Source organism: Primulina eburnea, chromosome 18 (genome assembly GCF_022965805.1).
Source record: "Primulina eburnea isolate SZY01 chromosome 18, ASM2296580v1, whole genome shotgun sequence".
NCBI classification, from domain to species: domain Eukaryota; kingdom Viridiplantae; phylum Streptophyta; class Magnoliopsida; order Lamiales; family Gesneriaceae; genus Primulina; species Primulina eburnea.
Window position 1 is genome coordinate 23,748,172 of NC_133118.1, and position 72,089 is coordinate 23,820,260.

Below are 72,089 nucleotides of genomic sequence, written 5' to 3' on the forward strand. Positions count from 1 at the left end.
AACTATCCCGGTCTCCTTTCCTCGATACCGCCTCGAATAATCGCCTGAAACATAAATTCAAGAACATTTTAACACATTAAATAAACATGAATAATTAAAATAATAAATTTCATAAATTAAATGAAAGTATGCATTAAAATCATTTAATAAAATACATAAGGATTTTAATAACTTCCACGCACGTGGTTCATATGGACTTAAAATTTTCGGGACTTCACAGGAAGAGTGGGTAGTTACCTCGATTATCACACCATCTACTAAGTCGGTTTATCATACTAGCTTCTGATGACTTCTCGGACACTTCAAACCCAAGTTGTTCTGATAGATTGGACTGCCTGCATCGCTTATACTCGAGTGGGGTTCATATCCCGAGGTGGTGCAATTCTCGAGGTTTTCCAAGTGGTAATGTGACCGGGAACTTAACCCGGACAGGTGAGAACTACGGATAAAGCCCCAATGCCCGGGAAGGGAAGATTTATCCGGGCGCTCACGAAACCGACCCTAGTACTCTGGTTGTAGACATGGGTATCAGGTGAACGCCGACCCGGATCTTAATAGGGGTATCAATTATATTTATTAATCATACTTAGAAATAAATATGTAGATTATCCGAGAAATAAAAATAATTTTTATATTTGATACATTTTTAAATATATTATTATCTAAACACATTTAAAATTTATAATTGTAAGACTTAATTTAATTGTGGTGAAGAGAGTTAAAATCAGTAGGCCGTGATAGTAAAAACAGAAGACAACATAAATAGTAGAAGCACTCGTATCGCTAAAACAGAAGCAGTACTTATCGAGTACTGAACGGCTTGGAAAAGCAGAAGCAGAACATAGCTTAAGCATAAAGCAGAACTTAACGTCTTTCTTTTGAACGTTACAAGTATTAAATGTTACCGTTACTTTACCTAGTACTAGCATTAATTACACCATTTAATGTTGTACGAAGTCATTTAAAGCGCCTTACTAGTTTTGGTATTAAACTAAGACTGATTATTCTAAAGCTTTTTGCAGGACCCTTATCGATGATATAACTGATTTACTCAGAAGTCAAAGAAGCTGTTTTGTTTATAGACGTTGGATTCAAGGTTTCTATATATTAAAGGATCAATCCAATATAGAAAACAATGATCATCATTATCAAGCAACACATTCTCTATCCAACGTTGTTTTGAGCAATCAAAGAACTACTCTTTATCTTCAAGCTCAAATATACAGAAAAGAAGCTCATTTTTTATAGCAGATATCTGATCTTCTGAGATCATCTTGTAATGCCCAAGAATTTGATTAACGTAATCTGAGATGATTAACGTAATCTGAGATGATTTATTGATGATGAACGAATATGAGTATAGTTAGACCACTCCGGAACCAAATTGGTTAAAACATATGAGTTATGTAATGCTTGGGCAGAACCGGTGGCGCCCGAGCGGTAGAAAGAGACCGCCCGAGCGCCAATGTTCAACAAAGAAGAGTCTCAGGCAGAAGAGGTGGCGCCCGAGCGGTAGAATAGTACCGCTCGAGCGCCAATGGAGGAGCATCCGGACAGAGAGCCTCGCGCCCGGGCGGCAGATTGTCACCGCCCGAGCGCCGAGCTCGCGCCCGAGCGGTATTTTCTTACCGCTCGAGCGCGAGGCGTGGCGCGTGAAGGATGTGCCACTCGGCGTTTTGCATGTACGATATATATATATATATATATATATATATATATATATATATATATATATATATATATATATATATATATATATATATATCATGAATTCTTTCAGAATTCAGAAAAAAGGAATCGAAGAAAGAATCGAGAAAAGGGTGCAGAGAAAGGGTTGAAAATCCTTACGCCTTTTCTGAGAAATCCGCCCGTCCGATTTTGAATCCGACTTCGGTACTGAGTTCCTATCGACGTAGACTACGACTTGACGTAAGTTTTGCTACGTTTGAATATGATTTAACAATATGGTATTGTCAGAATCTGATATGATTCATATATGATGTTCTTGGCATGTTAGACATCGTATAATTGGAACCGGACTGAGGAACAAATACCATATGAAATTATTATGAATTTTGGAGTTGAAATTGTTATCAGAATTGAGTTGTTCTTGATTATGAGATGTTGGATTTATATCTGAGTGATATGGTAGTGCTGGATATATTGAAAATATGACGTTATGATGTTGAAACAGAATTTGATTGAATTCTGTTTGTATCCAGTATTAATTGAGTGGTGTATTGATACCGTACTCTCGATATCGTTATTGTCAGACTGAGTATTGACAGGCTTGGAGTTCAAGACTGCGACCGAGTCAGAGTATCAGAAAGAAAGGTATAAATTAATGTTGAGTTGGGATTGCACAACTCGAGTGAGGTTTGACTCGAGTCTCCCTAAATCACATACTTTCGTTTATTGCATTGACATTTGCAATTGATGAAACTTATGTTTGTTGTCTATTGATTTATAGCCACTGCAGGTAATGACTGCTGATTCGCTAGTCATTGATTGATGTGCTTAGATACTGACTGTATGTATTGATTATTGAGTCGTTGAGTCATAGGCTGATTCGCCTAGTCACCGGCTGATTCGTCGGGTTATTGACTGATTCGTCTTACTATAGGCTGATTCGCCTAGTCACCGGCTGATTCGTCTGGTGATTGACTGATTCGTCTAAACTTAAGCTAATTCGCTTACTTACAGGCTGAGTTGTCTGATTATTGGCTGATTCGTCGGGTTATTGAATGAGTCGTCAATTCTGCGGGTGATTCGTCCAGATACTGGAGATATTAATTATATCGATGCCGTTTAGGGATTGATTCATTCCTTCCGACTGAGATTCGATATAATTACCTATATCCAGACATCGAGATCCTTAGGATAGAGTTGAGTCGAGTCTGAGACGACGCGTCAGTGGAGTCGAGTCTGAGACGACGCGTCGGTTGAGTTGAGTCTGATATGACATGTTGATTTACATTATTTATGCCATTCATGATTATTGAATGTCTGATATGGATTTATGTTTCTGATTTGAGACATGTTATGAATAATTCTTATATGCTTTCGTATATACTTTTATATGACTGCATGTTTACATTGTTTATACTGGGATATTTATATCTCACCGGAGTTATCCGGCTGTTGTCTTGTTTTGTATGTGTGCATGACAACAGGTGGGGCTGGATCAGGGTCAAGAAGAGGATGAGAGAAGATTAGATAGCGTGGAGATCCGGGCTTCGAAGCAACATAGGATTCAGCATTGAGATGTAGTTGAACCTAGTGGAATTCTTGTAGATAACACAAGACTTGTATGTTTATGTTTAATATGTAATTTGAGTAAATTACATTACGTTTCCGCTTTGCATTTTTAAAAAAAAATTTAGACCCTATTTTATAATTGATTAATTAGTCTCAATGATGATTAAGAACTTGATTAGCGTCCGGGTCCCCACACATCTTGTGCTGCTGCTTTGTTATCTCTTCACAAGCTATTCACTTTACTAAATCTTATTGAGAAGAGTTTGTAATCTGGAAAAAAGTCTTTTCCAGAATCTTGTTGTGTTTATTATTTTGTGTTGTGAAACTTAGAGTTTTAGTAGGCGAAGGGTAAGTCTTACTGAAGTGGGTTGGCACAAGAGTTATACTGTAAAAACCAAAGTCTTTTAGTGATACCTTCTGGAAACAGAAGAAGGGGAGACGTAGAAGATTTCATCTTCGAACTTCCAGAAACAACTACTGTCTACTGCCTGCTGTTTTATTGTTTTCACTTTTTACCATAAGATAATTTCCGCACAAGTTATTGTGATCTGCTGGAAATATATTCGAACAAGATAAGCAATAATCTCTAACAGGAATCTAGCATCTTTGAAAAAACGTCAAACAAATGAACGAGTTTATTCACCCCCTCTAAACTCTTTATAGGTCCCCAATAAGTGGTATCAGAGCGGGTTATTCTTATTCTGAAAATCTACAACAGAAATGACATATTTCAGCAATGTTCTCAAAGGAGGATTTCAATGATTGGAAGATCAGGATGCAAGCCCATCTTGCAGCCCAAGACGATGATATGTGGTTTGTCATCACAAATGGTCCTTTGAAAATTCTAAAGCCTAATACAGCTATTGCTGTTACTGAAGGTGCACCACAAATGCTTGAAAAGCAAAGAAGTTAATGGACAAGCGAGGACAAGAAGAAAGTAAATCTAGACAATGTTGCGAAAGATATTCTCTACAAAACACTTGACAAGAATACCTTCATCAAAATCAAAATGTGTTCTACAGCACAAGAGATCTGGGAGAAAATCACCCAAATTTGTGAAGGAAATGAACAGACAAAGGAAAACAAGTTGTCTGTGACAATGCAAAAGTTTGAAAACCTTAAGATGAAAGCTGAGAAACTCTAAGCGAGTTCGATGAGCGAGTTCAGCAGCTTAGTAAATGAACTAGTAGCTTTGGGAAAGGAACTTGGCAATAGAGAAGTGACACTCTAGGTGATGAGAGCTTTACCCAGGGAATATGATGTCAAGACAACGGCTATGAGAGTTTCAAAAGATCTGATCAAGTTGGAGCTACATGACTTGTTTGTAGCTTTAAAATCCTATGAGTGAATTGGAAGTAAGAAGTGAAGAAGAGCCTTCACCACCTGGTGATATGGCATGTTTCAATTGTGGAATAATTGGACATTATATTGCTGATTTCCCGAAACCTAAGAAGGATGATATGATCGATTAACTGGTGAAAGAGTGTTTAGAAAGTGGGGAGGGGTTGAATAAACAATCACGATTTTCACAATCTTTTCGAATGTTAAGTCAGTTTCAGTGACAAACTAAAACTCGAAATCTTGTCAGTCGATAACAATCATTTAACAATAAAGTGTGGAAATAAACTGACTGATAGATAGAATAAAAACTGAAATAAGAACACACGAGATTTTATGGATGTTCGGAGATTTTAATCTTTGGAGCATGATCAACTTTGAATTGATTTTATATGTTATAAATGAGACCGACCGATGAGAAATTTTATAACAAAATATGTAACATAATTCATATATCTACAACTTACATTGACATATGAGGTTAAATATATGTTGATAGTAATAACCAAATAGATCGATAGCTAGAAGATTCCAATGTTCGTTAATGCAACTGCAATTGTTAAATAACACAATGACACTGTAGTGACCCGTTCCAGAATCACCTACTAGTTGAGAACTAAGCATGCAACTAACTTAATTAATAATAATCAGAGATAACAGCGGAAAATACCAACAAATGATAGTTATACAACCCAATCGAAATCAGAACAACTCAAAATATATTCGGTACAACCATATCGAAATAGAATAGTACTGAAAACTAAACCAACCAGATACTCACTGTCCTCCTCCTGCTCTTCCCGAGCTGTCCAACCTGAGGCCTGCCCCGTGGGAATGGGGTGTCCAAGATAAACAAAACCGAGGACGTGAGCGATAAGAACGCCCAGTACAAAAGCATGAGTATACAAACCTATATGAAATGCACATGCTATGATATGATACCAGGGTAGTCAAGAAACAGGAGTCACAAAAGATCTCAAAATGCTCAGTCTAGAGACGCCAAGTGGATAGTGCCGCGCGGTCCTACCTCTGGGTCACTGCATCCACTGCAAGAACAGACGTGGACCTAAAATGTCCCGGATCACCGAAGCCCTCCCGACCCGTCGGCCACTGTGTACTCTCGGTGTCCATGCGTCCACAAGACAAGACAGGGCTGAGCGGCCCCACAAGATATAGCTTATCTCGAGAGAGATACAGCTCAACAGTAAAGGCTATCTCGAAGAAGATACGGCTCAACATGAAATGCAACATGCATCATACAACGTGACATAATAACATGCATCATATGACATATAACAATGCAGCAAATAATCATGCAACACATATATGAATGTATACTCAACCAGGATATCTCGGATAGTACTTTCGTACCTCTATCACAGCAAGCCTAGCCTTACGCAGCACCGCTAATCAGGTCTAGAACAAGCCTTCGCATCAAAAGCACCCAATGAACAATACTACCATGCTCAACTAGCAAAACCAGTACTCCCTAGTACTACCAAAGGTTTAGGGTTTACCTTCGTCCGTCGACAGCCCTTTGATGTCGATTGCCTCGTAACTCAGGCGTCGCTACACTACCAATCCTGGCAGCTCTTGGCTATCGCTCGACCGGCAACTAACCCTAGAAACCTTCCAAATCTCTCAAATATGAGACACAACTCAAGGATTGTCAATACAAAATGAGGAAATCCGAGCACTATTTATAGGCTATGTTCGGATCCACCGAACCTACACTTCGGAACGTCCGAACTCCCACGTGTCCATCGGCTCTTGACACCTCATGATCGGATCCACCGAACCTACACTTCGGATCATCCGAACTTGCATGCAAACTGACGTGTCGATCAACTCTTGACACCTCATGATCGGATCCACCGAACCCACTTCGGATCGTCCGAACTCTTCGGTGCTACCGAACCATCTTCGGTCCGTCCGATCATGACCACGGTCAAAATTACACATTAAACCTTCTTAATCACCATTAATCCGTTAATTACCCAATTTGGAATTCGGGCTACTACATTCTCCCCCCCTTAAAAGATTTCGTCCTCGAAATCAGGCTTAGAGGATGAACAAAACGAAAATAACAACATCGTTACCCTCAAAATCTAAGGGACAACCCATCACTAGACGCTTGGCTAAAACCGAATGACCCATCGGAGTAGAAACGGAAAGAATGACATCAAGAGAAACATACAGTAACTTATGACGCTTAACAAATCGTGCAGAAATGAATGAATGCGATGCTCCGGTATCAATAAGAACAAAAGCAGGAATACCGCATAAACGAAAAGTACCTGCTATGACTCTCTCAGTCGTCTGCAGCCTGATCCTGGTTCAGCGCAAATACCTGACCTTGGGCACGAGGTCGAAGATTCGAACTACCCACTGCCTGACCCTGCCTCCTCTGCTGAACAGTCGTCTGTGATCCGGAACCAGATCCTGCTCCACCTCGCAACTGAGGACAATACTTCTTAATATGCCCCATCTCTCCGCACTGAAAACAAGCTCCCGCGACTGATCGGCATTGCTCCGAGGGATGGTTCTTTCCACAATGCACACAAGCATCCTTCTTATCACCAAAGCGGAAAACACCGCTAGACCGTGATCCAGATCCAGAAGAAGAAGAACCAGATTTCTTGAACGACTGAGACCTAGGGCTCAAAGTACTCGGAGGTCTAGAAGAAAAAATAGCCCTACCATGCTGGAGACTGATCTCTGCCTGGCGACACCGGTTCACTAACCCATCGTAAGAAGTAGGATTATCACAGACAGTGACTCGATCAAAGATCTCCTGGTTAAGACCCTGGAGGAAATGGTCATACTTGGCCTCAGAACTGCCACTGATATGAGGAGCGAAGGGTAACAACTCGAAGAATTTCTGCTGATACTCATCAACAGACATACTCCCCTGCTTAAGATTCAGGAGCTCAATCGTCTTTGCCTGACGAAGGGCTGGAGGAAAATACAGCTGCATGAAAGCTGCACGGAAATCGGCCCAAGTCACCCTACTCTGGGACTGGACTATCGGCGCAGAAGTCGATCGCCACCACTTGCGCGCACGGCCCTCGAGAAGAAAACTAAGGGTCTCTATCTTCTGCTCCTCGGTGCACTGGAATGCACGGAAACAACTCTCCATGCGCTCTAACCAATCCTCAGCATCATCGGGAGTCTCACCACCAACTAAAGGCTTAGGCCCCATCTGAATAAAACGATGCAAATCAAAACGCCTAGGACCATCCCGACGATGACGATGTTCACGGTAACGCCTACGATCGTCCTGATTACCCCAACGACCTACACTCCCCTGACTACTCTCATCACCAAAGTGGTCAGCCATCGCTACAAGATAGAATAGGGAAAATGGTCAACGAAAATCCCAAAACAGAAATCTATATCCCAAAATCGTAAGCATGCTCTGATACCATAAATGTAGTGACCCGTTCCAGAATCACCTACTAGTTGAGAACTAAGCATGCAACTAACTTAATTAATAATAATCAGAGATAACAGCGGAAAATACCAACAAATGATAGTTATACAACCCAATCGAAATCAGAACAACTCAAAATATATTCGGTACAACCATATCGAAATAGAATAGTACTGAAAACTAAACCAACCAGATACTCACTGTCCTCCTCCTGCTCTTCCCGAGCTGTCCAACCTGAGGCCTGCCCCGTGGGAATGGGGTGTCCAAGATAAACAAAACCGAGGACGTGAGCGATAAGAACGCCCAGTACAAAAGCATGAGTATACAAACCTATATGAAATGCACATGCTATGATATGATACCAGGGTAGTCAAGAAACAGGAGTCACAAAAGATCTCAAAATGCTCAGTCTAGAGGCGCCAAGTGGATAGTGCCGCGCGGTCCTACCTCTGGGTCACTGCATCCACTGCAAGAACAGACGTGGACCTAAAATGTCCCGGATCACCGAAGCCCTCCCGACCCGTCGGCCACTGTGTACTCTCGGTGTCCATGCGTCCACAAGACAAGACAGGGCTGAGCGGCCCCACAAGATATAGCTTATCTCGAGAGAGATACAGCTCAACAGTAAAGGCTATCTCGAAGAAGATACGGCTCAACATGAAATGCAACATGCATCATACAACGTGACATAATAACATGCATCATATGACATATAACAATGCAGCAAATAATCATGCAACACATATATGAATGTATACTCAACCAGGATATCTCGGATAGTACTTTCGTACCTCTATCACAGCAAGCCTAGCCTTACGCAGCACCGCTAATCAGGTCTAGAACAAGCCTTCGCATCAAAAGCACCCAATGAACAATACTACCATGCTCAACTAGCAAAACCAGTACTCCCTAGTACTACCAAAGGTTTAGGGTTTACCTTCGTCCGTCGACAGCCCTTTGATGTCGATTGCCTCGTAACTCAGGCGTCGCTACACTACCAATCCTGGCAGCTCTTGGCTATCGCTCGACCGGCAACTAACCCTAGAAACCTTCCAAATCTCTCAAATATGAGACACAACTCAAGGATTGTCAATACAAAATGAGGAAATCCGAGCACTATTTATAGGCTATGTTCGGATCCACCGAACCTACACTTCGGAACGTCCGAACTCCCACGTGTCCATCGGCTCTTGACACCTCATGATCGGATCCACCGAACCTACACTTCGGATCATCCGAACTTGCATGCAAACTGACGTGTCGATCAACTCTTGACACCTCATGATCGGATCCACCGAACCCACTTCGGATCGTCCGAACTCTTCGGTGCTACCGAACCATCTTCGGTCCGTCCGATCATGACCACGGTCAAAATTACACATTAAACCTTCTTAATCACCATTAATCCGTTAATTACCCAATTTGGAATTCGGGCTACTACATTCTCCCCCCCTTAAAAGATTTCGTCCTCGAAATCAGGCTTAGAGGATGAACAAAACGAAAATAACAACATCGTTACCCTCAAAATCTAAGGGACAACCCATCACTAGACGCTTGGCTAAAACCGAATGACCCATCGGAGTAGAAACGGAAAGAATGACATCAAGAGAAACATACAGTAACTTATGACGCTTAACAAATCGTGCAGAAATGAATGAATGCGATGCTCCGGTATCAATAAGAACAAAAGCAGGAATACCGCATAAACGAAAAGTACCTGCTATGACTCTCTCAGTCGTCTGCAGCCTGATCCTGGTTCAGCGCAAATACCTGACCTTGGGCACGAGGTCGAAGATTCGAACTACCCACTGCCTGACCCTGCCTCCTCTGCTGAACAGTCGTCTGTGATCCGGAACCAGATCCTGCTCCACCTCGCAACTGAGGACAATACTTCTTAATATGCCCCATCTCTCCGCACTGAAAACAAGCTCCCGCGACTGATCGGCATTGCTCCGAGGGATGGTTCTTTCCACAATGCACACAAGCATCCTTCTTATCACCAAAGCGGAAAACACCGCTAGACCGTGATCCAGATCCAGAAGAAGAAGAACCAGATTTCTTGAACGACTGAGACCTAGGGCTCAAAGTACTCGGAGGTCTAGAAGAAAAAATAGCCCTACCATGCTGGAGACTGATCTCTGCCTGGCGACACCGGTTCACTAACCCATCGTAAGAAGTAGGATTATCACAGACAGTGACTCGATCAAAGATCTCCTGGTTAAGACCCTGGAGGAAATGGTCATACTTGGCCTCAGAACTGCCACTGATATGAGGAGCGAAGGGTAACAACTCGAAGAATTTCTGCTGATACTCATCAACAGACATACTCCCCTGCTTAAGATTCAGGAGCTCAATCGTCTTTGCCTGACGAAGGGCTGGAGGAAAATACAGCTGCATGAAAGCTGCACGGAAATCGGCCCAAGTCACCCTACTCTGGGACTGGACTATCGGCGCAGAAGTCGATCGCCACCACTTGCGCGCACGGCCCTCGAGAAGAAAACTAAGGGTCTCTATCTTCTGCTCCTCGGTGCACTGGAATGCACGGAAACAACTCTCCATGCGCTCTAACCAATCCTCAGCATCATCGGGAGTCTCACCACCAACTAAAGGCTTAGGCCCCATCTGAATAAAACGATGCAAATCAAAACGCCTAGGACCATCCCGACGATGACGATGTTCACGGTAACGCCTACGATCGTCCTGATTACCCCAACGACCTACACTCCCCTGACTACTCTCATCACCAAAGTGGTCAGCCATCGCTACAAGATAGAATAGGGAAAATGGTCAACGAAAATCCCAAAACAGAAATCTATATCCCAAAATCGTAAGCATGCTCTGATACCATAAATGTAGTGACCCGTTCCAGAATCACCTACTAGTTGAGAACTAAGCATGCAACTAACTTAATTAATAATAATCAGAGATAACAGCGGAAAATACCAACAAATGATAGTTATACAACCCAATCGAAATCAGAACAACTCAAAATATATTCGGTACAACCATATCGAAATAGAATAGTACTGAAAACTAAACCAACCAGATACTCACTGTCCTCCTCCTGCTCTTCCCGAGCTGTCCAACCTGAGGCCTGCCCCGTGGGAATGGGGTGTCCAAGATAAACAAAACCGAGGACGTGAGCGATAAGAACGCCCAGTACAAAAGCATGAGTATACAAACCTATATGAAATGCACATGCTATGATATGATACCAGGGTAGTCAAGAAACAGGAGTCACAAAAGATCTCAAAATGCTCAGTCTAGAGGCGCCAAGTGGATAGTGCCGCGTGGTCCTACCTCTGGGTCACTGCATCCACTGCAAGAACAGACGTGGACCTAAAATGTCCCGGATCACCGAAGCCCTCCCGACCCGTCGGCCACTGTGTACTCTCGGTGTCCATGCGTCCACAAGACAAGACAGGGCTGAGCGGCCCCACAAGATATAGCTTATCTCGAGAGAGATACAGCTCAACAGTAAAGGCTATCTCGAAGAAGATACGGCTCAACATGAAATGCAACATGCATCATACAACGTGACATAATAACATGCATCATATGACATATAACAATGCAGCAAATAATCATGCAACACATATATGAATGTATACTCAACCAGGATATCTCGGATAGTACTTTCGTACCTCTATCACAGCAAGCCTAGCCTTACGCAGCACCGCTAATCAGGTCTAGAACAAGCCTTCGCATCAAAAGCACCCAATGAACAATACTACCATGCTCAACTAGCAAAACCAGTACTCCCTAGTACTACCAAAGGTTTAGGGTTTACCTTCGTCCGTCGACAGCCCTTTGATGTCGATTGCCTCGTAACTCAGGCGTCGCTACACTACCAATCCTGGCAGCTCTTGGCTATCGCTCGACCGGCAACTAACCCTAGAAACCTTCCAAATCTCTCAAATATGAGACACAACTCAAGGATTGTCAATACAAAATGAGGAAATCCGAGCACTATTTATAGGCTATGTTCGGATCCACCGAACCTACACTTCGGAACGTCCGAACTCCCACGTGTCCATCGGCTCTTGACACCTCATGATCGGATCCACCGAACCTACACTTCGGATCATCCGAACTTGCATGCAAACTGACGTGTCGATCAACTCTTGACACCTCATGATCGGATCCACCGAACCCACTTCGGATCGTCCGAACTCTTCGGTGCTACCGAACCATCTTCGGTCCGTCCGATCATGACCACGGTCAAAATTACACATTAAACCTTCTTAATCACCATTAATCCGTTAATTACCCAATTTGGAATTCGGGCTACTACAGACACTTGGTTACTGTATTTTGTTAATTAGATTAATATAGCTCGATAGACTATATTGATAAATTATGGAATCTCGTCAAAAGCATAAATTAATAGTTGAAATTCACTCGCTAGAGAAGACCAAGAGGAAAGTAAAATGATAATTCTAAAAATTGTTGGTTCAATATTTTAATATATGTTGTTTATATTGCGTTTGTTAAATTATTTTATTTGAATTTCAATTGAGCTTATTATTTAATTCACTTTTCGTTTTATTTAGCGTGAAGAACTGTTCTCGAGGTAAATTTGTCTAATCAATTTTTTTTAAAATGATACTCGTACATTGTATATTATATTATAATTTGACTAATACACTTGCATATACTCGAGTATACAAGATTTATTCTGCACCACCTCATCATCTTATTGCATCAATTGATATTTATACAAAGTTAATTGTTTATCTCCCATCAACTTTTTAATAAATGATATTTATTTCGATCAATTTATTCTTTTTTTAAAAATAAGTATATTGATTATAGAATTTTATAACAAAATATTATAAGACCACGAATTTAAGAAACTTTTTACGAAATTAGCAAACAAAATATGACAGCAGGAATAAGAACTCTATTGGGGTATAGACAAAATATGACAGCATGTAAATTGTTTTTCTAATTGCTTTTGTATCTGTTATTTCAGCAGTATTTTGGTTTATGTATAATTTTTTTTATATATAATTTTGCTTCGAATTTTGTATATATTAATATTTTGTTTGTTTTATAAAATATAATGCGTGAAAATTTTCCTTGCTTTTTTGTAAATAAGGATATAAATATTTTATTTACATTATAAAATACAAAATAATAGTCTTACAAATAATCAAACAAGAATATTTTTTATATTGTCTCAATTTAAAAGAAAAAAAAAGACGCTTCGAGTTGGTAATTTTTATGCTGAATATATATTATTTAAAAAATATCCAGTAATTTTATATAAGCCTTTATTTTTTTTCTTTTTTTGAAAAAAGACACCTGGATTTATATTATTTTTATGGAAATTTTTTTCCTATTTGTTTGTCTATTTTCGATTTAGTCATGTATGTTGTCAAATTTCAGTTTTATTTCACCATCTTTATTTTCTTTGCAATATTAATTATTTTTACGACTTGACGCTGACGTGACAACAATGTAGCGTTGCCATGTATAATATTACATCATCACTCTTTATTAAAAAAAAATACTAAAACTGTCAAAAAAAAATATAATACATGACTAAAACTGAAATTTGATTACTTAGATGACCGAAATCACAAAGTGACAAAATTATAAGACCAAAATGTAATTTTTTCCTATTTTTATGTTGAATACACACACACACACACTATATATATTGGCTTCATCGTGAGTTTTTTTTTATTTAATATCAAATATATGTTTATTTTATTTAATGTAAACCATGGAAAAAAAAATCTATTATTGTAAATAATACTGAAAATAATATTAATTTTATTATTTTTTAATTTTAATTTTGTGAGGGAAGCAATGACTATCATCATAGAGTTTTAGACAACGATCCAAACGTGGTATTTGAGTTGTTATACGATTTAAAATATTCGAGTTGCACAAGTAATACTAGCAATAATTTTTTTGTTAAACGAAAAACGTTTGATCCTACAATTGTTATCAAAGTCAATATCACATATTCAATTTAATAGATCGCGATAAGTGAAATTATTGAAAAGAAAATTGTTGAGAAAGCAATAACTACACCCAAACGATATACAGAAACATAAAATTTAAGTTGTTGTATGATTTAATATAATTGAGTTGCACTATAAACAACTATAACTTTCGGTTAAACGACAAGCGTATGATCTACAACAATTTGCCTGATTGAAATTAATATTGGGGACTAATAAAGGCGTTGCATGTTGATTATGGGCCGTCGGTATCACGAGCCTACGATAAACCCAACCATTTATTATAATTTATTAACTCCTCCTCTTGACCAAATTAATAGTCTGTCTCATGCAATGAATGTGTTATCTTTAATTAGTAGGAGTACATCTATCTCATAAATCATTTTGTTTGAATTGAATTATTATTGAATTTGAAATCTTTTAATATTATTTCGAGATTATTGACTTTTATAGTGCAAGAGAAAACTCTAAGACTAATGCAAAATAACGTAATCAAGTAACGGGTTCGATCCGTTGAACACTTCAGACCAAATCTTGTGTTGCAGGTTCGTTCGAGAAAAATATTGATAAGAGAAGTGAATTCATGATCAATTAACGGGTTCGATCCGTTGAACATTTCAGACCAAATCTTGTGTTGCAGGTTCGTTCGAGAAAAATATTGATAAGAGAAGTGAACTCATGATCAATTAACGGGTTCGATCCTTTGAACACTTCATACCAACAAATATTAGATAGAAATCAAATTAAAGATTTTTTTTTAAAAAAGTCTTCTAGCAATTTCAAGTATTGTGGGACAAGTTGAGTAATCGCTCCAACTTTACTAAATATAATCATATTTATTAAGTTATGCTTGGATTGATAGATCTGACTTGAAGTAAAAAATTTGATTTAGGAAATGATATGAGAAATGAATTTCAAATGACACACATCTTAGGTAAAACTGAATTCACCGCAATTACTATTAAATTTATAAATTTGTTATACAGATGATTTGAACTTCATTTGAATATTCTCCATAAAAAAAGTCCAAAAATTTGAAAAACATTTATTTGAAATCGATCATTTAAATATATCAATTCAAGCACAACCTGAAAGAATTACGTATAATTTTTTAAATCATAAAAGTAGAACTAAGTCTTTACCCAAATTAAGTATATTTGTTAAACAATATATCACAAAATATTTTTCTAAACATGGCTGGCAAGTCTCCTGGACCACAACTGAACGAGACCCCTAACCTATTGCCCAATATCTATGATGCCGATTACTTTCCGGTGAGGCACATTGTTAGATCATGTTGGCCACTAATATTTTAAGAAAAATTAACATCATGTCTTAATGATTTGATGTCTAAAATTTCACTACATCGTAAAGATAGAAATAATCAGACTTAACATAGAAAAATCCAACGAAACATGTTTTTATTACAAAAATAATGGATATTTTTTTTTATCAAATAAAGACAATTATGAGTAGATCTTTTATGAGATGATCTCATGGTTTTTTTAATAATGAGACGGGTAAACTCTCTCTATATTTGACATAAAAAAATAATACATTTTCATGGGTGACCCAAATAAAATATTTGTGTAAAAAAATTATCCGTGAGACCATCTCACATAAATTCTCTTGATACGAACAAAATATCAACAAAATTACTTGTGAGATTCGTCTTACAAGATTTTTTTTTATATTTATTTTTTAAATGACCTTTCACTTTCTCGTTTGTTTATATTTTTTCATTTTTCTTTGTTTATTTACTGACTTGAGAATCGAACGATCATTATGCAAAAACATCCGACACCCTCACATGACCATTTTTTATGATGCCAGTTAGGCAACATCGAAAGTGGCTATGCCAACAGCACATCAGCAAGCTAACAATACTTGGATCGGAATATTTAGGTACAATCATCGTTATCATTACTTCATTATTATTTTATTGAAGTAATATATATTGTATTTATATGTACCTCATATAGTGCAGAGCACCTTGAGGTGTTTCAAATAAAATATTCTCTAAGAGCTGCAATAGCTCGTGTTCTAAGAATGTTTACACCGATGGATTAGATCGAGTTTGATATAGACCAAACGGAAAACACTCGAAATAATCCTTCGTTAAGAAACATTGATATATTTGTATATCTTGTGTAACTAAATAACTAAAAGACTATATTAGTTTTGCATTCATTAGTTCAGTTATGATGAGAACTGAACCAACGGATGCTCTAGCTATTTAAATCAGTTTGAAAACAATAGTTAAAAATTTAAATACACAAGATATGTTAATGGATGTTCGGATATTTCAATTACTCCTGCGTCACCCCTTCTACCACCTCGAGTAGAATTCACTAGAATACTTTGATCTATACAAATGATTGTACAAACTCACTTGGATTAGGACTTACCCACTGCCTTAACTGAACTCCTAGACTAGACTGAAGGCAACACCTTCCAGCCAACACTTCTTTAACATCTATGTGAGAAAGACTACATACACAAGTTTAATATTTTTGTGCAAGACTGTGTTTGAGTGGTGATGAGTGTGTGTGAGAACTGATCTCTGAAAACTACCCAAAATTTTTCTCGCACACTGAGGGAAATATGCTTCTAATCTATAGATGATAACACGTTTAAGTGTTCCCTCGATTGGGCTGAATGCTTCTCTCTTAAGCTGATATGACTTTGAAGCGTGCCTTTTTCTTTTTTCTCTTGTGTTGTATATATCTATCTTCATTTATCTTCGCCCTCTATTTATAGGTGCGAAGTTTGATCGTACAGTGAGACTCAATTATTGTATCCGTTGTATTTTGAATCTGTTCCTCGAAATTTGTCTTGTTCTTTCTGGAAAACTTGAATTTAACTTCTGATGCAATGTTCATTATTATCCTTTGACTGGAAAAATTTTTTTGTACCTTTGCGAACAGCTGGATTCCACTTAGTTCAGCTTGTCTTGATTTGCAACTGATTGCTCCAAACTGATATTCTGAACTGGTCAGTTGAACTGGTCTTCAGTTGGGCTGGTGAAATCAGTTGACTCGTCAGTTGAACTGATTTCACTCTTGTTCAGTTGAACTGAACTTCAATTGGGTTCTTCATCAGTTGAACACTTCTTCAGCTGGTCGGGCTTCTAAGGTTCTCCTATTGAACCACCTATCAACTGAACAATCAGTTGAACTGATTTACGACACATCAGTTGAACTGGTCTAGTTTGGTTGATCGTTGATGCTTTCAGTTGGCGTCTTAAACAGCTTCAGTTATGGCTCGTAACTGATTATTTCAGTTTCACCTATCTGCACACTAAGGTAGATTATAAAAACAAAAAACGAACAAGTTTTGTAACATCAAAATTAAGATTGCGAACATAAAATGTTCCAACAACCTTTCTTATAATTAAGTAAGATGAATGTTTGATCAATTAAAGTTTTGATGTTAAATAAATTTTAAAGTAAAATTGAACTATGTTAAAAGAAAGTAATCAAATACACAAGTTAAATGAATTAATTAGATTGGACTAAGTCAAGACAAAACTGTTGCATAATAAAATTTATCAGTTTACCAAGTCTATCAATTGAGAAATCTTCATATATTCTCAAAGACATCAGTTTACTTCCAGGAAATCTAAATTGATGTTTGGATATTTTTTTCCATATAAAACTGACAGCAACAGTGTACGGTTGTTAGAAAATTTTGAAGTGGACAAAACAAGACAACATAAATTTTTCTTTGGGACAGATCCTTTTTGAAACTCGAGACAGTTGGATTCAAAGTATATAAATAGAGAAGGAGTTCAGTTTAGTAAAGCTCAATTTTACAAAAGATTCAAACTTTCAAATATCTAAACTAAATCGGTCAGTCGAGCACACTCCACAAAGAATTGTTTATAATCATTGAGGATCATTAGTGCTAGATGTCACAGTATTAAAATTTATTATATTCGATAACAATATGTATAGTGTTATTCATTCGTTGAGGTGTACAAAGAGTTTCAGTTTGACAGTGTTTTAGTCCAACTAAACTGGAATTTTTCAAATTACTTGTATTATCCAAAGCCTTCTACTGTGAGCCTTCCAAAAGGAAGATGAGTGACATATGAGCTTGATTTCTCCGAACATCTATAAATAAATGTGTACTTCTCATTTTCAGTTTACCTTTCAATTTACATAGCCAAGCCATTTTTTGATTTGCTCTAACCTGTTAGTTTGTTTTCTTTCGCACATATTTGCTAGTCAACTGACATTGACAATCGAAAATATATAATTCAATTGTCAAGCCGACTAAATTAAGTTTAAAAAATCGATTTGTGTCGATTATTTATTCAACTTTATTATAAACACTACAATCAATCATATCAAGTAGTATCAGAGTAAGTTTTATTCTCAACTTTGAACATTTCCTTTCAAATGGTTTCAATCAGCAAAATTTTGAGTTTTACAAGGAAGATTTTGATGAATGGAATATAAGAATGGAGGCTCATTTAGCTACTTATGATGATGATATGTGGTTTGTTATCACGGATGGACCAATGAAGATATTGGAAGCCAATACAGCTATAGTTATCACTGACGATGCTCCTTAAATGATAGAAAAACCAAGGAGTGAATGTACGAATGATGACAAGAAGAAAGCTAATATTGATAATTTGTCTAAGAACATTATGTATAAAAATCTTGATAAGAAAACATTTGGCAAAATCAAAATGTGTAAGACTGCCAAATAAATTTGGGAAAAAATGATTCAGTGGTGCGAAGATAATGAAAAGACAAAAGAAAACAAATCTCTGTGGCCATACAGAAGTTTGAAAATATCAAGGTGAAACCTGGAGAAGCAATATCTGATTTTGATGAGAGAGTTAGTGGATTTGTGATTGAACCCAGTGCACTTGAAAAAGTGTACAGCAACCGAGAAGTGATCTTGAAGGTAGTGAGAGGACTCCCAAAAGAATGAGACGTCAAGACTATTGTAATGCGTGAATCCAAATATTTGAGCAAGATGGAACTCTATGATTTGTTTGCAAACTTGAAACCTTATGAATTCGAATTACAAATCAGAAGATGATCAGTCTACCTTTCAGTAACTAAGGCTCTAACTACTGTGAAACAGATCTGCTATGAACCTGGAACCATCTGTTTCACTTGAAAAATCAACTGAACAATTTAGTTTGTGAAGAAGTTCGAAAACTTTCTAAGGAAGAATAAATGCAATTTTCAAAGCTCTAACTGAAGATCTTATTAAAATAATGTAACATCCCAAAAATTTGAAAGTTTACGTAAACCACATGCATGCAAGTTATTAATTTTTTTTGTATTTTATTAAATTGTTTTAATGTATTAAAGGCATGTTCATTTCATGAACTTGTGTTTAATTAATGGTTTATTTAAAGTTTCATGTATTAGGATTTTAAGTTGTATTTCGCGATCGAATGAGGAACGAAAACCGATGATATTCAGGAAAAATATTTTTATGGAATAATTATTTTTAATTATTTAATATGAGATTTTTTTAAGTATGATTTTTGAAAATGGGCCTTGATTGGGTATTTTTACCCACCGGGTTATATTTTTATTCGGTATGCAAATTTTAACGATTTGGGGGATTTTTTGAGGGTTCGGAAAATATTTTAAAAAACGTACCTAAACGAGATATTTTTCGAGAGTTTTATTGGGCTTGTTGGATTTGTTTTGATGCTTAATGGGCTCAAAACTTTTTTAATCCTTTTAAAATCCAATTTAGGGCCCCTTAGTGCTTTGTATTTTACTTAAACCCTACACTAAACTAACCCTAAACCTAATAATATCCTAACAGCCGTCCACCCCTTATTCCAGCAGCCATTTCCACACGTTTTCAGCAGCAAGCTTCAGCCCTTGATTTTCTTCAAGAAAACTTCTTCCCCGCCTCTCTGGTTCATGTCCCGCGCGTAGTTCTTCAAGCTTTTGATCATTTAAACGCTAAGGCACGCTATGTATCTCATTTCTCATAATTTACACCATGTATATGTGCTGTTATTTATGTTTATGCATGAAAATTCGTAGGTCCATCCTATATCATTGTTTTTGTAATGGTTTTTACATGTATATATGTATAACTTGTGTGAAACTCACGGTTTTATGTATTTGTGTGAAGGGCTGCCGGTTTTTGGTCGCTAAGGGGCTGTACTCGTTGTTAGGGAGGAGTCATGGAGCTAGTGGAGAGGGCTGTAGGTTGGAGGCCTAGAGGTGCATGTCAAGGGGTGGCTCGTTTTCGTTAGGGTTTGGGGAGAGGCGGAGCCGACCGTGCAAGGGTAATTCATAGCCATGAACCAGACCCTGGTGGGTCGAATTCATGGTCCACGATGGCTTGAACATGGCTGGAGCTGATCTCAAAGCCAACCGATCGTAGGGTAGTCATGGGCGCGACTTTAGTGTGTTCGGAGTTCTTCAGGTGCATGGGTGTTGGGGCGAGCGTGAAGCTGAAAGTCATGGTTAGTTGAGTCCAGTAGGGTCTTATCTTGGTCCCAGGTGTTCTGATTCAGGCCTGGTCGGGACAGATATCGAGCTAGGGCCGAGAATTGGTAGCTAGGGTTTTCGAGTTGTTGGTGCTGGAAAATTCAGTAGGTTACATAAAGGTTTGGGGGATCTTGGGTGGCTCGATTAGAGGGTTTTAGGTCTGATTTTATGATGTTAGGTTATTTTTCAAATTTTGAAAGATTTGGTTGAGTTTCGGGTTGATTCGAGTTAAAACGAGACCTCGGTCCAAGTTTTAAAACGAATCGTTTAAATTTTGAAATGGACTTAAGTTTACATCTAAGAAATGTTTAAAATATGTTTTGGGATGTTTTAAGGAGTTTGATAAGCTTCAGGTCGTTGACGCTCAGGGGTAAAACGGTCATTTTGTGTTCTAGGGGCAAAATGGTCATTTTGCACCCGAGTCGAGATATTAGTCATGGCAGCACACTGAGCACCAATTTATCATATTTTTAAATGTTTATGCATTACGTATATGATTTTTATGTAATTATAAAAAATACGGTGCATGCTTGGTTTTAAGGAAAATTTACGTATATGCATGTTTTTATTAAGTGATGAATATGATGACACGTTTTGAAGGATGAGAGTTGATTGTGACTAACACGAATATATGAGATATTATGAGCTGAGGCCAAGGCTCAGTGGATGGGTAATGTTGTCGCTGCAGTGCCCAAATTCAGTACATGTAAAACCCATGCAATTATTTAATAGTTAAATCATTTATTAAATTTTAAAATGATCTTAGTGATGCATGATTTATTTAAATTACATTATTTTAATGTTTATGTGATGCACGTTAAAATATTTTCTCGAGTTTCATGTTTCAGGCGATTATTCGATGCGGGATCGAGGAGAAGAGATCGAGGACGATTTTTGGTAATTTTAAAATGTGGTATTCCATTTTTAGGATAAGATTGGGGTATTTTAAATAATTTATTTAGTTTAGCATTTAAAAGTTAAATTATTTAATTGAATGATTTTAAGAATTTTGAAACTTTTAAAGTTTAGCAAGTGTGCTTTTTATTTTAAATTAGGGACTTGGCTTGTAGTGAGAATTAACATTTTTAATTAGCCTTTTTATTAGCATTTTTAGTTAATATTTATAATTGTGTAATTAAGCCATTTAATTCCCTAATTAAACACAAAACTCACGCACACACACACACACACACTAAAAACCATAAAAACACAAACACACAATTCTCTACAATCTATTTCAGATTTTTAAAAGAGAAGCTAGGGTTCTTATTGCCAAGAGCAGCCGCCCCTTTCCTCTGAAATTCCAGCAAGGTTTTGTTGTGTTTTCTTCAAAGAAAATTGTGCCACGTTCGTCCCGGTTCAACCCTCGCTTCCTTTCCGCGTCGGAGTCGTCGTTTTGGCAACGTTAAAGATTTAAAGGCACGTATATTCTTTCGTTTATGCATCGATCTCGTCATATTATGCGTTGTGTTGTTATTTATGCTAAAAATACATGTGTGATGTGTAGAAGTTTGAGCAATGATGTTTGGATCAATTTTGAAATAGTATTTGGATCACAAATCTCATTTTTGCTGTCATTTTTAAAAATGCGATTTTTCGATCGTAATTTTGAGAAAACCTTCAGTAGAACGTTTCGATGCCTTCGCTTTGATAGTAAATACGAATTATTTGGATAAAAATTGAGTGAGTTATGATTATTTTCGTGGGATTGCTCAAACTACGTTTTCAGAAAATTATGATATTGATGCGTTCTTGAAGTTTTATTGTTGCAGGCTTCGTTGGGGATCGATGGATGATCGTTACTGCATTTAGATATGTTATGGGATGTAATTAGGTGTTATTTGGTGGTTCGTTTGGGTCGGGATTGGCTTGGGATGTAATAGAAGTCGTAGGAAGAGAAACGATGTTGAATTACGGATTATTGTTGTATTGAAGTTGCTTTTCGATGCTTGGGGACGTTTGGGGTGTTTGTACGGGTTTGAATCAATGTAATAGCATCCTAGGATGAGTCTCGAGGTGTTGGTTCATGGTCCTTAAGCTTGGATTGAAAGGATGAATGCTTAAGTTAGTGAATTTTCGTGAATTTCCAAATACAGAGGGTACCCGGACCCCTTCCCAGACCCCGGCACAGAGTCCGTGTCCGTTTTCCTTCAAAAATGCGAAATTCCAGTGCCTACCGAACCCGTACACGGACCCATACACGGGGTCTGTGTACCCCCCCCCCCCCCCCCTTTAAACAAATATTTTTTTTAAAATTTGTTTTGGGGTTCTATATCATGGTTTAGCACAATGGTTAAAATTTATTTATGTAATAATATAAGATTTGTTTTGGGGTTTTATGTCATGGTTTAGTACGATGATTAAACGAGGTCAAGTCCGGAGCCAACTAGAATGTCATAAGCTACTTATTCACTTTGGTGGTGAGCTCGAGTACCTACGTCTAAGACATGAAAGTTAAGTATTTAAATTCATGTTAGTATGTGCAGTAGCGGCCCCAAGTAAGATCCAATGAATCCCTCAACGCCAAGTAAGTATTTTCGACGTGCAAAGAAAATATTTTCAAGTTTTTGAGGTACGTTAAATGTCTTGTGACCAATTTATGTATGGGGTTGGAAAGCATTAAAGCATGAACGTGGACCAACCCTCCCCGTTAAAGCATGAATGGGTTTAGATCAGGATTGGAAAGCGTTAAAGCATGAATGGAGACCAATCCACCCGTTAAAGCATGAATGATGATCTCATGTATGTGGCAGTGGATTCTTCCCTGTCAGCCCAGTACTGTGGCTTAGTCTGATCAGGCGATTTATATTATGAGTCACAAGCTTTGAAACATACCTCTACGCAAAAATTATGAAGTTCATGTATGTTCAAGTATGTACAGGTATACAAGCATGTTTATGAAAAATTTTCACGTTATGGCACGTCTATGTTATGTATATATGTTCAAGTTTAGTGCAAGTTCAAGTTTCAAGTATGTATACGCTATTTTGAAGTTCCATGTGGCTTTATTATGTATTATTCGTTACTTCCAGTTTATACGTATTGAGTCTTTAGACTCACTAGACTTGATCGGTGCAGGTGAGGATGTTTTCTAGGAGACAAGGGGTGGTGACTAAGGAGCAGGCTTGGACTGAGCAGGAGGCTAAACTCGAGGACCTCCCAAGTTTAAACTTAAGAAAATGTCCGAATACTTTTGTCAAACTTTATTTTAGATCTTTTGTTGCAACAACTTTTGAGACGTACAGTTTATTTTATCGAATTTTGAAGGTACACGAATTATTTAAGAAAATTTTTAATTTTTCCGCAAATTTCAAGTAGTAAAAAGTACGGTATGTTACAGTCGCTGATGTCATGGCTTAAAAAAATCGTATTCAAAACGCAGCGGAAGTTTAAAAATTTTGCGTTTCGACGATTGAAGCGTTGCTTGGGCTTCGTGTGTTTAAAATCATTCATAGGGTGTTCTAAGTGTTGGAGAAGGCGAAATAAATCACTTTCTAGGGGTAAGATATTCTATGAGTGACGATGCGTAGGCTACGTCTTATGCTAGATCATCCTAACGACCCATGACCAGTAGTGGTGAATGGGTATGGGCCGAGGCTTATGTTGGTTCAGCCTAATGGCCCATGATCGTTACAAGTATGATACCTCCAACACATATCCCGATCGAATCTGCAACCATTCGCATATCAAGAGTTACATATGAATTCGACAACGATGCAATTTATCTTTGAGTATTAACAGTGACATGGTATGTGCAACTAAGAAAACACATTTCCCTAAATCACATTTCCTGCTCTGTCTAGAGACTCCTTGCACTATTAACTCATCAGATCATATATGATATCTTCACTCGTAGACAAACGATGAATCCCTGACTACAATACATTTTCTCCTACGTATTTCAAAACTACACCCAACCTCACTATATGATGACCCTCAATGGAGTCGGTAAAAAGATCAAAGTGTATGCTAGTACGTATAGCCCCTAGCTACATTGTCGCTAGTCAAAGGAGTAATGATGTACAATCATAGCTGCAAACTATTCCACTAGATAAGTGAGAACCACTTGGACAATCCGAAGGAGGATTGTTCAGTACATCGTCATGTGAGCACTCATTTGTGTGAATAGACATCTCCATGTCCTTGTCAATGAAACATGACATTTATATCACAGATGCTAATCTCGAGTTTAAGCGACTTTTATCCTTGTTTTAAGTGGCTGATTCGACTAGGAACCTGTTTAGAATATACGGTACACTTCCTAATGAGTTTAACGATCTTATGTTGCGAGACAGACCTCATGTACCTAGTGTATATTCAAGGACATATCTATGCAGCTTACATGGGTATACAGATAAAGTATAATGTCATAATCAATTGAAATCGTAGAATATTATTAAAATAATGATTATTTTACATTATAATCAATAATAGCTCGAGCCACAAGTTGGCTTACCAGACACCTACTCTAACATAAAAAACTAACATTAATCTATGAAAAATTGAAGAAATATTATGATCCTACATGCCCAACTGCTCATGATGACAGAGCAGCTTTCACTCAATTGAATACAAATTTGAATTCTCTTCAAAACAAAGTGAAGTTCAGGGAAATGGATCAACAATTATTCGTTCAAGTGGATCACAACAGAAAGAAATCCACTAAAGAAAAATCTGCACAAAAAGAAAAGCTTGAAGAGGAACAAAACGAGAAGAACTCTTCAGATCAAGTTTTGAAGGAAAATATTAATCAATCTGAACAAATATTACTTACATATGTTCAGTCCTCATCTAAGAATTAAGTGTTGAAGGAATCACATGTATTCAGTCCTGATAATTAAAATATTAATCAATCTGAACAAATATTAATCAATCTAAACCGCTAAATCTGAACTGCTAATCAATAAATCCTCATCTAATAATTAAATATGTGTTCAGTCCCTATCAAACCATTTTTTTTCCATTTTCTGTCAACCCAAAAAATGGTTATGCATTCTCTGGGCCACATGTGATTTTCGTATGAAATTCAGTACAAAACATTGAAAATCTGGATAAAAATATATGTTATTTCAGAACTGGATATTTTATATTTGACACTAATATATGATTTTTCAATATCCAAACATGTATGACAAATTTTGATATTAACGAGAAGTCTATTTCACACGAAAATTTGATACAAAACTTTTAAAATCTAGTATTGATATATAATATTTGAATATTAAATGTTTCAGATCTGATACTAATATATGATTTTTGAGTACCCAAATATTTATATAACAAAATTTCATATTAATGATACATGTCATTTTCAAATCAAAATTGGTATAAAACATTAAATATGTGGTACTAATATATGATATTTCAGTATAAACTATTTCAAATCGGGTAGTAATATATGATATTTGAGCACACAATTAAACAAGTGTAGTAAATATTGATATTAATATAATTGTTCTAATTTTGTATTCAAACTTTTATCTTTTATATTAAATCTAAAACAGTTTGTTACCAATATCATATGAGATTTTGTTTTTTAACATCAGCCAACTATTTAATTAAAAAAATAACATTCTTATGTCTATTTGTTAACTATTTAAATATACATAAAGATATCATTTTCTTACTTAAATTGTTGACCGAAATTATTTTATAAATTTTTCTAATATCATGTATATTTTTTAAATTTTCAATCTTCTTTACCGAATTTAAAACAACTCCTCCCTTCCTAATGAAAAAGAAAATATTGGATTCAATTCACATTACTATTGATGGAAGGTTCGATCCTGGGTGTGGGAGCAGTGCCCACACCCAAGATCAAGGGTTGAGATTCATATCATGGGGAATAAAAAAATTTAAAAAAAATAAAAAATTGAGCAAGAAAAAATTCTGGTCCTTGGATGTACCCTTACAGACACTGCATGTAGGAGTAGGGTGAAATAATCCACTGTTGAGTATTCTACTAAAAAAAGGTGGCAGAACTTTCATTAAATTCAGTCTTTGGTCTCAGGATGTGCAGCTTGCTGGCGCACAAGATCCACCGAGTACCAACACAGGCAAATCTTAATCTCTCTACCGGCTAACGTTTCTGGGAGAACTGCGAAATCCAAGATTCTAATGACGTCTTAGAAAATGGCGGAGTAAGCTCGATTTGAACGGGGGAAATCAGCCCAAGAATGACTCTGTACATACCCCTCTTCAGAGCCTGCACAACGTTTAGAACGCTGACTCTACTGCACGCTCATCTCATAGTGATCGGACTCCAAAAGGACCCTCTCGCATCGACCAAGCTTATTGAATCATACTCACAGATAGGTCACGTCGAACCTTCAAGAATGATCTTTGACGCCTTTCAAAGCCCGGATTCCTTCATGTGGGGCGTGATCATCAAATGCCATGTTTGGAATGGGCTGTTTCGAGAAGCAATTTATATGTACCAGAATATGTTGTATAATTTAAAGGAGTTAAATAAGTTCATTTTCCCACCAGTTTTGAGGGCTTGCTCTGCAATCAATAGTTTAGCGTTGGGAACGAAGGTTCATGCGAGGATTATAAAATCCGGGTTTGATTCTGATACTTTTGTCGAGACCTCGTTGCTGGGTATGTATGGTGAAGTTGGTAGTTTATGCAATGCAAAGAAAGTGTTCGATGAAATGTCTATAAAAGATATGGTTTCTTGGAGTTCAATGATATCCAGCTATGTTCAGCAAGGAAAGGGAAGTGAAGGGTTGGAAATATTCCGGGAAATGGTAAGACAAGGTGTGGAAATTGACCATGTGAGTTTGCTTAGTGCAGTTGAGGCTTCTGGAGACTTGGATTTGTGGAGAATTGGAAAATCGGTCCACAGTTATGTCGTAAGAAGGAACATTGATCATGAAGCATTGTGGAGTTGTCTTGTTGCGATGTATGGAAAGTTTGGTGACTTGTGTACTGCAGAAAGGCTTTTCTTTACTGGTGTTTATGAGACTGTGTTTTCGTGGACAACGATGATTTCTTGCTATAATCAAAATGGATACTGTCGAGAAGCGGTAGGTATGCTTATTGAGATGCAAGAATACGGTGTTGAAGCTAATAGTGTCACGTTGATGACTGTTGTTTGTTCTTGTGCTCGGTTGGAATGGTTAAATGAAGGGAAAGCTGTGCATGCATATGTTATAAGGAACCATGTTGACCTGGATAGAGATTATCTTAGATTGGCATTGATTGATTTGTATGCTAATTGTGGTAAGTTAAACTACAGCCATCTGATATTTGATACGTCTGAAGATAGTGATATAGTTCCTTGGAATATCCTCATATCAGGTTATGTTCGGGAACAGATGGCTGAAGAGGCTCTGTCATTGTTTGTTCAATTGTTGATTCAAGGGATACAGCCAGATTCCTTTACCTTGTCCAGTGCCATATCTGCCTGTGGAATTATAGGGCTTTCTGAATTAGGATGTCAAATACATTGTTTTGTCATCAAGAAATACCTCCCTACCGAGTTTGTAAAAAATGCCTTGATTGATACGTACGCAAAATGTGGATTTATAAAATCAGCCTGTAGGATATTTCACGACGATCGAAAAGAAAGTGTAGTAACATGGAATTGTATGATGTGTGGATTCTCTCAAAATGGTTACTCAGAAGAAGCTATCTGCCTTTTTAATGAAATGTACTCGAAATACCTTGATATAGATGAAATAACCTTTTTGAGTGTAATTCAAGCTTGTGGGAATGCAGGGGTTATTGACAAGGGAAAATGGATTCACCATAAGCTGATTACTTTTGGTGTGAAGAAAGATATGTACATTGATACTGCTTTGACTAACATGTATGCTAGATGTGGAAACCTCCAGATGGCTCGAAAAGTTTTCGATAACATGACAGAACGAAGCATTGTGTCATGGAGCACGATGATTGGGGGTTATGCAATTCATGGTCATATTGATGATTCTATCTCTCTCTTTAACGAGATGATAAGATTAGGAATAAAACCAAATGATATAACTTTCATGAATATCATATCAGCTTGTAGCCATGCTGGATATGTCGAAGAAGGGAAGTTTTACTTTAACTCAATGATTCGGGGTTTTGACATAGAGCCGAATTCTGAGCATTATGCATGCTTGGTCGATCTGCTTAGCCGAGCTGGTGATCTAAATGGAGCATATGAAGTCATAAATTCGATGCCGTTCCCTGCTGATGCTAGTGTTTGGGGTGCATTGGTGAATGGGTGCAGAATCCACCAAAGAATGGATTTTATGGCGAGCATTCAGATAGACCTTGTAAATATGAATGCTGATGATTCTGGATATTTTACCCTTTTATCTAATGTATATGCTGGAGGAGGGAAATGGAATGAATTTAGGACGGTGAGATCCAAGATGAGACAAATGGGTTTAAAAAAGGTGCATGGATATAGTAGGATTCAAAATGAGTAGTTTTTAGTTTTCTTATAGGTAAAATGGATTTTTCTTGAAGAACAAGGGAAAGGACATTGAAATGGAGAGTAAGCCAAATCTCTCGAGACAACAAGTTCAACGTGATTTCACAATTTCCGAGTAGTATTGTAGTGCCCAAAAATCAGTACACGTAAACAGTATGTATAATTTAATATGTTAGTTAATTGATTTAAAAGAATTAAATGATGAATTCAACATGTTTAATTTATTTTAAATATTTATATGTTTATTTTTATGAGATTTAAATGCATTTCTTGAGTTTGAGTTTTTCAGACGAATATTCGATGTTTGGCCGGGGATATGAGACAGGAGACGATTAAGGCGATAAAATTAAATATTATATTTTTATTTTAAGCCAAGAAAATTACTTATTTTAAATGATGTATTAATTTTAACATTTTGAAGTTCAATTTAAATTATTAGACGATTTATAAGATTTTAAGTGCTTTAAATGTAAATTTGGAATTTGAGTATATAATCCTTAAATTGTGTGTAAAATATTTTTATATTGAATTTTATTCCTTAATTAAATTATTTAATTAGTATTTAAGTTAAATTAAGATTTTGTTTTATTTTGTTTTTTGAAATGAAAGGTTCCATTAATCAAACGTGAATCCCACAATCGTGGTTGATGATATTACAAATAATATCTAGAAGATAATATGCAATAAAAGGATTTGCTAAGGATATTGCCGCTCGTGCCAATGTGTGAGCCGTCATATTTGCTTGTCTTCGCACATGTTAAATTTTGAAAGAAGGATGAGCGTCTATCAACTGACAGCAGCCACAGATAATCGATCCAAACTTTGTGTATACTACATTCTTTGATGCTATGCGTTTACCACCGTCTGTGAGTCGGATTCAAAGATAACATCCTGGAGTTCTAAGGAAGATGTCCATTGAATAGCCTCAAGTAGGGCGAGTGCTTCAGCCTCTTTTACTTCCAACAAACCCTTTCTCGTGCAAGATTTGCTCACCATAAAGGTTCCTGTCGAGTCTCGTACCACAGCACCAAAACCAACTGCTCATTGTTCTTTAAACAATGCTGCATCGACGTTTCACTTCATAGATGGGTCGGGTGGTTTCGTCTATCGGTCATCCTCATCTTTACGAAAGTTGGACGCAGGTTCTTGTGGAGATTTCCTTTGAGCTCGAGCCCAACTCAGTACCATTTCAAGGCCGAGTGACACTGTGATTTGAGGTGGTCTAATACCCCGTTCCATAGTTTTTCATTCCTATATCGCCAGATACTCCACAAAACAGCCGAGTAATTCAGTTGAATGGTAGTGGGGCACTTGTTTAAGCTCTCAAAAATCCAATTCGGGAAGGAGTTCGCTTCTCTCGCACAATCCGATATCAAATTATCAAGCTTTGCCACTTTACAACATTCTTTTGCATATGGGCAGTCAATGAATATGTGCTAGTTGTTTTCCACTCCCGATTCACATATTACACATTGAGAAGGCACAAGTATATTTCTATATTGAAGCTTGATCCGGCATGTTAGGTAGTCCCTCGCTGCTCGCCATAAGAATGCTCGAATCTTTGGAGGTGTTAGGATATTCCATAGCTTTATCCAATCTCCCTCTTTCTGATTTGCTTGCGTATGGTTCAAAATATTGTCCATGATTAGATGGTATCCAGACTTCACTGTATAATCTCCATGCCTACTAAAACTCCATATATATTCATCTTTTGAGGCCATAGGATTTAGCGGAATGTTGGTAATCTCCAAGACATCTTGTGGAATAAATATCTCGTTTATCAGCGCATGATTCCACTGCTTTGTCTCTTGCATCATCAAGTCCTTCACATAAATACATTCCTCCTGATTTTGGTACGGTGTTTGGACAAAGAGGTTGCGAGGATCTCTTAGCCACGGTTGTGTCCATAATTTCACTAATCGACCATCTCCAATCTTCCAGCGTAATCCTCGAGCCAGCACTGCTTTTGAGCACCAAATACTCCTCTATATAAAGCTTGGGTTTATCCTAAGCTCGTCTCCATGAAGTCTTTCTTCGGAAAATATTTAGCTTTGAGTATCCTTGATAGTAGATTATTTGGAGTTGAAATGAGTTTCCAACCCTGCTTAGCAAGCATGGCTATATTATAAGCTTCGAGATTTCGAAAGCCAAGACCTCCGCTTTCTTTGCGAGTGTATAATCTGCTCCAATTTGTCCAGTGTATCCCTCTCGATCTTTGGGATGTTGAGCCCCACCAAAAGGAGTTCATCATTTTCTGTAACAATTCAAGCAATAAGCTGGAAGCGCTTGGGCCACCGATTTCAATAACACTTCTTTTCCAGCCTTTGAGAGATAATTACCCCGCCAATTTTGAATACGACTCCACAGTCGGTCTCGCAAGTAACTGAATATCACTTTCTTTTTTCTACCAATCAGTGATGGAAGGCCAAGGTAGTGCCCCGTATCCAATGGTTTTGATACCCCAAGGATTGTTGACAGCTCGTGTTTCTTCTGGTCTTCGGTATTCTTGCTTAAGAAAATCCCGGATTTGTCAAAATTGATAGCTTGTCCACTGGCCCTCTCATATGTGGTTAATATCCTTTTCATCTCTGCACTTTCTTCATTGGTTGCCCTGAAGAATATAAAAGAGTCATCGGCAAACAACAAATGAGATACTTGCGGGGCTCGACGGTAAATTTTCACACCATGCAACCTGCCTCTATTCTCTGCTTTTTCTATCATAGTAGATAGACCATGGGCACAAATTATAAATAAATAGGGCGAGAGAGGGCACCCTTTGCGAAGTCCTCGTTCTAGGATTATTGGTCCAACAAGATTTCCATTTATCCGAATATGATATTGCACCGTTGTAACGCAGAGCATCATAATTTCCACCCATTTTCATCAAAGCCCAATTTTAACAGCACGAGTTTCAGAAATCCCCAGTCGATTCGATCATAAGCTTTGCTCATATCAATTTTGAGTGTCAAATCCCCATGTTTTCCTCTATTCCTCCTCTTCATATGATGTATAATCTCAAATGCTGCTATTACATTGTCTTTGATCGATCTTTCTGTAATAAAAGCCGCTTGAGTTTCTAAGATTAATTTAGGCAGTAGCATTTTTATACGATTTGCCAACACATTTGCTAGCACCCTGTATATTACATTACAGAGGGAGATCGGGCGAAGATCTTTCATGGTGTTTGGGTTAGTACACTTCGGGATAAGGGTAATAATAGTATCATTGAATTTAGGTGGGAATTTTACCTGTTGCAGCCATTCCACACTTTGCTGGAATACTTCTTGACCCATAATATGCCAAAATTTTTGGAAGAAAGCAGGATTATATCCATTTGATCCCGGGGATTTGTTTGGGTCCATTTGGAACAGTGCCTCTCGGAAGTCATCAATGGTAAAGGGAGACATAAGGAAAGTGTTGTCCTCTGTTGATAGCTTTGGATCATTCTGGTTTATCACTTCGTCATATGATGCACTTCCTGATGAGAATAGCTTGCCAAAGTACTCGCATGTGATGTGTCCAAGGTTTTGCGGATCAGTAAATTCTACTCCTTCATCATCAATCAAACTTGGAATTATATTATGCACTTTTCTCCCTGTTGCCATGGAATGGAAGAATCTAGTGTTCAGGTCTCCTTCCTTGAGCCAAAATTGTTTGGTTCGTTATTTCCAGTACATATCATTTTTTATCATCATCTGATTTAGTTCCATCTTCATCTCCTCGGCTTTTACCGCTGATTGCTGGTCTGTGTTAGATCGCATTCTTTCGAGCCTATCTTTTAGTTCCTCAATGTTTTTCCGATCAATTTTGGGGTGTTTCCTACTCCATCTCGTTAATTCCGTGGAAAGAGATCTGAGTCTTTCTGTTATTGTAGCAGAGCTATTAGTAATCTCCCACTGATCATTTACAAGTTTACCGAAGCCTTTGTCTTCCATCCATCTGTTCTCAAATCGGAAAGCTATTCTACTGATTTTTTTTTGCTTGAGATTCATTTACAAGGATTAAAGGTGAATGGTCTGAGCACGTAGCAACCGTGGTCAGAACAGATGCATCTGGGAATCGCTCCTTCCATGATGTGGAGGCAAGAGCACGATCAAGTTTTTCCTCCACAAATTGTGGTTTACCTCTACCTCTTTCCCATGTGAATGTGTATCCCTTCATCTGAATATTTATAGCATGCATTGCATTACTACTTCTCTGAAGCCCTTGATCGTCCATATTGGTCGATCAATTTCCCCTCGTTTTTCACTTGAGTCCAGAATGTAATTAAAATCTCCAATAATGCACCACGGGAGGTGATTTATGCGAGCAAGAGCCTTTAATAGATGCCATGCTTCACGTCGTCGACTTTTCTCTGGGAAGCCATAATATCCAGTTAACCTCCACTCTTCTTGGCCATGTTCAGTGATTTTGAGATCGATATGGTTGCGCGAATACCAAGTGATTGTACATTGATTTGAGAATTTCCAAAGAACAACAACTCCTCCACTACGTCCCTCTCTGTCATCTAAGAAAACCGCATTAAATCCAAGTGAGATTCTAACTTCTTCATTCTTCTGTGAGTGTGCTAAAGTTTCATATAAGAATATCACCGCCGGCTGTGAGCTCGTACTAGCTCACGCAAATTTGGAACTGCTCGAGTGTGGCCCAATCCTCGGCAGTTCCACCTTAGGATGATCATGGTTGTCAGCAGACCTGGAGACCAGGCCCTGCCGTTAACAAATTCTTAAGGGCGATATCATTGATGGTGTCATCTCCTCCTCTTTGTCATCAGAATTTGTGTCATGTGTTGTGTTGTCCACCTGTGCTCCATTAACATTGTCAAGTTCCATATTTCTATATTGGTCATTTGTGTTTCGGGCTGCCCTTCTTCTCTTTCTATCCTCGTTTAAGGTAAGCTCAATATTCTTCTCATCTACTCCTTCATAAATGGGAATTTGTTTTGAATTTTGTAAATTTCCCGTAGCCAGCGCATAATCATACACAATCATTTCCTTGTTTGGGTTACCACTAATCCCTCCTGATTTTCCGCAAAAGATCGGATTACGGAATATTGTCAAATCTTTCTGTTTTTGATTATTCGCACCATCGTCGGACTTATTCTCCTCTGTTGTCGATGATGGGGTTTTGCCTGCCATTTGGAGCTAGTTGCAATTATTGCTCCCCGCTTCTCCAGCCTCGTAACCATGGTCCCCATTCTCTTTTCACATTTTATCATCTGATGAGAACATGATTTCACAAAATCTCTCAGTGTGCCAAGGCAGCCACATACAAAGCAAAATGATCCAAGCTTTTCATATTTTAATTGCACTATAAACCAATTCCCATCTGGTTTGCGTATTTTCTTGCATCTCTTGAGCGGTTTGCGTATATCCACATCAACCCTTATCCGCATATAAGTGCGCCACACACTAGCATCATTCGAACTGTCATATGTAATGAAGCGTCCAATGAAGTCTCCCAATTGTTTCCCGATAGCTTCAAATATATAGCCCATTGGTAATTCATAAATTTGAATCCAGAAAAGGATAGTATACAACTCTACCTGTGGTGGTACTTCGCCTTGTTTCAGATGTTTTAGTATTAGTATCTGGTTATCATATGTCCAAGGCCCTCCGTCTAGAACACGCTCCATGTCAAACTCAGGAAAAATTGGAATAGGTAGCATTGATCTCCAATATCGCGTATAGAAACTCCTTTCACCGGACGCCATATTTCAGCCATTCTGTTTTGCATGGATTGAAAGTGAATGTGTTTTGTTTGCAGGAATCTTCCAACTAGACAAGAATCATGAAATTCTTCATGATTTTCAAGAATTTGTGGATCTATTTGTAAATCTTCCTCCTCTTCCGTAGAGAGTGATAGATCGGCCATTGAATTCTCCATTATAGTTGCTGGATGAATCACAAATGAACTGAAGTGGTAATAAAACTCTCAATAGAGGAGAGAAAATTTCATGCTCTCAAAAGAGGAGAGAAAATTTTTAAAATCATTTGTTAAATTAAGATTTTAAGTACTCAATTTAGCTATTTCGAAATTTGGAGATTTTAATCTCAAAATTTGGTACTTGAATATTTTATTAAATTTTTATGGGTCTAAATATTTAAATTAGTATGAGTTTAGCCTATTAATTTATTTTATTAGACTTTTCATAGCCCTAATTACTTATACTAATCACACACACCAACGCACACACACATACACGTTACTTTTGGAGGAAAAAGCTAGGGTTGTGCCTTCCTTGAGCAGCAGCTTCTTGAGCACTCATCCTAGCAATATTATGGATATTTTGGTGAGTTTTTGTCTAGAAAAACATCAAGGGATCGTCCTCCGTTCATCCTCCACATACCCTCACGTCAGTATTCGTTTATTCGAGCGTCTAGACGCAAAGCATGTATAAACTTTTCTTTCACGCATCGATCTTGTCATATTATGCATTTGATGTATATTGTGCATGAAAATTCGTTTGTTATGTGCAAATTATAATGGGTTATGATTTAAATGATTTCTGAGAATTTTGAGTCACAAAACCCGTCATTTGTTGTCATTTCGATTCCTGCGGTTTATAGGTCTGTTTTCTAGAACGTCTCCAACATATGAATTGTATTACTTTGTAATACCTTAGATAGGGTAGCCAATTCGTAATTTTCTGATAAGAAACGAGGCAAATATGATTTTTATCATAAACCTGTACAAGCTGTGAAATTTCTGTGTCACAAAACCCGCCACCCTCTCTTATTTCGAATTCTGCGACTTATAGGTTGGTTTTATGGAAATGTTTCAACATATGATTTGTAGCACTATATGCTATCTTCGATTCGATAGCAAATTCATAATTTCTGATAAGAAACGAGTGAGATATGATTTTTATCGTAAAATCGCAAAAGCTGTGAAATTTCTATGTCACAAAACCTGTCATGTTCTGTTATCTCGAATTATGCGACTTATATATTGGTTTTCTGGAAATTTTTTCAACATATGATTTGTATTACTCTTTTTATCTTCTATTCTATAGTCAATTCGTAATTTTTGGATAAGAAATGAAAGAGATGATTTTTATCATAAAACCATTCAAGCAGTGAAAATTTGTGCACGTTCTTCTCGTTTTCTCAAGTTTTGGTTGCATGCCTCGTTGCGATCTCCTTGATCCATGCTGCTGTGGTTGGGGCAGCATGTCTAAGGCGTTACAACAAAGCCCTCGACGTTTCTAAGTATGATCGACGCGCAAAAATATTTTATTTTGAAGGTATGTGATTTGTCTTGTGGCCACCCGGTAAAGCATGACTGGGGATGTATGATTATGGGATTGGAAAGCTGTATAGCATGACCGGAGACCTCTCCACCCAGTAATGTATGACCAGGGATTTATGTATGTGGGAGTGGACATCCGGTCGAAAGGCTATGGTGATCCCTATTAGCCCAGTATTGTGGTTTAGTCTGATCAGACGATTTATGTTACGGGCCACTTGCTTTGAACATATTTCCACGCAAAATTAAGTATGATTATGTATGTTATGATTGAAGCACTTTTATGAAAATGTTTATGCAGTTATGGCACGTTTGTGTTTATGTATGTTCAGCTGTTATTTCGTATTTGTTACATTCAAATGCATGTGATTTTATTAAGTACTATTTTTTTATTCATGGTTTATGCTTGTTGAGGCTTTAGGCTCACTAGACTTGATCGATGTTGATGCTTTTGAGGAGACAAGAGGTGCTGACCAGTGAGCTTGCTCGGACAGTGTGTAGTGCAAACCCGAGGATCGCTATTGTTATGAAAGGATTTTATGCAAATTAAAATTTTTACTCTGATTTTTATTTATTCAAAATTTTGTTGCCAAACAAGTATTTTCAATGCTCGTTTTGGGTAACGCTTTTATATTAGTGATGAATGATATTTTTTATGTTATGGAAATATTTTCTACTTGGATTATTTTAAAGATTTTTGTCGATCATTTTATTTAAGTTCAGAAGGCGAGAGTTTACAATTTAAATAAGAAAATTATTTTTTTGCAAATTTTAAAGTAAAATTCACGGGATGTTACAAGTACAATCAAGGTAGCTCATATTACCCAACGAGACAACAAGTACAATGTTATTTCATAAGGTTCGAGTAGTACAATCACGGTAGCTCATATTACCCAACTTTAGACATTGAACACATGTCACGCCCCGAGACCGGGGTTAGTCGACACCGGCGTTATTCAACAATTACATAATTGCTAAACAACAAGCCTCGTAGTACAGTATAAACCAAAACCAGTTTGTATCATAAATGCCATAAAAATATAATCGTCTTTACAATAGTAACTCTGAAAACGATACAAATCTGCGGAAGCGTTTATAACTTGAATTAAAAACTCACAAGAACATATTCTTAATTAAAATTCTTCATGCGTCTACTATCAGTCCAAGAACTGGTGTCCGATTCTTCTTTCTCTATTTCTTCTTCTGATTTATCTGGGGAGAATAGAGTAAGGGGTGAGTATTTTGGGAAATACTCAGCAAGTGGGGGCCGTATCGAGCACAACATAACAACATGCATAAAATTTCGAAATCACCTGACTTGCATAACATCCTTCATAACACATGCATAACATTGACCAGCACTGAGATTCATCTACTTTCTATGGTTTACTGATATCAGTCCCTAATTTTTACTCCTCTAAGGGGGCGAGGCCGTATAGCGGTTATATCCCCCACCGCGTAAGGGTACGTCATGGTTGGGATTCCCACCCATATACAGTCGACTCCTCACAGTGCTCAAAACCGTATGACAAACACAAGAAATGAGTAGAAAAAGAATTGTACTCGACTATTTTCGAAAATAACATATGCATAAATTTGAAATTTCAACTTTAAAACAAGCCCACTTACCTTATACTGGAAGAAAACGTGAAGAACTCGGAAAACATAGAAGAATCATGTTTCAAAAACGCAACATCACATCTACCGAAAAATCAGCCGCCTTATATAATTCCTTGCACCTTATTCAACCTTTGGATCGGGCTCAAACTTTTACGGTACGTTCACAAGTACGTTAAATAAATTATGAACGGTGGAGATCGGGGTTGGAAGTCTTTTTGACCTGCTTATGGATAAAAACCGAAGGTATGCTGAATTTCCGCATAAAATCTGAGCAGCTTTCTTGCGAAGGCTATAAACAAAAAACTAACCGTTGGATTTTGTCGAAATTTGGATATGTTATTCAAAACATATGGAAGCATATTCTGAACGGTGGAGATCGGATTCCAAGTGGCCGAGCGAGAGAAACGAATTTCTGAACTTGGACAGAATTTTGATGACTCGTACAGAATTTTGGAGAGAAATTCGAAAATATAGAGAGAAAACTCGAAAATTAAGGTGTGAGATTTGAATGGGAGGTCCTCCTGTTTATAGAGGGATGGTAAAAATCTTACCATAATTTGATTGATATCTTTCCATAATTTGGAGATTCTCCTTCCATAAATTCGAGATAATCATTCCATAAATATTGATATGCTTCCTTGTTGAAAAAATCTACCTTGTATGTAATATTTCCTTCCAAATTTGATTGATATCCAGCCTTATTTATCGTGTATCTTACACTGGATTTTGAATTACATGTATTATTTATATTTTCGAATTTATCATAACTCGAAAATAAATTCTTATACATGTCTATATTTAATTAATTACGGACTCAAAAATTTGGGTTCTCACATCCCTCCCTCCTTATTGGAAGTTTCCTCCTTGAAACTTGAGTCGTCTTGACTTTCTAAATGGTAGGCATATTACTTGCACATTTTCTCTTCAAACTCCGAAGTAGTTTTCTCATTCTGTGTGTTTGACCATTGCACCTTGACATAGGGAATGATACATCATCTCGGTACTTGGTCTTTTTGTCCACAATATAAATAGAGACGTCTTCATATTTCAGCTCTTTCCCCATGTTATTACCTTTGATCATGACCGGTTCAATTTCCATAACATGGCCTGGGCTCGAGGTGTATTTCCTTAGTTTGGACTTCTGAAATACATTATGGATTCTAGACATATCTGATGGCAATGCTATTCTGTAAGCCAACGTGCCAATCTATCCAGAATTTTGAATGGTCCTACGTATCGATGATTCACTTTTACAGCTTTACTAAATCTAAGGATTCCTTGCATTGATGAGACCTTTATATAAGCCTTTTCACTCACTGTGAATTCCACTTGTCTTCTTTTAAGATCAGACTAACTCTTTTGCTGGTCCTATGCAGCCTTGAGTATGTCTTTGATAATGGCCAATTTTTCCATTGTCGCTTGGAATAGTTCTGGCATGTCATGGATGTCTCCTTTATTTTGTCCCAGTACAGTGGTGATCGACACTTCCGTCCGTAAAGGCTTCAAATGGAGTCATCCCAATATTGACGTGATAATTGTTATTGTAGGCGAATTCTATCAGGGGTATATGTTCACTTCAATTACTACTGAAGTCTATGACACATGCCCTTATCAAACCCTCTAGGATTTGAATCATTCTCTCTGTTTGACCATCATTTTAAGGGTGATAAGCCGTACTAAGAGTAACTTTTTCTCTCATGGCTTCTTGAAAGCTCTACCAGAAACGTGACACAATTCTTGGATATCTATCCGACATTATGATTGCTGGCACCTCATGTAGCTGCATATGTTATCCATGTATAGAGTAACCAACTTGTCAATATTATAATTCCTTCGAACGAGTAGAAAGTACGCAGATTTTACGAGTCTATCTACGATTATATGTACACCGTCGTGACTCTGTATTGACTTTGGCAATTCTACAACAAAATCCATGGAAATATGTTCTCATTTCCATTCTAGGATTCTAATGGTTGCAGTAGTCCTTCCAGTCGTTGATGATCGACTTTCACTTGTTGGCATACTTGTCACTTAAATATAAACTCGGCGACGTCTCTTTTCATTCGGCTTCGCCAGAAACTTTCTTTCAAATCCCTATACATCTTTTTACTTGACGGTATAGATCTGGAATGTTGACTTATGCGCCTCTTAGATCACTTCTTATCGAAGATTACCGATCTCTGGCACACACAATCGTCCTCTCATTCCTAGGATTCCGTCTGGATCCACTTGAAAATTTGACTTCTTTATTTCCTTAACTTGTTCTTTGAACTTCTCTAGTGTTATGTCTCGACTCTGATTTAACTTGACTGCTTCTTGAAGACATGGTTGCACGGATAGTGATGCTATGGTTATCTTAACCATGGTTTTTCCGACTTAAAGCATCGACAACCTTATTTAACTTGCTGGCGTGGTAGCTTATTGTCAACTCACAGTCCTTGAATAACTCTATCCACCTTCTTGCCTCATTTTTAATTCTTTTTGAATGAACAAATACTTGAGGCTTGGTGGTCTTTGAATATTTCACACTTGACATCGAAGATATAGCGTCTCAAAATTTTTTAAAGCAAATATCACTGCTGCCAACTCGAGATCGTGAGTAGCGTAGGTTTGCTCATGCGGCTTCAGTTGACTCGCCTGTCTCGCATGAGTATGCATCTGATATCTTCCTTTGATGCTTTCCTATAGATGGTAAAATCCTTGTCCTCAGTAAATAATACCAACATTGGTGTAGATGCTAGCTGCCCCTTTAAATGTTTGAAAGCTCTTTCACATCTTTCTCTTCAGTTGAATTCATAGTTCTTTTGTACGAGACTCGTCAGTGATACCACTATTGAAAAGAAGCCCTCGATGAATTTCCGCTAATAGCCTGGTAATCCAAAGAAGCTTCTAATTTCGGTTGCATTCTTATGTTTCGGCTAATCTAGAATTGCCTCTACTTTATTAGTTACACTGATATTCTTGATTTCGATCTTACATGACATTATTCTGAATGCTGACATTGGGATGTCTTCTGCTCCAACCTTTAGCTGATGATAGCATGTCCTCAGGTCAAGCTTGGAGAAGATCGTAGCTCCTTTAAGTGGAAAAAAATTGTCTATAATTGGAAGATGACATTTATTCTTGATTGTGATCTTATTGAATTCTCGATAATCTATACACAATCTCATACTTCCATCATTCCTCTTTACAAAAAGGACTGCAGCTCCCCAGGAGGATGCACTTGTCCTTATCTGCTTTTTGTCTAACAACTCTTGAAGTTGTTTTTTTTTTAGCTCCTTGAGTTCATCTGGAGCCATTCAGTACTGTGTATTGGAGATTAGTGCATCACTGATATTAAATTTATCTTGAACTCTACTTCTTAGTCTGAGAACATTCCAAGAAGCCTTTCTGAAAAGAAAATGTTCGAAAATTTTCGTATTACTGGAACATCTTCCAACTTTAGCTCATCTTTTTCTTGCACTTTGTTCACTATTGCCAGGTAAACTTCATCTCCCGATAGTATGGCTTTCCAAGTCTAGGTAACAGAAAAATATATTTCTGTTCCTTGGCATTGCCATGGTACCCAATTTCTTCTTGGTTCGGGGTTCAGAGTTTGACATTCTTACTCTGGCCATCTACTATTGAACGGCTCTTAGATAACCAATTCATCCTTAGGGTGACGTCGAAATCTACCGAAGTGTGTTGAATCAAGTCGGCACTGAACATACACGAATTGATACTAATTTTAACTTATCTTGAAATTATCCCGATTACTATCTCAAAATTAAAACCCATATAGAATATTGAAACTTAACTCAGTATTGGTCTATAGCTTATTGACTTAAATCCCGAAAATTATAACGTAGTCGTTACCTCAAATACTTATTCTTTTACTAAATCTTACTTTCATCAAGATCGCGAGCCTATCACGCTCTAAAACAAAGGAGTTCATTGAATGTCAAACTCTTTGAATCATTCTTAGTACCATAAAAGTCAAAACTTATTGTACTATACTTTCCTTGATACCCATCAATATCTCACAACTTACTTTTTTTTTTTACGTAAGATCGTAGCCTCTTTGTTATCCCAAAATAATATAAATTCCTTAACCTGATGATATTTTCTCACGAGATATTCTAATGTCCTACATATTTAAAGTTAACGCTTAATATTCTTAATAACCCAAACATATTGCTCACACAACTAACTATCGACACAAAATCAACTTCTAGAGTACAGTACCCAAAACTTATGATATAATCCTTATATCAACTTTTCTCATATTAGTTTTCATAAATAACTTATCATCATCGAGTCAATTTTTTTTCCTTAAATGAGAAGCTTAAGTCAACTTATCTCTGATAGATATATTCCCAAAATAAATACAAATACTAATTGTCTTCATAATAAAATTCCATAAAAATTCGACAAGTAGTTCAAGAAACACGTTGAACAGGATTTTTCGAGAAATTTTCCAAAAGTACAAATTTTGGACATTGACCCATGGATAGAAAGAATACGTCGAGAAGATTCTAGAACAGTTGACATAATTAAATTCTGAGTTTCCTACGAAAAGTTATGAGTTCTACGAAACTTTTTTCCTAAGATAGCAAAAACGCGATTTTCGGAGGTCTAAATGAAGGAATTTCTCGTTTTCGGACCACGCCTCACAACAAAGTTGTGGTATTAATCGTTGGTCGTTCCGAAGGGGACTGCATCAGCCTTTCACCATAATCTGATAATTTTTTTTTCTTCCCAACTAGATTATGAACCTGACGGCTCTGATACCACTTAAATGTCACGCCCCGAGACCGGAGTTAGTCGACACCGGCGTTATTCAACAATCACATAATTGCTAAACAACAAGCCTCGTAGTACAGTATAAACCAAAACCAGTTTATATCATAAATGCCATAAAAATATAATCGTCTTTACAGTAGTAACTCTGAAAACGATACAAATCTGCGGAAGCGTTTATAACTTGAATTTAAAACTCACAAGAACATATTCTTAATTAAAATTCTTCATGCGTCTACTATCAGTCCAAGAACTGGTGTCCGATTCTTCTTTCTCTATTTCTTCTTCTGATTTATCTGGGAAGGATAGAGTAAGGGGTGAGTATTTTGAGAAATACTCAGCAAGTGGGGGCCGTATCGAGCACAACATAACAACATGCATAAAATTTCGAAATCACCTGACTTGCATAACATCCTTCATAACACATGCATAACATTGACCAGCACTGAGATTCATCTACTTTCTATGGTTTACTGATATCAGTCCCTAATTTTTACTCCTCTAAGGGGGCGAGGCCGTATAGCGGTTATATCCCCCACCGCGTAAGGGTACGTCATGGTTGGGATTCCCACCCATATACAGTCGACTCCTCACAGTGCTCAAAACCGTATGACAAACACAAGAAATGAGTAGAAAAAGAATTGTACTCGACTATTTTCGAAAATAACATATGCATAAATTTGAAATTTCAACTTTAAAACAAGCCCACTTAACTTATACTGGAAGAAAACATGAAGAACTCGGAAAACATAGAAGAATCATGTTTCAAAAACGCAACATCACATCTACCGAAAAATCAGCCGTCTTATAAAATTCCTTGCACCTTATTGAACCTTTGGGTCGGGCTCAAACTTTTACGGTACGGTCACAAGTACGTTAAATAAATTATGAACGGTGGAGATCGGGTTTGGAAGTCTTTTTGACCTGCTTATGGATAAAAACCGAAGGTATGCTGAATTTCCGCATAAAATCTGAGCAGCTTTCTTGCGAAGGCTATAAACCTAACCGTTGGATTTTGTCGAAATTTGGATATTTTATTCAAAACATATGGAAGCATATTCTGAACGGTGGAGATCGGATTCCAAGCACCCGAGCGAGAGAAACGAATTTCTGAACTTGGACAGAATTTTGATGACTCATGTAGAATTTTGGAGAGAAATTCGAAAATATAGAGAGAAAACTCAAAAATTAAGGTGTGAGATTTGAATGGGAGGTCCTCCTATTTATAGAGGGATGGTAAAAATCTTACCATAATTTGATTGATATCTTTCCATAATTTGGAGATTCTTCTTCCATAAATTCGAGATAATCATTCCATAAATATTGATATGCTTCCTTGTTGAAAAAATCTACCTTGTATGTATATTTCCTTCCAAATTTGATTGATATCCAGCCTTATTTATCGTGTATCTTACACTGGATTTTGAATTCCATGTATTATTTATATTTTCGAATTTATCATAACTCGAAAATAAATTCTTATAGATGTCTATAGTTAATTAATTACGGATTCAAAAATTTGGGTTCTCACAACACAAATATGAACATCCAATCCTATCTAATCCGCAGTCGTGCTAAACCATAATGATCAATCGAATCCCATTTCCCTTCTCGTATGCTATGTTCAGACAGTCTGAATATGAGGTTTTAATTGATTCTATAGGATCTTAACAAGACAATTCCTATCAATTCAGAAAACAAAAGAGGTAACAATGTAAACTAGCAACAGCAGCAGAGCTACCACTCTCAACTGAACTGAGATTGTGGAGGATCTTTTGCGTGTGGGAGAAATCGACCAAGCAATTTCGATTCTTGAACCTATTGTCGCCAGTCTTGAAAAGAAATCGGAAAACATGAATTCCAGAATGTTGTTAGCAACTCATCTACTTCCAAAGCCGTTCAGTTATACGCAGCGGTTCAAGACTTGTACAAGCTATATTCCTCCAAAGGCCTCTCTCTCAGGGCCGATCAAGTTCTCTCCCATTCTCTACAAATCAAACAATGAAAAGGGTTAGTTTTTTTATTAGGTAGTTATTATAGGGGACTGAATTGATTCTAGAAATGCGCTGATGATGTCGCACAAGGTGCACTGTGAAGTTTTGTTTGTTCATGCAATTTAGAATTTTTTTTGGAAGAATTTTTTAGACGAGGTTCAATAATAGTTTTACTTTTATTTGTTAATTTATTTGATTTTGTGTATTCAGGGTGAGTGAAGAAGACGTGGGAATTGTTTCTTTTTGTAGTTGTACAAGCATTTGGAAGGAACACAATCAAAATAAGTACAACTCAAATTGTTTTGTTTCATGCTATTCGAGTCTTCAAATAGATGACTGATAAAGTAAGAACTTTTGGTTTCTTGGACTTAGTGTATTGATGAACTTACTTTTTGGTAATGAATATCCAAAAACTTGATCGATATTTTCTTGCGATGTAAATTTTCAAATAAAATCTTTTATGCTCGAATAAATCGCAAGTATACGAGTCAAGTTACAAGAAAATGTACGAAGTACATATATCATCCCACAAAGACTGTCTCCCACAATTGTTATTTTCATAAATCAGTTTTTAATAGAGTATAAAAAATAATTTGGATTATAATTTGATAGTAAAATATACTTCATATATTAAATAAAAATAATTGATACAAAACTAAATGTTAAGAATCAATTTAAAACGAATTTATTGGGAATCTCTATTTACCGACCCTTTATCAATTCATATAATTAAAATCATCTTTCGTTCAGGCTTTGGACACGATTCCTTAAAGTATTAACATTATATCTCAAGATATGTCAAAATAACACGACACAATGAAATAATTAAACGTCTTTAACTATTTATCAAATGTGAGTTACATGCATGATTTATGGAATCTCCTAGCTTTCAACCTACTGAACTATGACTATCAATGTTGCTGAAAACTTAATTTCGGCTGTTTGACAAACTAAGTGTTTAATTTATTGGACTAACTGATCAAGTAGCTTCAAGTAACTGAACTACATAAATAAACCGACAGTTGCCTAACTGAAGATTAATGCGCAGTTTATCGAAAGCAACTGAAATCAACTGAAATGAACCTACGAATTTAACTAACTGATCAGTTGGAAACTTCCAACTGATCAGTTGATATATTCAGTTGTGAGCCTACCAGCTTTTGCTTATCAGATGATCATTCAGTTGTACACGTCATCAATTGTCGAAAATGACATTCAACCGACAACAGTACAAAGCAGACTGTAACTCATAGTGGAACGCTGCATTTCAGAGCTTACAGTGTACGAATGTCAGAGGAATATTGATGGCAATCAATGGGTATAAAGATTCAAATTATATTTAATGTTACCGTTGAAGAGAAGCATATAAATAGGTGAGAAGAGTAGTTGAGAAAACAATCGATCTTTCTATTCTCTTAAGCTTGTTGTTATCCTGCTAAACTTATCGCTTTTATTCAAGAATAAAAAAGCTCACACTTATCAGATTTATTTGTAGCATTTGAGGGTACTTTTCGAGCAGATAAGAACAAACTATTTTATTGTTTATTTGTTCTTTAACTAGATCAGTTGTGCTAAGTTCAGTCGAAGAAACTGTGAGATATTTTGTAAACTAAGAGTTTCAGTTTTGGTAGTGTTAAGTCCAAACTGAAGTGGGTCTGTACAAGTTTAGTATCGATCAAAGTCTTTTAGTCCATATCATATCCTTGTGATAGAAGGGGTGGCGCAGGAGTAATTAAAATATCCGAACATTCATAATCTTTGTGTGTTCTTACTTCAGTTATTTATTCTATCTTTTAGTCAGTTTATTTCCGCAACTGTTATCAGTTAAACTGATTGTCATTGACTAACAAGATTCCTAGTTTCAGTTTGTCACAAAACTGACACTTCATTCGAAAAGATTCCAAAATCGTGAGTGTTTATTCAACCCCCCATCTAAACACATCTCAATCAATCAACTGTTCCTAACAAATGATATCAGAGTAGTTGAATTTTGTCTCAGAATACTCTCATTCACAAAACTGATCAACATGTCTTCATTCAACAAAAAACCGATTTTTTCAGAGAAGATTTTGACGACTGAAAAATTAGAATGCATGCTCATTTAGCTGCACAAGATGATGACATGTGGTATGTCATTACTGAAGGTCCCATGAAGATCCTAAAAGCAAATACAGCAGTTGCCATTACTGATGGGGCACCTCATCGCATAGAAAATCCCAGAGAGAAATGGACAACTGAGGACAAAAGGAAAGCCAACCTAGACAATGTGGCTAAGGATATATTATACAAAACGCTGGATAAAGTCACTTTTAGCAAAATCAAGATGTGAAAAACTGGCAATGAGATATGGGAGAAACTGATCCAGCTGTGTGAAGGAAACGAGCAAACAAAAGAGAACAAGCTATCAGTTGCTGTTCAGAAATTTGACAACATCAAGATGAAGGTTGTAGAATCTATGCACGAATATGATGAGAGGATTAGTGGTATTATCAATAAGCTGAATGCACTTGGAAAAGTGTATTCGAACAAATAAGTGGCACTGAAGGTGGTTAGAGGTCTTCCCAAAGAATGGGATGTCAAAACCATGGCAATGAGAGAATCAAAAGATCTTAACAAGGTCGAACTTCATGACTTGTTTGCTGATTTAAAGGCTTACGAGTTTGAACTACAAAACAGAGAAGGAGAACCTTCCACACCAGCTGCCACAACTACTTTAAATGTTGTCTGACTGGAACCAACTGGTTCAGTTGACAAATCTGCTGATGATCTGAGCAACTGATGCTATGTAATTGTTTGTTAAGAAATTTGGAAGGTTTATGAGGAGGAATCAAGGAAACTTCCAGAAGCAATATCAGAAGAATCAGTCCAAAGTAAAATCCTATGTTTGCTACAACTGTGGAAAATATGGTCATTTCATAGCAGACTGTCCTTAGCCAAAGAAGGACAGTCCAGGATCAACTGAAAAGGGAAAGAAGCCCTATGAGCACAGAAGAATGACCAAGGATGACAAGAAAACAATTAATAAAGAAACATGAAGTGTTTTTGGCTAAAGAAATCAAATCTAAATCGGCAGAAACTGACAGTGACGAGCCAGAACCAGAAAGCCCAAGAAGTTCAAGTGAAGACGAAGAGGAAGTCAAGTGCTTAATGGCAGATAATGCTGAACTGGAGTCAGCAAGTAAACAGGTATTTGACTTCAGATCTACTGATTTCACTCGTGAGGAACTCATTACCACATTGCATGACAAGGTAAATGTGTATCACAAACTTGCTCGATCATTTGAGAAAGTTGGAACTGAGCAAACCAATCCCAATGACAAAAAGATAGAAACTGATGAATTCAGTTGAACTGTTGAGTCTAAAAAGGGAGATTGCACAGCAAAAAGCAGAAATGATTGAAAATAAAGCTTTGATATGTCAGTTAAAAATAGAAATTTCAAAACATACTGAACTGATTAAATCTTGGAACAAGTATTCAGTTGCATTGATTGAAATGCATAATTCAAAAAAAATCAGTTGTTGATAAAACTGGTTTAGGCTTTAATAGTCATGATGAAAATTCTGCAAGTGATAGATAGCCAAGGTTGAATGAAAACAAAGGAAAGTACGTTACCTTTGTAAAATCAACTATGGTAAATTAATTCTCAGAACCTAGTAAACCAACTGTTCAATTTACTGAAAGTAAGAACAAAGGCAAACGGTATGGAATTGGATATATCTCCGAGAGTTCAATTGATTCAAGAAACTTGTCATCTAAACGATTCAGTTACAAAAATCAGTACTCAAGGAATGGCTATTACAATTACTACAACTATAAGCGAGTTCAGAAACGATATCAAAAGAATAGTCAGTTGAAAAATGATACAAACCATACTATTTCATCCTCACATCACACACATATTGCCAAGAATTCGAGAACAATCATTTGGAACAGAACAACTGGGAAGTCAGTTAGACTGGTCCAAGTCTGAGTTCCTAAAAGACTAATCAGTTTAGGACCCAAATGAATATGTATACCAAAATTATATACTGTGTGTGATTGCAGGTAACAGGAACAAGCAAGAAATCAGCTTGGTATCTAGACAATGGTTGTTCGAGACATATGACAGGAGGTGCAAATTTGATATCTCAACTGATCAAATATACTGGACCAAACATCAGTTTTGGAGACAACTCCAAAGTTAAAATTGTGGGTAAGAGTAAGCTTATCCATGGTAACTTTACAATTAAAGATGTTTTGCTAGTTGAGAATTTGAAATATAACTTGATAAGCATCAGTCAGTTATGCGACAATAATTTCTCAGTTCAGTTTGACAGAAACACGTGTTCAGTTAGAGACTCAACTAATGAGGTCAATCCTAACTGAAAGACATTGTGGTAATACTTACAAAGTCTGTTGGACTGAAAAACCTTATGCACCAGTTTGTTTCATTGCTTCCAAATCTTCTAAAAACTGGTTGTGGTAAAAGAGGTTGAACCACTTAAACTTTAAATATATTGCCTATCTGAGTAACCACGATCTTGTAACTGGTTTGCCCAAAATAGATTTTTCAAAAGATAAAGTTTGTTCAGCATGTCAGTTTGGTAAACAAGTAAGATCTTCATTCAAAAACAGAGCTTGTAAATCATCTTCCCGATGCTTATAACTATTACATATAGATCTTTTTGGTCCAATACCAGTCATGAGTTTAGGGGGAATGAAATACACCTTAGTAGTTGTGGATGATTTTTCAAAAATTACTTGGGTTATTTTTCTCAAATTCAAAGACCAAACTGCTGCACAACTGAGTAAGTTCTTCAAAAAACTTTTAAATGAAAAATCAGTTGGAATTGATCGAATAAGGTCAGATAGAGGGACTAAATTCATCAATCAAAATTTTTCAACTTTCTTAGAAAATACTGGAATCAAGCATGAGCTCACAGCAGCTAGAACACCTCAGAAAATATGTGTAGCTGAGAGAAGAAATCGGACCCTTAAAGAAGATGCTAGAACAATGATTGTTGATTCTGGTATTTCTCAAAGGTTTTGGGCTGAAGCAGTAAACATTGTATGTTACACTCAGAATAGATCAATGATTAATAAGAATCATGTGAAAACTGTAACGTACCGTACTTTTCATACTCAAAAATTTGCGGAAATATTAAAAATTTTCTTGAATGTAAACATCCATACGGTCGTCACTCAACATTCATAAAATAGATCTCATAATCATTCGTCACCAATAAAAATTTTGTTAAAAGAAACTGTCTCAAAATATTTCGCATCCAGATATTTAAAAATCAGAGTATCTTTAAACTTCGCATAAAACGTAAACATTGCGGTCCTCGAGTCTAGCCTGCCACTCAGTCCAAGCCTGCCCCTTGGTCACCACCTCCTGTCTCCTCAACATAGTCACCTGCATCGATCAGGTTTAGTGAGTCTAAAGACTCAACACGTATAAACTGGAATAACGAGTACTACGTAATAAAATCGCATGCAACTTTAAAATAGGACATACATAACTTGAAACTTGAACTTGCATAATAAACTTGAACATACGTACGTACATAACTAGACGTGCCATCAACATAAACTTATCATAAACATACTGCATACTTGAACATACATAACTTCATCATTTTGCGTAGAGGATGTTTCAAAGCAAGTGACCCATAACATAATAAATGCCTGATCAGACAAACCACAGTACTAGGGCCGACAGAGACGTATCCACTGCCACATACATGAGATCCCCATTCATAATTTAACGGGCTGGTTGGTCCCCGTTCATAATTTAACGCTTTCCAGCCACGATATAATCCGTTCATAATTTAACGGGCGGATTGGTCCCCGTTCATAATTTAACGCTTTCCAATCCTAAACATAATTTGGTCACAAGACATTTAGCATACCTCAAAAACTTAAATTATTTTTCTTGCACGTCATACATACTTACTTGGCGTTGAGGGATTCGTTGGACTTCGATCGGGGCCGTCGCTGCACATACTATCATGAATTCACTGACTTAAATTGCATAACTTAGACGTAGATAATCATGCTTACTTACGAGTTCGTTCAATTCCTTAGGACGTTCTAAAATTCCCATGACTCGACCTTGTACTAAACCATGACATCGAACCTCAAGGCATGCTATTGTATTTTCCCAAATATGAAGGACACGGACCCCGTGCCTACCTCCGTGTAGACTGGGGTGAAAGGTTCGGAAAGAAGGGTGGACACGGACCCCGTATCAGGGTCCGTGTGTGGGTCCGTGTAGACTCTGGAAAAAGATACCGAGGAGAAAACAAAGGCACGGACCCCGTGTAAGGGTCCGTGTAGGGGTCCGTCTAGTCTCTGGAAAAAGACACTTCGAGGGAAAACAAAGGCACGGACCCCGTGCCAGGGTCCGTATTGGGGTCCGTGTGGCCTCGATTTTCGGAACCTGCGAGGAAAAACTTACACAATATCTATTCTCCCAATCGAACGACTAATGGAACGGAATTAAACACCTTGAGACCATCCTAAGACACCATAGCATCGATCTAAACTCGTACGAACACCCAAACAACGACGTTCCCCTACGATACATACAATTTGAGAAAACGTGGCAATTGACACCAATTGGTTCCTACGACTTCTTATATATTCTAGTGCCTATCAACACCGAACGAAATGATAAATAACAACCCAACATCATACCGATCATACCTAGACGCATCAACAATCATCCGTCGATTCCCAACGAAGCCTGCAACAAATAACTTCAAGAACCCAATTTTCGTAAAAATCGCAGTTTGAGCAGTCCCACGAAAAACGTCATAACTCACTCAATTTTCATCCAAATATCTCGAATTTTATATCAAATCGAAGGCATCGAAAGGTTCTACAATTTTCTAGAGGAAAGTTTTCTCAAAATATCGACTGAAAATTCTCAGTTTCAACCAGAACAGAAAAACGTGGGTTTTAGATCTAAAAAAGGCTCCAAAAACGATTTAAACATGATTGCTCAAACTTCTACACAACATACACATAGTTTTATGCATAAATAACAATGCACGCATAATATGACATGATCGATGCATCAAGAACAGAATATACGTGTCTTTTGATATCAAATGTTACCGAAACGGTGTTACCTGAAGCGGAGATAGAAGCGAGGTTGATCCGGGACGAACGTGTCACCGTTTTCTTTGAAGAAACTCGACAAAATACTGCTGGAAATAATCAGAGAAAGGGGCGGCTGCCTTGGGGAATGGAGAACCCTAGGTTTGTCTTGTAAAAATCTGAAAATAAACTTGTAGGTGTGTGTTGTGTGTTTTAGTGTGTGTAAAAAATGTGTAAGTATGTGTGAGTGTAGAAAACGTGTGTGTGTTTTAATTAGGAGAAATTCTAGCTAAATTAACTATTTAAAATACTAATTAAAGGTTAACACCTAATAATTTACTCAAAACTCTTCAATTAAATTGATTACACACCAATTTTAAAAGTTTACACTCTTAAATCACTCAATACATAAATAATGCTTTAAAATACTAAAACTCCATAATTTATTTAAAATGCCCCATCCTAAATCTTAAAATAAAATACCACATTCTAAATTGCCAAAATCGTCACCGGTTTTTTCCTCGATCCCGCCTCGAATAATCGCCTGAAACATGAAACTCGAAAAACATTTTAACGTGCATCACATAAACATAAATAATTTAAAACAATGCATTCAAATAAATCCTGCATGGCTTAAAACTCATTTTTAAAATTAATTAAATGATTTACTAGTTAAATAAATGCATGGGTTATACGTGTACTGAATTTGGGCACTACAAAAACACTATATGAGATCTGACATGGAAGAAAAAGTGTGGTTTCCTACTTCAAAATATTTGGCTGCAGATTTTTTATTCTTCATAATGGTAAAAATCATTTAAAAGCTTTTGATGCTAAATCTGCAGAGGAAATATTTCTTGGATATTCTTCAGTTAACAAAGCATATAGAGTTTTTAATAAAATCTCTTTAAATGTCGAAGAATCTATTCATGTTGTTTTTGATGAAACTTTGTTAACTGATAAGACAACTGATAAGACAACTGATCGAATTAAGCTAGTTGATCGTTTTAAAGAGATCAGTTTGGAGGATGATAATGAAGAAGAAAATCATATCAATAGAAATATCCTTTCAAACACCTGAACCAGAAATACTAGATCAATCAGTTGAACAGGAACCTACTCCTGATAATCAGTTGGTTGAGCAAAAAAATGATATTCAGTTACCAACTAAAACAACTCCAACTGAAACTGAAAACAATCAGTTGCCAACAGAAGCAGTTGCTGATATGGAAGCAACAAATACTTAGCTCAGATGGAAGAAATCACATCCTCCAAAATTGATGATAAGTAATCCATCTGACTTGATAAGAACAAGAAATAAAATGCTTAGTTTGTTCATTCATTCTGCTTTTGTCTCACAACTGGAACCAAAGAAAACTGACGAGGCTCTTGCTGATCCTAACTGGATAAATGAAATGCAAGAGGAGCTAAATCAGTTTACCCATAACAATGTCTGGAACCTAGTCCCAAGACCAGCTTGTAAAAAAATTATAGGTACAAAACGAGTATTCAGAAATAAACTGGACGAAGATGGTTTAGTTGCCCGCAAAAAAGCAAGACTCGTAGCACAAGGATATAGGTAGGAAGAAGGAATTGACTATGATGAAACGTATGCACCATTTGCAAGATTGAAAGCAATCAGAATGTTCCTTGCCTATGTATCATTCAAGAACTTTAAAGTCTACCAAATGGATGTAAAAAGTGCATTTCTAAATGGTCAGTTTCAGGAAGAAGTTTATGTTGAACAACCACCAGGTTTTATCAATCACTCTTTTCATGATCATGTCTATCATTTGAACAAATTTGTATATGGTCTTAAACAAGCTCCAAGAGCTTGGTATGAGACACTTTCAAAATTCTTAACTGATCATGATTTTACTGTTGGATCAATTGACAAGACCTTGTTCAAATTTTCCAAGAATGATCACATTTTACTTGTGCAAATATATGTTGATGATATTATATTTGGGTCAACTGACCCCAAATTATGTGACAAAATTGCCAAGTTAATGCAAGAAAAATTTGAGATGAGTATGATGGGTGAACTGACATTCTTTCTCGGACTGCAAGTGAAGCAAGTGGACACTGGTATTTTTATCAGTCAAACCAAATACAAGAAGGAATTTCTCAAGAAATTTGGCATGGAAACATGTTCAGCTGCAAGTACTCACATGAGTTCATCAGTCAAACTGTACAATGATCAAGGGAGAATATCAATTTCAAGCAAATCCTAAGCAATCGCATTTTCATTTGCCAAAAGAATTTTAAAATATCTAAAAGGGACCCAAAATGTTGGATTATTGTACGCTAAAGACTCATCTTTCAATTTAGTTGGATATTCAGATACAGATTATGCAGGACGTAAGCTATATCGTAAAAGCACCAGTGGATCTTGTCAGTTTCTAGGAGACATACTGATATCATGGTTCAGCAAGAAGCAAACATCCATAGCTACTTCCACAAGTGAAGCTGAATACATTGCTGCTGGAAGCTGTTGTGCCCAACTGCTCTGGATTTAGCAATAACTGAAAGATTATGGAGTTGATGCTAAAGAATCTCCTATATTTTGTGATAATACAAGCACGATTGTAATAACTTACAATCCAGTTCTTCACTCAAGGACCAAGAACATTTATGTCAGGCATCACTTCATCAGAGATCATGCTCTGAAGAAAGCTATCAGACTGGAATGTGTCAAGTGAAAAAAAAGCTGCTAACATTTTCACCAAACCATTGCCAGAGACTAAGTTTTCTCACTTTCGCATTATACTTGGTTTAATTGATTTATCTTAATTATATCAGTTTTATTTCTGCTTTGCCAATTGCTGTTCATTCAATTTGTCATTTATTATTTAAATGCTTTTCAACTGATGCCAGTTAGTCATTTATCAATTATATTCAGTTAGTTAACTGTTTGTCAACTGATGTCATTTATCAGTTATTACATTCAGTTAGTTAACTGTTTGTCAACTGATGTCAGGTAATCATTTATCAGTTATTGTATTCAGTTCGTTAACTATTTATCAAATGATAAAAGTTGCGTTTTTCAGAAAGTAAAGAGACAACAGAAATGATAAAAAAAACAAGATTTGATTGAGAGAAAAATCAAAACCGTGTTATATGACACAATTCAGTGTCTATAGAATCTTGCCACTCAGTAATCCAATTATTCAATTCATGGATCGAATCCTTTTGAAGGATTCTGCACTGGAGATATTCTCTAGCTGATGCCATTCTTTCCATAGCATCACATGTAGCAGAACTTGATCAGAAGCAAGCTCCGTAATATGATCGACGACAAACTGTTGTTTGTACTTTCTTGCTGTTGTTCTCTGTGCGGCAGTAGAAGTCAAACCATTATGATGCATGTTCTGGAGATCTTGCACTTTAAACCATGAAGAATGACCTTCATCCAAACGTATTCTTCTATGGTTTTCATCAGATTTTCCAAATGAGGAAGTCTCCTCGGTGTAACTATGTTATGCGTACTGCTGCGGGCATTCGAATCGCTTGAACAATAAATTTTGAACTGTTGTTATCTAACATTTTTATTTCTTACTTATTATAGACATGTTACATTTAATATTGAAGAATATGAAGAGACTCAAGTCAATTGAAACGTCTTTTGACTTACTCAGACTGAGTTTTTCTTACCCTTTCTTTTAATAATATGCATTTAATGAGGGGGAATATCGATTTGAAAATTTAACTGAGAAGACAACAGTCAGTTGGTCTTCAACTGAACAGAGTAAGTTTTCAACTGGTCACTCAGTTGCTGATCTAATTAATCTTCTCCGATAATTTAACTAATAAATCAAATAAAATTCTATATTAAATGATGTGACTGTTTGTCGAAGCATTAATTGTTGTCTTCCATCGAATAGTATTTTGGAACGTGAACCCACGTTATCCATAAATACTCTACACACGTTTTTACCACACACACACTTGTTTTTAATTCAAATTTTCCTGGACTGACACGTGTCTAATAATTTGAAGAGTCACTTACATCAGTACTATACCCGCTCCAATTCAGTTCTTCTCCTTATGCTTACTTCAAATTTACAGAGCAAAAACAAATTCAAGTTTTCTTTCTCGCAGAAAAACATTAAATCAAATGGTAAATCAGATCCCAGCTCATGTCAAGAACAGAATAGCAATCACTTTTGACTCAGTTATGACTGTATCAGATGAAGCTGTGAAGAACATCTTCATCAAACTAGAAGCAACCAGATTGAAATAGTTTTTGGGATTATCTTCCCAAGAAATCTATACTAAAGAGATTCAGGAACTCTATTCCAACAGTTATGTCACTACAACTGGAACTTTCACATCTACTGTAAATGGTCAGCTGCTGATCATTGATGAGGATTTCTTCTGCAACCTATTTCAACTGCTTACTGATGGGCTAGTTAATCTCTCTAAAGTAAATGCATCTGATGTTGAGGAGATGCAAACCCTTCTGTCTGCTAATGGTTAGAAAATCAAAGTTTCTGATCCCAAGAAGGAGCTGAAGCCATAGGTGCAACTTCTGGCAGATATAGTAGCCAAAGGGCTTTTAGCAAAGGCTAGATCCTTTGCTGCACTTACTCTCAAAAAATTTCAGGCTATGACTACTATCATGGCTGGTCGGAAACTGAACTGGAAGAACATAATTTTCAACATCCTGAGGAATATGTTTCAATCGTCCAAGCAATAAAAAGGTTATGCGGTGCAGCTCAGCTATTTGCTGAAAGTCAAATAACTGGTGACTGATGATTCTGAAAAATTATCAAAAATGAAAATCTTCAATGCTAAGAATGTCCAGCCACCGAAGCAGAAACTGGACATATATCATGAGCAGTTCTTCAAGGTAAAGAAGAAGATTGGGACACAGGAGGCTCCCAAATCAGTTCAGAAAATGAAGACCCTCCAGAAGAAGACAATCAAGCAAGTTGATTGTCAGTGAAACTGATTCTGAGAAGACTACATCTCCGAGGGTCTTCAAGAAGCCAAGAACTTTGAAGACAAAACCTGTTGCTGCAGTTGGGACCATCCCAACTGAAAGACTGATGCAGTCGGGGGCTCAACAGCCTATCAAGGCTATTCCTCCGAAAGCTATTCCAACTGAATCCTCAATTTAGGATCAGTTACCTCTGTCTACTGTTATACCAAAGAAGAAGGTCGCTGAATCAGGTGAAAAGAAAAAACTTGCTGGAGATAAGGCTCCATTGATCACTATCTCTGACTACACCTCTCTACCTCCTACCAGACCAAAGTGGTTAGTGATCAGAGAACAAGTTGATGCAACTACTTCAGGGTTGAGCATTCATCATGTCCTGACTGACTCAAAAGGCAAGGGCAAAATTCAAGAAGAGCCCAGGCCAACCAATGCAATCCAAATGCACATTGATCTCATTGAGATCAATGAATTTTCAGAAAACAAGCTCAAGGCTTATAATGAATTGGTAAAATTCAGAACTAAATTCTTTGCCAAGCAGCTTCATAAAAAATCAAAACTGAAGAAATTTGTTGATTTGGAGAATATTGTTATGAAGATAGTCAAGTCATACCATTGTTCAAGCTCTGGAGTGAAAGAATTATTTCTTCAATCAACTGAGAGCAAAAAGAAGCTACAATAGATAGTTGCTCAACTGCAATTGAACTATGATCCCACCAGTCCAACTGCATACAATGACAAAGCTGTGCATGAACAACTGGACACGAATCTTCTCTCGTTGCAGATGGAGATCAAAAATTGGGAAATTGATCAAGAATTGGTCATTCCAGCAGCCTCCCTAGATTTTTCATCAGAAAAGCCAACTGAACAATCAGTTCAAGAGCCGTCCAAAAACACAGTTGCTGAATCTATTCAACAAGAAACTGTCCCTTCCACATCAGTTTCTCAAACTTCATCATCTTCAGCACCTCCATCTTCAACTTCTGATCCGAAGCTTTATTCCAAAGCTGAATTATCATTGGACAATCTTGATGAAGTCATCAAATTATTCACTTCTGATATTCAACTGGAAACATAAAAATCAATTGAAGATGTTGTCTTGACTGAGGAACAAGCAGATCAGCCGATTGTTACTGAAGAACCAGTAGATCCTGTTATTGTTGTTAAACTAGCTGATCAAGCTGTTATTTTTGAAGAACCGGCCGAGAAAGCTATTTTCGGACAAACTGGATAGCCAATTCAGTCAGTTGTTATGAATGAACATGAAGTTTTTGAACAAACTGATGAGGCTCAGCTGCATTTAGTTACAACTGAAGAAGTGCCAGCTGAAGAGACAGTTAATCAACCAACTGAAGAACAAATTTTGGAATCAACTGAAGAACCTTCTACTACTTTTGTTCTTCCAACTGTCTTTTCTCCTCCCCAGCCTCAACAAATTACAACTGAAAATATTTCAGAAATGGTGACGCATGAAATTGATGCAATTGACGGCACTATGGTTGTTTTTACTCCACAGAAAAGGGTGCAGATTCAAGAAACTTTCGGAGCCATGTCTCCTGGAATTTCAGATACTGATGCCATATCTGAAGAAATTCATACTGTTCAGTCCAACCTCGTCATCATGATGAATGCTATTTCTCAAATACAGTCAACTCAGCTTGCACATTCATTGAAGCTTAAGTCTAACAATGAGTTTACTTCGAACAAACTAAATCAAATCAATCAGAGTGTGACTTCTCTCTTTCTTTAGATGGAAGAAACCAAGAAATATAGACTGTCGACTGAATCTCATTTCCAAACTCAAGCATTAGTCGACAGACGCTTTGATTTTCTGGAGAGTACAGTCACGAAAAAGATTGATATGCTGCAAAACATTGTAATGAATGTTGTATCAGATATCGCAGCAGATGTTCGAATTTTATCCAAGAAAGTTGATGTACTTAACAAAAAGGGGAAAATTAAAGAGATAGAAGAATTAAAAGAAGACAAAGGAAAGAAGAAGAAATGAAGATCAACTGACTTCAGTTATTGATTGAAGATTATGGCAGGAACGCTTTATTCTTTTATTCTTTGTACGAATCTGTACATAGATTAATTCCTGATTTTCTTTCTTTGTACAAATATATACATTAGAAGAATAATTTTATCTACAATAAGTTCGAAGAATATTTTTAAGTTCAGTTGATCAGTTCATACTTTACAAGTTTTTTCAAACACCAAAAATGGGGAAATTGTTGGAAACTTAATTTCGACTGTTTGAAAAACTAAGTGTTTAATTTATTGGACTAAATGATCAACTAGCTTCAAGTAATTGAACTACATAAATCAACTGACAGTTGCCTAACTGAGGATTATTTCGCAGTTTATCGAATGCAACTGAACTGAACCTACGAAGTAAACTGACTGATCAGTTGATATATTTAGTTGTGAGCCTACAATCTATTGCTTATCAGCTGATCATTCAGCTGTACACGTCATCAGTTGTCGAAAAGGACATTCAACCGACAACAGTACAAAGAAGACTGCAACTCATAGTGTAACGCCGCATTTTAGAGCTTACAGTATACGAATGTCAGAGGAATATTGACGTGGCAATCAACGGGCATAAAGATTCAAATTATATTTAATTTTATCGTTGAAGAGAAGCTTATAAATAGGTGAGAAGAGCACTTGAGAAAACAATCGATCTATCTATTCTCTTAAGCTTGCTGTTACCCTACTGAACTTATCGCTCTTATTCAAGAATCAAAAAGCTCACACTTATCATATATATTTGTAGCATTTGAGGCTACTTTTCGAGCATATAAGCACAAATAGTTTTATCGTTTATTTGATCGTTAACTAGATCAGTTATGCTAAATTCAGTCGAAGAAACTATGAGATATTTTGTAAACTAAGAGTTTCAGTTTTGGCCGTGTTAAGTCTAAACTGAAGTGGGTCATTACAAGTTTTATATCGATCAAAGTCTTTTAGTGCATATCCTATCTTTGTAATAGAAGGGGTGACGTAGGAATAATTAAAATCTTCGAACATCCATAAATCTTTGTGTGTTCTTACTTCAATTATTTATTCTATCTTTCAGTCAGTTTATTTCTGCAACTGTTAACAGTTAAACTGATTGTCATTGACTGACAATATTCCTAGTTTCAGTTTGTCACAAAACTGGCACTTCATTCAAAAAGATTCCAAAATTGTAAGTGTTTGTTCAAACCCCCACCCTTCTAAACACATCTCAACCAATCAACCGATCCTAACAAATGTGTATTTAATTTCATATATCTATGAAAATTGTAAATCCATGGATTTTCTAGTTGCAAACTATTCTTTCGACTTCATTCACAATATAAAATATTATCAAAGTTAGTTATACTTCAATAATTAAAAGAAAAACAATAAAAAAATCAAGCACAACTCAAAAGTCGAATATTTAATTATATAAAACATTTTCTAGGAGTAGGATTTATTAAATCCCAACAAATAAGAAGTTTAACTAGTCAACGACATTACAAATCTCAAAACAATAACAAAAATTCTTCATCTAGATATACTAAAAGAAATGAAGAAGAAAAAGAACATTGCGCAAAAATCCCGAGTTTTCTCTTGCCTCCTCGACTCCAGGCATCTCTTGCTCCATTTGTGCTTGTTGCTGCTGCCAAAGTGATAGGATCATCCTCCAAAACGTCTGCTAAGGTTTTTAAATAGGTAGTCATCAAGAAAGTTGGAAAGAAATCACACACAAATTTGTTCTTTTTGATCGCGTTGAGGCGGGTACGTACATCCGCCCCAGTTCAATCTCTGCGCAATTGTATTTTTCCCGCGTGACTCAGGCGCGCTAGGGAGGTTGAAATTGCCCACCCAACGTGCTATTCTCGCTGCTTTAATTTCTTCCTTCTTATGCGCTCTGGGAGGGTAAGTTTGACCGCCCTATTACGCATTCCTCCATTTGCAACTCTTACATACATCTTTCTTGATCAAATTGCCTATAATTCAACCCAAACACATGAGGAACAATAATATGCATAATATATAATAACACAACTAAATTTAGATGCAACATAAATGAAACATGCATTAACAAGGCTCAAAATGACACAGTAAAATACTTAAAAACGACACGTCAACCTCCCCATACCAACCTTTTTCTCGCCCAAAATAGGTTACAAAACATAACACAACAAAAAAAAAATTAGCTCAATGGTACATTTATGGTTCATCGCTATGCCTTAGCGAATATCGAAGATATCTCTCATCCATCAACACACAATGTCAGTGTTCGCGCATTCTTTAAGTTTACACACTATAATTTTCATGGAATTTGAATGTGTGTGTGTGTGTGTGTGCAATGTTTGTTCTAGGATCAGACATTTCAAATAGGTTCATTCTCAAAGCTATGAGAAACTTCAATTGACATGTTGGTACCAATTTCCCTCCACTACATCCCTTTTCACTAATTACCAACAAGCAGACACGAATAATTAGGACTTTTCAAGCGCTAATTACAGCTCAATGTATGTATGGTTACAAAAGGAAAGATAAGATAGATACGATGATAGAGTACAATGATATATCAATTTGTTCACATTGAGATTTATTTAATCCGATTTTTTTCAACTCCATACATTCTCCTCTTTTTAACCTAGAAATAAGATTTCATTCCTATATTTGGAACCCCACACCTTACATCTCTTTTTCCCGAAGTTTTTTTTCAAAAAACTTGGTTCTTACACATGTAAAATATTTCAGTCATACTCCCTTAGGTCTACAGAATATGCCACGGGTTTCATTCATTCTAAGAGGTGCAACTATAAAGCTTGATGTGTAGGTGAATTGCATCAAATGATATTCGTTTTGTAGGATCAATACAAATCATAGGCTCAAGAAAGATTTGCCTAACTCATTCTCATACCTCTGGTAGTGTGCATGTCAAGTGACATACTCAAGGACAATTCACACTATGTCTTTCAAATTCCACACAAAAATTTTCAATTTTCACTAAATCACGCAATCCCCTGTTGCCAACACACGTGCCTAAAAGATTGATCAACCAATCAAAATTTTCATGTTTCCACCATATGGATGTGCTAGCAAACGAAGTAACGCAAATGAATATGTAAATATATTATTAATTCAATATCATCATTGGTTACCAATTACCACTCCTAGTGCCACAAGTTAAATTCTCATTTGACACTTCAAACACACCAATGCAATTATGCAACCATATAGATAAATGCAAAACATAAATAAACTACCCCATCCTTAAACTAAAGTCAAGTAATGTCTTTATTGCAATAGACTGGACCACATGAAAAATATAGAAACAATGAGACACAAAAGCAAAATACAGATGGATGATAAATAAAAGAAAAAGAAAGAAAACTCCCCCTCTGAAGGCTGGTCTTCCTCTAGCTCCGGTGGTGGTATTCCCGCTCCCTGTTCCTGTGTGAAAGCGTATTGAAACTGGAATGGTGGAGGGAATTCCGACAGTGGTGTGTAAGTCGAGGGATCAAGGGCTCATCTGTGTGGCCATTCCACATAGCAATGCATCCATAGAGGTCTGACAGGAACTTCACAAATTGCTAATGTGTCTGGTAGTGTGACAAATCACCATGAAAGGGGCCTTCTGTTCACTAAATCATCAACTCGGTCACTTACGGTATGACGGAAGGGCTGGGTATGTGGTGGCAGTGCGTGAAAGCTTGATCCCACCCGAGTCGATTCACACTCCGAAAAGTCGCTAGACTCTTATCAAACTTTGTCTTCCAACACACATCATAAATTGGAATCATAGGCTGCAACCCTTCTTTTCTTCTTGCACCAAAACCCCAACAAAAGTGCACAACTCGATTATAATCGTAGAGAAATACAATATCTGGTTACGGTTTTTGATGCTCAAGTTGATTTGTTAGAAAATCAGCCTCCCTACATTAATAGGAATGTTCTGAACCAACACCTATAACACCACTGCCCTATCCTTTTGTAATTCAATTGTATGCCCCACCGACATCATCCTCTTTGATAAGAATGCATACCACAATGAGGGATCCACCTTCAAATTTTTTTTTCCAAAATATGTGTACGTGTCAAACACCTTCCAAGTCGTACCCAGATAAAAAGAGTATTTAAAATCAAATTATAATCATGGTTGGCCATCAATGCCTCAAACCTAGAATCGTCCACCGGTGACGTACGTGAAAACTTATTAATTGTTGGTAAATCATATGACACTAATTGTTCTCTCACCCATGACTTTCTATCCCTACTTCGGTAGCATTGTCATAAAATTCACGAAGAAGTGGGATAATTGTTGCCTTTGGTGGCGCACAAAATTGTACCAACCCTCTATTTTTTATCTGACTCGGAATATTGGAGTATCTATGCTCAGAAAAATCAAATCCACACTCAGGGATGGGGCATTTATTTATCTTTCCATTGTCATATCTTTCCCTAGCTACCTCGTTGACAAATCTACCCAAAGGATTGGACGCGGATGGAGAAGGGTAGCTTACCTTGGTTTGCTTTGGTGTCATATATGAAGAACAAACCTCAGCAATCGGAGAGTGGCTAGAAAATGCTTTGAAATTGTTTGGAGAAGATTTGAAATCGACTATAATTATGACTTGAATGTGATGTGCACCTTTGATGGTAAGAGAAAATCGATTGTTGTCCTAAAAAATAAAGGAAAAGGAAGCAATAAATCAGGGGATGGGTGAAAATTTTCTAAGGAGAGAGTAGGGTTTGCATGAAAGAAGAAGAATGTAAGAAGAGGGATAAAACCAATTTCGGGGCACGCTAGGGCAGACAATAAGGATAAAAACAATTTCAGTGTGTGCCAGGGCGGACACCTATCATGCCACTTGTCCAGTTTTTATTTTCTAAAAAGGAGAAGCGTGCTGGGGCAGACAAAAGTTTCAGCCCTAGCCCGCACTATGTAGTTTTAATTATTTGGAAAGGCGAAGCACGCTGGGGTGTGTAGTTTTATCTTTTTGAAAAGGTGAATCGTGCTAGGGCGAACAAAGGTGTCCACCTTGGCACGTCCCCTTCATAGTTTGACTTTTTTTAAAAAATATGTTGGAACTTTTCAAGTTCGCAATCTTGATTTTGATGTTAACAAAACTTGTTATTGTGTGTATAACATATTTACTCAAGTATGAAGTTGTTAACACAAGAAGCAAAAATACACCGAATTCTGGACAAACTGAATTTCTGGCGAGCTTCGGGTGTTTGATGATAACTCCAGCTGGATGATTCAAATGCCAATCCGTTAATATGAATGATTAGAAACTCAATTTGGAACAAGTCGTATTACACATCAGTTGGGCAAAATCGGATGTTATCATGGTCTAACGGATCGCTCAATTACCGAACTGATCACACGAAAACAACAATCAGTTGGGTTTGAGCAGCTGCGGTATTTTGGTCATATCTCTCAGCTCAGTTATCGAAATGAAGCGATTCTGTATCCTTAGAAACATAAGACGAAGATCTACAAATCATCTCCAGAAGTAAAAGTCTGAATCGAAGCTTAAGATGCTGATAAATGACGATGAAGCTACTGGATCTGCACAAACTGAAATAAGCTAGGCTGATTTCAGCACACCAGCTGAAACTGAACCAGCTGCTGACCAGCTGACCAACCAACTGAACTGAACCAGCTGCGGACCAACTGAACTGAATTGAACCATCTGCTGACCAGTTGAGTTGACCAGAGTTGACCAATTGGGAAAATGCCCAGCAAGATGAATTTGACAGTTGCAATTTCATAAACAGTACATAAACTTTCTAAACGGTCATATTCTTGTGTCTAACGTATATATCATTATTGGGCTTATAAATACAACATATTGAAGATCAAACAATAGCTTTTGAAGAGGATTCAAAGAATGGGAAGTCAGCATGAAGTAATCAGCTAGTTGAGAGCACAAGCCCTTGTGTGAGGATACATTTGAGATGTACACTGTAACTGATAAGTTAATCACACACGATCACTCACACATATACAAGAGAGTTGAAGTTCAAAGATTAGTTGAGTAAGTCTTGCACAAAGATGTAAAACTTGTGTATGTAGTCTTTGCATATGAGACATTAAACAATATGCTGATTATGAGGTGCTGCCTACAATCTTGAGTGCTAGGAGTTCAGTTTAGGCAGTGGATAAGTCTTAGCTGAATGGATTTATACAAAGTGTTGTATAAATCAAAGTCTTCTAGTGAATGTTTTCCAAGGGGAAGAATGGTGACGTAGGAGTATTTAAAACTCCGAACATCTATAAACAAATTCGTGTCTATTTGTTTATTGCATTTACTTATCATTTCCATAGTTTTAAAGATTCATTGTTCAAGCATTTTATGTGTTCTTCAAATACCAAAATATTGTATACCAAGTGTTTGATAAAATGCTTCAACTAATTTTTTTTTTCTAATTCAACTTGCATATATTTTAAATGCTTTACAAAATATTTAATCGGTTTCTACGAAATATTATTTCGAGTATCTTCCGCTTGGTTTTTTAACAAACTCGATTTAATTGATCGATGTTCAATATTTCAAGAACCGAGCTATTGTAGCTCAACCCCCCTAGTCGATCCTATCAAGTGGTATCAGAGCGGGTTGTTCTTGAAAGAACATTGAAACTGATTTTGATGTTTAAAATTCATAATCTCATATTTTTTTAAACATATATATGCAAAACTGAATTTTCGCGCAGCTTGAAGCGACCATGGGAAAAATGGCATATCTCCTTACTCGAGTGTCGAAATGACAAACCGCTTTTTGCGTTGCAAACTAAACTCGTAGAGGTTTAAAGCGGTATAAAATTTGCAGCCTAATTATGCCTGAGAAAATACAGTTTATTCATGGAAGACAGAGCATATGTGCTGCAGCAGAAAATGAGCCATGGAGAAAATTGGTTAGTTATCCCTCTTCTTTTACATTTTTCAAAATTTCAAAAATATAAGGGGAGAAATCATTAAAATTTTAATGGAGTTAATATTTTTAAATATTGAGAGGGATATAATTTTGTTTAAAATGTTTTGAAAATGTGATTTTTTGTTTCAGACAAAAAGGGGGAGAAATATGTTAGTTGAGTTGATTGTTTATCCAAGTTTTGTGATTATCAAAAAGGGGGAGATTGTTGGAACTTTTCAAGTTCACAATCTTTATTTTGATTGTAACAAAACTTTTTATTGTGTTTCTAACATATTTACTCAAGTATGAAGTTGTTAACACAAGAAGCAAACTGAAACCGAATTCTGTACAAATGAATTTCTGGCGAGCTTCGGTTGTTTGATGATATCTCCCAGCTAGATGATGCAAAAACAATCCGCCAACTAAACTGATCAGAAAACTCAATTTAGAACAAGTCGTATTTCACGTCAGTTGGGCAAAATCGGATGTTATCATGGTCTAACGGATCGCTCAATTACCGAACTGATCACACGAAAACAACGATCAGTTGGGTTTGAGCAGCTGCGGTATTTTGGTCATATCTCTCAGCTCGGTTATTAAAATGAAGCGATTCAGTATGCGTTGGAAGGATAAGACAAAGATCTACAAATCATCTTCAGAAGGCAAGGTCTAAATCGAAGCTTAAGATGCTGATAAATGACGATAAAGCTATTGGTTCTGCACAAACTGAAATCAGCTAGGCTGATTTCAGCACACCAGCTGAAATTGAACCAGCTGCTGACCAGCTGACCAACCAACTGAACTGAACCAGCTGCTGACCAGTTGAACTGAACGAACAGTTGAGTTGACTAGAGTTGACCAATTGACCAGAGTTGACCAGTCGGGAAAATACCCAACAAGCTGAATTTGACCGTTGCAATTTCAGAAACAGTACAGAATTTCCAAACGGTCATATTCTTGTGTCTAACGTGTATATCATTGTCGGGGCTTATAAATACAACATATTGAAGATCGAACAAGAGCTTTTGAAGAGGATTCAAAGCATGGGCTGTAGTGCCCAAATTCAGCACACGTATAACCCATGCATTTATTTAATTATTAAAGCAGTTATTTAGGTTCAAATTTAGTTTCAGCCACGCATGATTTATTTCAATGCATTATTTTAATTAATTATGTTTATGTGATGCACGTTAAAATATATTTCGAGTTTCATGTTTCAGGCGATTACTCGAGGCAGGATCGAGGAAAAAAAAGATACCGGTGACGATTTTGGCGATTTTAAATGTGGTATTTTATTTTAAGTTGAGGTTTGGGCATTTTAACTAATTTATTAAGTTGTTAGTGATTTAAGAGTTTGAAACTTTTAAAATTAGCATTTGATGTGTGTTATTTTATTTAGGGGACTTTTATTTAAAGGTGAGTAGGGATAGCATTTTAATTAATTGGCTAATTGAGTAACATTTTAATTAATATATTGATTAGCATGGTTAATGGTTTAATTAAGCATAAATCACTCCCTAAAATATTTCTAACACACGCACACACACTCTACACACACACACACATAAACGTATCACACAACACACACAAACACATACTCATCCATTCATTCATATTTTGTAAAAGAAAACCTAGGGTTCTCCAAGTTCTTGCAGCCTTCCCATCCCCTCATTATTCCAGCAACTTTTTGTGATTTTTATTACAAGATTTTAGCGCCACGTTCGTCCCAGATCGACCCTCACTCCGTCTCCGCTTCGGTATCGTCGTTACGATATTTCAAATTATCAAAAGGCACGTATATTCTGTTATTTCTGCATCAATCTCGTCATATTATGTGTCGTGTTAATTTTTATGCGTAAAATTTTATGTATGACGTTCGTCGTTTGAGCAGAAAATGGTTTGGTTCAGTTTTGGGATAGTTTTTAGATCTGAAACTCATTTTTGCTGTCTTTTTAAATACTGCGACTTTTCGGTCGTGATTTTGGGAAAACTTTCACCACAAAAATTATGATGCCTTAGATTGACAGTAAATTAGAAATATTTGGATAAAAATTGAGTGAGTTATGACGTTTTTCGTGGGACTGCTCAAACTGCGTTTTTCAGAAAATTTTGTATTGATGTGTTCTCGAGATTTTATTATTGCAGGCTTCGTTTGGGATCGACGGATGATCATTGCTGCGTCTAGGTATGCTCAGTATGATGTTGGGATGTTAATTGTTATGTCGATTAGTGTCGATAGGCACTTGAATGCATTAGAAGTCGTAGGGAACGAGTTGGTGTCAATTGCCACGTTTTGAATTGTATGTGTCATAGGGTGGACGTCGTTGTTATGGGCGCTTGTATGAATTTGGTTCGATGTTATGGCATGTTAGGATGGGTCTCGGGGTGTCGGTTCATGGTCCTTACAATCGAGTCTAGGATGATAAGCGTTGCATGTATTGGAATTTCGTAAGTTTGTTCGACCCGTAGCTACACGGACCCCCTCACGACCAAGGGCACGGGGTCCGTGTCTTTGTTTCTTCTTGACTGTCCTTTTTGCAAGATTACACGGACCCCCTTAAGACCAGGGCACGATGTCCGTGCTTTTGTTTCTTTTCGGTGTCAAATTTGCGAAGCTACCCGGACCCCTACACGGACCCTAGCACGGGGTCCGTGTCCTTCAATCTTTTCGGTAGGTCCTTTAGCGAACCTACACGGACCCGTAGTCGGACCTAGGCACGGGGTTAGTGTAGTACCTGTTTTGGGAAAATTTTATTGTGTCTTGGAGTTTCACGTCTTGGGTTAGCACGAGGTTTTAAATGAGGTCAATTCCCGAGTGATTTTAAAATGTCTTTAAGTTATTTATTGAATTCGAGGTGAGCACAAATACCTACGTCTAAGTTATGCAGTTAAGATGTGAATTCATGTTAGTATGTGCAACGGCGGCCCCCAACCGAAGTTCAACGAATCCCTCAACGCCAAGTAAGTATGTTGACGTGCAAAAGTAAATATTTCAAGTTTTTTTGGTATACTAATTGTCTTGTGACCAAAGTATGAATGGGTTTGGAAGTCGGTGAACGTGGCCGAGGACCTCTCCACCCCGTTAAATTATGAACGGGTTTAGATCGAGGATGGAAAGCGTTAAATCATGAATTTGGACAAATCAGCCCATTAAATTATGAACGGGTTTCTCATGTATGTGGCAGTGGATACGTCCCTATCAGCCCAGTACTGTGGTTTAGTCTGATCAGGCGAATTATGTTATGGGTCACTTGCTTTGAAACATCCTCTACGCAAAATGATGAAACTATGTATGTTTAAGTATGCTCAAGTATGCAAGCACGTTTAAGAAAAGTTTATGGCACGTCTAAGTATGTACGTATGTATGTTCAAGTTTTATCATGCAAGTACAAGTTTAAAGTATGTATGTCCTATTTAAAGTTGCATGTGATCTTATTATTAGTACTTGTTACTTCCAGTTTATACGTGTTGAGTCTTTAGACTCACTAGATTTGATCGATGCAGGTGAGGATGTTTATGAGGAGACAGGAGGTGGGGACCAAAGAGCAGACTTGGACTGAGCAGGAGGCTAAACCCGAGCACCGCCATATTTTTAAGTTTTTACTAAAATGTTCAAACACTTTTGTCAAACTCTATTTTTATACCTTTGTTTGCGAGAAATGATTGAGACGTACAATTATTTTATCGAATTTTGAACATTCAGGTTTTATTTTAGAGAATTTTTAATTTTTTCCGTAAATTTTAAATAGTAAAAGTACGGTACGTTACAGTTGGTATCAGAGCCAGGTTCTTGTAAAGGGTTATGCCTACTGCCAGTCGCAAGAAGCTCACGAAGTCACACCTCAATTCTGTAAGTTTTAAAGTTTTGAATTATGTTATGTAGTAAGCGCATTGTCATTATTTCAGCTTGTTTACATTTTTGGTTCAGAGTACGTGCATCTATGTTATTGTTATTATATATTCTTGCATAGTGGGTTTACGTGTTGGGTAAATTGTTGGAATAGTATGCCTCCTAGATGTGTGGTTGACCGGGAAACGAGGGATGAGGACAGAGAGCCTCGGAAGGAGAGGGGAGACGCTCCTCCACCTCCACCTCCACTGCCAGATATGCAGGCACAGATGCTTGCGGGAATGGCTCAGTTCTTCGCACAGTTTGCGAGGAACCAGGCTGCAGTAGATGCGGGGGAGAGGCCCAGAACAGAAGCAGTGTATGAAAGATTTAGGAGGATGAATCCTAAGTAGTTTTCGGGTGCCACCGACCCGATGATAGCTGAGGGATGGATTAAGCCCATCGAGGTAATTTTTGACTTTATGGAACTGAGCGATGCAGATAGGGTTAGGTGTGCCACGTTCCTTCTGTCAGGGGACGCCAGACTATGGTGGGAGAGTACATCAGTGGCAGTAAACTTACAGGTTTTGCCTTGGAATGGTTTCAAGGAGGTTTTCTACTCTAAGTACTTCACTGAAGAAGTATGTTCCCGTCTAACCAGAGAGTTTATGACACTGCGACAAGGAGACAGTAGTGTTGCAGACTTTGTGAGGAAGTTTGAGAGGGGGTGTCATTTCGTACCGCTGATAGCTAATGATGCCCAGAGTAAGCTGAGGCATTTCATGGATGGATTGCGGCCGATCTTGCGCCGCGATGTGAGAGTAGCTGGTCCTACTAGCTATGCAGTCGCCGTATCTAGAGCATTGGCGGCAGAGCACTGATCTGAGGGATTTCGAGATGGACAGGCAGGGCAAGAGGCCCTACCAAGCACCACCGCAACACCAGTAGCAGCAGAATCAAAGACCTCAGTTTAAGAGGGCGTTTCAGGGGCCGCCGGGGAAGAAACCATATCAAGGACCGCCAAAAGGCAAAGGTCCAATTCAGCAGTAGGGGGCGTGTAATATGCCCAAGATTTTATATCGTGTTAAATTACGATTATTGACTTTTAATCAAGACGATTATGAAAGGGCTAATCGAGACACGAATTGAAATTTTGCATGTGAGATTGTTGGTGCGAGAGCCGAAGGTCTCGCGCATATGCGCGAAGCGTAGGCGCGCATATGCGCGAGTAGTGCGGAAGCCTATGATGTTGGACAGAACATTGGGCGCACATGCGCGACCTGTATACGCGCACATGCGCGAGAAGTCCAGAGAGTTGGGCGCACATGCGCGACTTAGATTCGCGCACATGCGCGAGGGTACCCGAGAGTTGTGAAGAATTCCTCGCGCATATGCGCGGAAGAGGTGCGTGCATATGCGCGAGCTGCAGTGCTGACAAGCGCCGAGACTTAGGGTCTCGCGCATATGCGCCGGTTGATGTCGCGCATATGCGCGAGACGTGCAGTGTGCACATTGAGCCACTCGTCCATTTGCATGTGCTTGTATGTATATGTATATATATATATATACATATATATATATATATATATATAACCGAGATTCTTCAAAGAAAAGAAAGGAAAAAGCAAAGCTCCGAAGAAAATTAGCTTTAAATATCAGAATTTGATTTACGATCGATCCGTCCGTCCAAATTTGAATCCGAGTACGACACCGAGTTCATAGCAACGACATCTACAACAAGACGTAAGTGTTGTTACGTTTTGTTAAGATTTGAAATTATGCTATGTCCAGAATTAGATACGATTCATATATGGCGTTCTTGACATAGTAGACATCATAGAATCGAAGTCAGATTAAGAAACAGATTGATTATGGAATTGTTATAAATTTCAGAGTAAATTGTCTGAGATGTGATGTCAGATTTGTACGGTGGTTGATTATAAGTTATTGGAATTAGTATATACTGATGTGGTATCACCGGTATCACAGAATTATATGGTTGTATTGTCAGAATTAATAAGACAAAGATGTATTGATTTGAATAGATATTGATACAGTATATTGATATTGTCATTGCCATATTGAACATGGACAGACTTTGAGTCGAGACTTCGATTGTATCAGAACGACAGAACGAAAGGTATAAATAAATGTTGATTCGGGATTGCACAACTCAAGTTAGGTTTGACTTGAGTTTCCCAAAATCACATACTTTATTTTATTGCATTGATATTTGCAAATTATCAGATTGATATGTTTAGTCTATTGAATTATAGCAGAGCAAGTGTTTGAGTCTAGGGCAGATCAGCCTAGCTAGGGCAGAACCGCCGAGTCTTTGACAGAACCGCTAAGACTCTACACTTATGGTGTATCGATGAGCTTAGATATAGATCGACTTCTATTGTAGACATTCGATACAGCATGCCAAAGTCTAAATTAGATCGGGATCCCTAGATTAGAAATGAGTTCTTGATTTAGGTACAGATTTGTATGGATTCATGTGGTCATATTAGATACATGTTTTGATGTTTATTATGCTTTTATATATGTTTTATATGATTGCATTGATACATTGTTTATACTGGGATTTTATTCTCACCGGAGTTATCCGGCTGTTGTCGTGTTTGTATGTGTGCATGACAACAGGTGGGACATGTTCAGGGTCACAGAGGTGAAGAAAGATCGAGATTAGAGTGGTGATTCCGGACTTGGATATAGATAGTTTTCATTACTTGATTGTAGTAGTTGAACCTTAGTTTTGAACTAGATGCAT

At 37.1% G+C, this 72,089-nt stretch overlaps 2 protein-coding genes across 3 annotated transcripts; one reads left to right on the forward strand and one right to left on the reverse strand.

The window, feature by feature from the left end:
- Positions 1-26,460: 26,460 nt before the first annotated feature.
- Positions 26,461-29,063, forward strand: LOC140820096 (putative pentatricopeptide repeat-containing protein At1g69350, mitochondrial). 2 transcript variants are annotated; one of them, XM_073180415.1, is made up of 2 exons: positions 26,461-27,713; positions 27,792-29,063. In XM_073180415.1, exons 1-2 carry the CDS (start codon positions 26,666-26,668, stop codon positions 28,910-28,912), a joined length of 2,169 nt encoding a protein of 722 aa, XP_073036516.1. In that variant the 5' UTR covers positions 26,461-26,665; the 3' UTR covers positions 28,913-29,063. The 2 variants fall into 2 exon arrangements, with proteins under 2 accessions (XP_073036516.1, XP_073036515.1); XM_073180414.1 differs by having other exon boundaries at positions 26,461-29,063.
- Positions 29,064-32,579: 3,516 nt separating this feature from the next.
- LOC140819181 (uncharacterized) lies at positions 32,580-33,135 on the reverse strand. Its single transcript, XM_073179187.1, has 2 exons — positions 32,950-33,135; positions 32,580-32,897 (listed from the first exon to the last, which is right to left on the reverse strand). Exons 1-2 carry the CDS (start codon positions 33,133-33,135, stop codon positions 32,580-32,582), a joined length of 504 nt encoding a protein of 167 aa, XP_073035288.1.
- Between the last annotated feature and the right edge of the window lie 38,954 nt (positions 33,136-72,089).

Bases quoted from the DNA above. Each gene is read 5' to 3' on its own strand.
- LOC140820096 (XM_073180414.1), top strand. From the start codon at position 26,666: ATGACTCTGTACATACCCCTCTTCAGAGCCTGCACAACGTTTAGAACG.
- LOC140819181 (XM_073179187.1), bottom strand. From the start codon at position 33,135: ATGGACGATCAAGGGCTTCAGAGAAGTAGTAATGCAATGCATGCTATA. The intron at 32,898-32,949 runs GTTGCTACGTGC...ATGAATCTCAAG, and splicing joins ATGCATCTGTTCTGACCACG to CAAAAAAAAATCAGTAGAAT.